The sequence below is a fragment of the Panthera tigris genome, chromosome C2, assembly GCF_018350195.1.
Source record: "Panthera tigris isolate Pti1 chromosome C2, P.tigris_Pti1_mat1.1, whole genome shotgun sequence".
NCBI lineage: Eukaryota > Metazoa > Chordata > Mammalia > Carnivora > Felidae > Panthera > Panthera tigris.
In genome coordinates, this window is record NC_056668.1 from 45,971,833 (window position 1) to 46,043,921 (window position 72,089).

A 72,089-nucleotide genomic window follows, 5' to 3' on the forward strand; every position below is an offset into this window, starting at 1 on the left:
TTTTGTTATGTTTATTTTGTCATCATATTAAACATTACATAATGACTGCACAATATCCCATCACATGGATGATTCACATTTACTTAATCGTACTGAGCAAATGTTTACCCTTCAGGTGTTTTGAATTTTTTACAGTGGACATTATATGTAAGTCTTTTCCTGAGGTTGTAAATATTTCTTTCTGCAATTAATTACCGAATTATTTTCCAGTGATGGCACCAATTCATACTTCCACTAGGGATGCAGTTGGGTTCCCATCTCAGTGTATTTTAGAACTAGAAAGGATCGTTTGTTTTTTAAAAAATTCTTACTATTTTGAAAAGCAAAACAAATTTGCCCTCTCATTTAAAATGATATCTTTCTGATTAGTAATGAAATAAGACATTTTTATTTTTTCGAAATTGTATTTCTTTCGAGATTTTTCTGTTCCTGTCCTTTATCTGTTTTCTAGCCATCATTTATACTGATTTCTATAAGCTATTTCTAGAATAAAGCTATAGAAGCATTATCATATTTATTGCAATAATTTCTCAGTTTCCATTTGACATTTGATTTTACTCATGATGTTCTCGATGTATATAAATGAATTTATCAACTCTTAGCCCTTAAGATTTCTCCAATTTCTTTTGATAGCATTTAAATTTATTCATGCACATGCATATATGAACAATTTTACGTTGCATGTGTGAATGGTATTATAAATGACCTGAAACTTTTTTTTTTAATGTTTATTTATTTTTGAGAGAGAGAGAGAGAGACAGAGCACAAGTTGGGGAGGGGCAGAGAGAGAGGGAGACACAGAATCGGAAGCAGGCTCTAGGCTCTGAGCTGTCAGCACAGAGCCTGATGCGGGGCTGGAGCTCACGAACTGGGTGGGAGATCATGACCTGAACGAAAGTTGGACGCTTAACTGACTGAGCCACCCAGGCACCCCATTGACCTGAAACATTTTAAATACAGTCATTTTTTTTTCTTTTCCCTCCTTCTCTCTCTTTTCTGCTTCTATCCATATCAGTTTCCCTTCCCAGCCAAAGGGGTATAAATATTTCACAAATAGCCCTACTTTTCCCCCCAAAGCATTTTATTTTTAAATAGGAGCACCTGGGTGGCTCAGTTGCTTAAGTATCTGACTCTTGATCTCAGCTCAGGTCATGATCTCAGGGTAGTGAGGTCAAGCTCTGCATTGGTCTCTGCCTCAGGTTCAGAGCTGGGTTCTACATGGGGTTCTGTGCTGGCCGTAAAGCCTATTGAAAAAGTAAAATAAAATAAAAAATAAAAAAAATAAACTTGTATACCACTAGCATTGACAATAGTGAATTGCTAAGAATGTGCAAATGAAAATCGTTTTAAAAATTTTTTTTGTGGTGATAAAATATGCATAACAAAATTTAAACCATATTTAAGTATAAGGTTTAGTGGCATTAAGTACATTTATATTATTATGCAACCATCATCACTCTCTATTTTCAGAACTTTCTTACCTTCCCAGAATTAAACCCCATACATATTAAACAATAAGTATCCATTTCCTCCCTCTCCCTGACAACTATCATTCTACTTTCTGTCTCTATAAATTTGACTACTTTAGTTCGTGTAAGTGGAATCATAAAGTATTTGTCCTTTTGTGTCTAGTTTACTTCACTTAACATCTTTGAGGATCATCCATGTTTTAACATGTGTCAGAATTTCATTCCTTTTAAAGGTTGAATGATATTTCATTGTATGTATATACCACATTTTGTTCATCCGTTCATTCATCGATGGACATTTGGGGTGTTTCCAGCTTTGGCTATTGTGAATAATGCTGCTGTGAACATAAGTGTATGAAAGTCGTCTTTTCAACATCACTGTTAATACATATACAGTCCCTGAAATTGTTTGGGAACACTGATACCAATTGCTGACATTGAAATTATGAATCAGCTTTCCCTAATCCATAGAGAGAAGCTTTTTGCACTGAATATTTCTCTTAAGACCTCAAAAGCCATTTCTGTGCATATAATCTGATATATTTCCTGAAAATACACTGGAAAAATGTTAAAGAGTAGCTACATAGGTAATAGCTTCAAGAGATTGATACTAACTCAGAATTAGGCATGTGTCAAATCCACATAACATGCGAAAGCATTATAGAATATGTTCCTCATCCTTATGAACCAGTTAGATTGGCAGGCAAGTTGGACATATTATAAATTAGTACCTAATTTCTCCACAATTTTTTTCTCAACAGAGAATTCAGGAATGGCTGAAGAAAATCATACCATGAAAAGTGAGTTTATCCTGACAGGATTTACAGATCACCCAGAATTGAAGACGCTTCTTTTCTTGGTGTTCCTTGTCATCTATCTGATCACCATGGTAGGGAACCTTGGCCTGGTGATATTGATTTCAAAAGAGCCTCATCTTCACATGCCAATGTACATCTTTCTGGGCAACCTCGCTCTTGTGGATTCTTGCTGTGCCTGTGCCATTACTCCTAAGATGTTAGGGAACTTCTTTTCTGAGAACAGAATGATTTCTCTCTATGAATGCATGGCACAATTTTATTTTCTTTGCACCGTTGAAACTGCAGACTGCTTTCTTCTGGCAGCAATGGCCTATGACCGCTATGTGGCCATATGTAGCCCACTACAGTACCACACCATGATGTCAAAGAAACTCTGCATTCAGATGACCACAGGAGCCTTCATAGCTGGAAAACTACATTCCATGATTCATGTAGGGCTTCTATTTAGGTTAGCTTTCTGTGGATCTAATCACATCAACCACTTTTACTGTGATATTCTTCCTTTATACAGACTCTCCTGCATTGACCCTTATGTCAATGAACTGGTACTATTTATCTTTTCAGGGTCAATTCAAGTCTTCACCATAAGCAGTGTCTTAATATCTTACCTGTACATTCTCTTTACTATTTTCAAAATGAAATCCAAAGAAGGAAGGACCAAAGCCTTTTCTACTTGTGCATCCCACTTTTTGTCTGTTTCGTTATTCTATGGATCTCTTTTTTTCATGTACATTAGACCAAATTTGCTCGAAGAGGGGGATAAAGATACACCAGCTGCTATTCTGTTTACAATTGTAGTTCCCTTACTAAATCCTTTTATTTATAGCCTGAGGAATAAGGAAGTAATAACTGTCCTGAGAAAAATTATGAAGAAAAAAAAATCTCATGAAAATTGGAAACAAATGACATCTACTGTAGCTTAGTGAATTAGATGTAAGAAACCCTTCCAAGTGAAATTACACAGAGAAAATGCACAAATTATATGTAAAATACTAAAATACATCATAATACAATCAATTTAGGAAGCAATACATATGGTAGAAAATATATAGGAAAGAATAAACTGTGCTAAGTCTTAATTCAAAATAACAAAAATCAAAACCAAATTTTGAATTCATTCAAAAAGCAATTTAGCACGTTGACAAGCTCATGGACTATGTCAGCATCAGGGATTGGGATTATCAGCGCCCAAAAAGAAAACAACAAAACTGACAGTTACACATATAAAGGAAAATTCTATTAAACATTTACAGCCAGTCCACTTTAACTGGAGCATGAGCACTCCAGTTAGGCTAAAAGACTTTAAGGGCATGAGAAACTTTGACCAATGAAATCACTAAACCATGAGAGGCAAAGTTGAAGCAAATAAATTTTAGGAAGCAGTTTTAATAGCATTTTGGCAACACTATAGTTCGGATAGAGGTGTGAGGAAATGAAGGTGTCAAGTAAAAGTGATTATTATATTTTCAAGTTAAAGTTCCCTTGGGGTTAAATGGTTAAACACAGAATGCCGATTTCAAGAGTGGTTATCTTCAAGGGCACCTGGGTGGCTCAGTTGGTTAAGCTTCTAACTCTTGATTTCGTCTCTGGTCATGATCTCATGGTTTGTGAGTTTGAGCCCCGCATTGGGCTTTGTGCTGACAGTAAAGAGCCTGCTTGGGATTTTTTCTCTCTCTTTCTCTGCCTCTCCCACACACTATCTCTCTCAAAATAAATAAATAAACTTAAAAAAAAGAGTAGTTATGAGAGAGGGCTATTTACTCCCATGTACTCTCATAAAGATGCCCATAACATAAAGTTCCAGGCAAGTAGTCAAACTTCATCTAAGATTTGAAGAACCTCCATGGTCAGGGAGCTACACTAAACTCCTCTATCTTGAGAGGTGAGGAAGGGGTTCAACAACGAGGACACCACTACATTATACATAGACATGAAGAAAAGCACAATTGTTGAACCATGGATAGGACTTACCTACAATAATAATTCCTTATTTTTTTTCTTTCTCTCCACTGCAAAACCTGAAGTTGTGGAATGCAAGTAAAATTAAATGATCCCATTTATTTTTTTAAGAATTAAAGATTTTGATGTGACAAAATGAAAGAATAACTTTTATTTATTCAACATAGATTTATTGACAGCTTCTTATGTGGAAGCACTGCTGTAGGTGCTGGGATATATCTGTTACCAAAATATCAGTTTTTTCATCTTCTTAAACAATAGAACATTGCCACGATTTTAATGACTAACTTCTGGAAAAAGGAGGACCCGTATCAAAAAGAAAAAAGCCCTCTTCTACCTCTTCTCTTGATGCTCTGAGGTCCCATCTAAATTCCCAAAAGGCAGGGTGCCTGGGTGGCTCAGTCAGTTAAGCAATCGACTTCGAGTCAGGTCGTGGTCTCAAACTACTTCATGGGTTTGAGCCCTGCTGTCAGCACAGAGCCTGCTTTGGATCCTTTGTCTCCCTCTCTCTCTCTCTCTCTCTGCCCCTCCCCTGCTCACACACTGTCTCTCTCTCAAAAATAAATAAACATTAAAAAAAATAAATTCCCAAAGGCAATTGTCAGGTTGCAGTTATGGTCCAGGCTAGCCAGTCCCTAAAGCTAACTTTGCATGGAAAATCAACATGTTGAGTCTATTCAGAAAAAGTTGTGGGAATATAGATATAGTATTTCCAATCCTCTAATTCACACATACAAAATTATAACCTCTTTGTTTCTATTTGTAACCTCCAAAAAATCTAATCGAGCCAATTCCACAGAATTAGACATTACAAGATTTGAAATGGAGATATTTCAAGATTTTCCTGGTTGTTTCTAATTTAAATCCCATCAGTTTAAGATTTTCCCAACCCTACCTCCAACCTTCCTTGATTGCATCTAAATGTACAAGTACTTGTTTGATATCATGGCACTGAAGACAGGTGTCATGTTACAGATTGAGCTCTCTCAATCTGTATCCCTCTGAGATGTTTGATCCTCTAACTTTCTGGTGATCTCCTGGTGCCACTATCAGTTTTGATTTCTGCATTCACATCTAGTTCCCAGGCTAGACATGGAAGTGTGATTTCAGCTAAAGCATCTACTTTTTAACTCCACGAGGCTCCCGTCATGTCTGTCAGCTCAGTCTTGCTCTCTCACTCTGCTAATTTCTGAGTAAATTCTCTTGACCACCCTTCTAGGATATCTAAGAAGGTGGAAAAACTGGGTTAGAGGTTATTGATATACCCTAGCACCTAACTGAAGGAAAGGCCCACAGGAAGACTGGAGGGCACCATTTTTGTACTTCTGATGACACATGGTGTAGGCTCAGTGCAGGATTTTGAAAGCTTTCATAGGTCCCACTGGAAGGTTCCTTTTGCCATATATCTCCAAACTTCAATGGGCATTTGATTGTCTCCCCATCTCATTCCTAGAACACCCGCCGGGAATATAAGTCACAGAATCCCATCTCATCAAACACTAATTATTTCTCTCTGACTTTCTTTTTATCCCCCAACTCACTACATCCTTATTTCTAGGGTGATACATTGTACTTACCTTATAAATACTTCCCAACGGTACTTTTATTAAGTAAATTTAGACTTTGGAGCTGTCCTTAAAAGTAAGGCTTTCTCAGTCTATTCTTCCTGTCTGGATTTTCAAAGTTATGTTTAGGGTAAAAGCATGTGAGATTCACATTGTTGTGCTCTAATCTTTCCTTAAGTAGTAAATCTGAACTGCAAAAGCTACTCTCTAAAACTTCAGAAATGATCACTGGGCAAAACAGAATCACAGACTGTTTTCACCTAAGTACTACTGGTTATAGAGAGAAAAGTCTCATAAAATTAGGCCTTTTAATATCTTGGCCAATATAACCATATTAACCAAAGTAACCAAAGTTAACCATAGTAACCAAAGAAAAGAGATTTGGTTAAGACTTTACTTTAAAAAATAAAACTAAAGCTTATGGAAGTAAATATTTTATCTTATACTTAACCAAACTTCAGTTATAATCACAAACGCATACTAATTTTGCAAAGAATGAATCAAGCATTGTTTTCCCTGGCATTATTTTCCAGAAGAATAAAGTATGATAACCAGATACAACCTTTACTTCACTTTTGAATTCAAGGGCTAATAGTAACAAATGCTAATAATGGAGCAATTTTGTAAAATATCCAAAAGTCTCCCAAGGATCTTTCCTAATTCTTACTGCACAAACTCTTATCCATTCAATCTGTTTTTATTGTCCTGATCCTACCAGGCCCTATTTGTCAATGGGACTTTGTGTTTCCTTCATGCAGGTCTCCAAGAACACATTCATCAACTTCATGAAGTCTACTGCACCTTTCTCAAGGTCATTTCACATTGGATTCGAATAATGTTTACTATATCAGAATATCAGCAAGTAATATATTGGCATCATGGATAAAGACAGTGGTGCTAAGCAGGGACGAATATGTACAGGGAGATTAACTCCAAGAGTGATTAGTTCATTCAGGGATATTGTGTGTGATGACAATTCTTCCTTCCCTGAGAAACCATTGTCACCTCAGAGACTTACAAACTGTTAACTGTGATAGCAAGAACCTCTGTGTGGGTTCATCAGTTAATATTGAGGTGTGACCTCATTATGTATACAGAGATTAACATTTGAGCTGATTTGTAGACATCTTTAACACTTGCAACACTTTCTTTTTTACCTTTTAATTATTGGGGTTTTACCCCTAATATGCCATTTTCTGTTACCAGCTGACTCCAACTATCCGAGTATCCAGAGTTTGGTGAAATGAAGAATATTTATTCTATACATACACCTCTCGGCATGTCATTTACTTGCCCTTTATAGACCATTCCTTTTTTCGGATGATTAGTCCTCATTTTCTACTCATTTCCAGCCCAGAAAAATTACTCTGAAGTTGACAGTGCTTGCTGCTTTGGTGCAGGTCTGCCTTATCAGTGAGCCAATTTCACCACATGATTTTTTTTTAATTTTTTTAATTTTTATTTATTTTTGAGAGAGAGAGCATGAGCAGGGGAGGGGCTGAGAGAGGGGGAGACACAGAATCTGAAACAGGGTCCAGGCTCTGAGCTGTCAGCACAGAGCCCGGCGCCGGGCTCGAACCTACGAACTGCAAGATGAGATCATGGCCTGAGCCGAGGTTGGATGCTTAACTGACAGAACCACCCAGGTGCCCCTCACCACATGATTTTAAATATTGGCTCATAAGTGATGCTGATAAAGTAACAGAGAAGCAGAATGTAAAATCTATAGCCCATTCAACTCCAGAAAAGTTTTTAGTTCAGTTTAATACCATAACTCTCAGGTTATATTTATAATCTGTCGAAATGGGACTATATTTGGACTGTGTACAGGGGAGAAAAAAAAACAACCCATGTTTTAGTAGATAACTTTTCCTACATCAGAGCAAATAAAATACCTCCTTGCATACTTGGATGTGCCTGTGTCTTGTATGTCTTTTAGAAATGTAAAGCTAATATAATGTATTATTCATATTAATTTGAAGTTTTCATTAATTTGTTTCTCAAAACAGAATTTTAGCTAAATGAAGACATGATTTTTCTATTTAGTTTTCAAAAAAGGTGAACTTGCTAGTGGATTGTGTTCTTTCATTCCTTGAAAAAATATTTATTAAGATGTCTGTGGCACCAGCACTGGGCACATGAGGTAGGAAAGGAAGTATACTTTGGTGCAAAACAATACAAATATACAATATAGCACAGTAACTATGTTTATTCAAAACTATTTTATGTATACACTTAATAGATATAGACATAACTTAGTGCCATCTTCCATAGCTCATAAGTCATAAGTAAAAGAGGTTATATTTTACTACAAACATTTACATTGTACTGATATCATTAAAAATTTACTAATACTCTATGGATCTTGTAGTTAATGGATATACAACATTCAAAACTTCAGAAAACTTAATTTTAAAGATAACTTTTAAAATATATGTAACAATTTTCTTTATGATTCTATAATGACCAAGACAAGATTTTTTAAAATATTTCTTAGGGAAATACTTCCTGGTTAACATTTCAAACTCTTAAAAATCAAACATGTCTCATGGACATTAAAAGGACAATAAAGAAATATTATGAACAACTCTATGCCCACAAATTTCATGAAATGGACCAATTCCATGAAATACACAGTCTGCCAAAACTCACACACACACACACACACACACACACAAAAATAATCTGTATCTTGCAAGCAGAAATTTTATTTTTCGCGAAGTCCAGCTTATCAATTCTTTCTTTTATGGATCATGCCATTGGCGTTATATCTAAAAAGTCATTGCCAATCCCAATGGCATTCATTTTCTCCTATGTTTGTTTAGAAATATAAAGTAAATTCAGAAAAGTTAAAAAGAGTTGAAGTGGTTAAGAGTTGGGGACAGCAGAAGTTGCAGTGAGGGTATTTTTCATTTTAAGTAATGTAAAATGATATGATTTCCAAGATCTGCATATAAATTGTTTTGATAAAAATAAAAGACAAATTTTAAAACATGGGTAACAGTTAAGCTTGAACATTTTGCTCCTTTCCGCTTGCACTGTTTATGGTTGAAAGCTCAGTTAGCATTTTTGAGGAAGGATACATTAGTTTCAAACCTTTGACATTCCAAGCTACTTTTGGCTTTTGTGCCCATCAAAAATAACAGAAACTCCTTGAGAAAAGTATTCTAAGACGAGGCAAGAAAATATGCATCATATTTGCCAAGGCAGGACCTAAAGAAAAGGTGCATATAGGGAATGAAAGAATTTTTGGTAAAAGGTGAGAGATGAGACTTCCAATATCTGAAAAGGGCAGGACTTTATTATGTTCATCCTGAAAAATGCTAGAGCTGTCCTAAGCAGAACACAGACAGGGCCTGATCCAGCCCCAGGTCCTACAAAATGTTGCAACTGTAAGATATATCGGGCCACTGTGGGAAGAAAACTTTACCACCCTGCTGTGACTTCTGCTCCAGGTAGTTATTGCTAAACAGCCCCAATACTCAGTGACCTACCACAGTAATAATCACTATATTTTTATCTCTCATGGTTGGGGGGTCAACTGTGCTTACCTAGGCAAGTTCTCACTCAATATTATCACACAGTTACAGTCAGATGATGGCTGGGGCTTTTCCTAAAAAATCCTAAAGGCTTTTCCACTTGTATGACTGGCCATGGTGTTAGTTGCTACATGGGATCTCAGTCAACATGTGATACCTCTTTGGGACCTGGTGTTATGGGTTGAATCGTGCTCCCTAAAAACATGTTGATATCCTAACTCCCAGTACCTCAGAATGTGACCTTATTGAGAAATGAGATCTTTAAAGAGGTAATCAAGCTAAAATGAGGCCACTTGGGTGGGCCCTAATCCCCTATGACTGGTGTCTTATATAAAAGGGGGAATTTGGACACAGAGACAGATATGCAGAAGAAAGACGATGTAGGGAGACACAGGGAGAATGTCATGTGAGGATACAGGATTGGAGTGATACAGATGTGAGACAAAACATATCCAAAAATGCCAGCAAACCACCCAAAGCTAAGAAAAGGCAGGAAATGATTCTTCTGTACAGGTTTCACAGGGAGCATGGCCCCGCGTACACCTTGATTTCAAACTCCTAGCCTCCAGATGTGTGAGATGATAAATTGTTGTTGTTTCTAAGCCAGCCTTTTGTGATACTGTAGTCCCAGGAAACATATACATCTGAGTTTCCTTACAGCCAGAACTGGGTTCCAAGAATGAGTGGACCAAGAGAACCAGGCAGAAGTGCATCATGGCACTCTGAAGGCCTGGTTTTGGACATCCCATAACAGCACTTCTGCTATCCTTCATCACTGAGACAGTCACAACAGTCATCACTGTTTTACTCACATTCAGGGGGAGGGGCCAGAGACTCCTTGACGGGAAAAGCATCAGCATCACACTGTAAGAAGAGCATGAGGAATGAGATAAGGTATGTTGGCCATCACAACCTATGCAAAGTTTAAGAGTCGAGAAAGATAATTGGGCAGGGGTGTGGATATATCAAGGGCTGAGTTTAGACACAGAATGCTAAGGACTACTTGACTCACTCGTTCTTTGTAAAATTTGTTTTCCCCTGAATGAAGGGAAGATGGCTGTTTTGAAACAAAAAGAGGTGAACTCTGAGGTTGTCGCCTTGGTTTCTGGGCTCCTCAGATGTTCCCTCACTTCTATCTCCCCAATAAGCGAGAACACTATGCGGAAGGTATGATTATTATCCCCATGTGACAGTCAAGAAAATAAAGCCCAGTATGGTTTAGTCACTGGATCAATATCCCACAGTAATATTTGTGATCTGAACTCCAGGCTAACTGCAAAACCAAATCTTCTGTTGTCACATAGGAAGTCACAGAAGATCCAGGGGTGGCACACACTTGTTTAGTTTAGCCCACGCGGTACAGAGAACGGTAGAGTACTTTTTAAAAATTCATTTCCAAGATTTAACAATTGGGAGAACATTCATTAAAGCAAATTTTAACTTTTCTTGAAAAGTTGAGAGATCTGGCAACAATTCGTTCTTTTTATGCCACCTACCTGCCCCTTTGAACATTCGAATGTGTAATTTTGCATTACAAAGTACTGCTTCTCCTCACACTTAATTATTCCAATACTTACTACAGTAAAAACATTTGCTAACTTGCTATTATAAACTATAAAATATGCTGTTTGAATAATTTCTCGCTGTCTCAGCTCACTTTTTATAGTGAAAACACTAAAAAGAAGAGAAATAACCAAAAAGGCTCAGAAGGGATAATCTTTTAATTCACTAATTAATTAATATATAATCAGATATACAGTGGGCTATTTAAAAAGCAAATAAATAACTAATGGTAAATAAATAAGCTAAATAAGTTTATTTACACTTATTAAAAAAGCTTTTTTGTAACGTTTATTTTTGAGAGACAGAGACAGAGCACGAGCAGAGTGGGACAGAGATAGGGAGACACAGAATCTGAAGCAGGCTCCAGGCTCTGAGCCTGATGCGGGTCTCGAACTCACAAACCGTGAGATCATGACCTGAGCCAAAGTTGGACATTCAACCAACTGAGCCACCCGGTCTCACCTAAGTTGAGCCACCCAGTCTCACCTAAGTTTATTTTTTTATTTTTTTTTTTTATTTTTTTTTCAACGTTTTTTATTTATTTTTGGGACAGAGAGAGACAGAGCATGAACGGGGGAGGGGCAGAGAGAGAGGGAGACACAGAATCGGAAACAGGCTCCAGGCTCCGAGCCATCAGCCCAGAGCCCGACGCGGGGCTCGAACTCACGGACCGCGAGATCGTGACCTGGCTGAAGTCGGACGCTTAACCGCCTGCGCCACCCAGGCACCCCTAAGTTTATTTTTTAAAAGGAAAATCTTATACAGTAAACAGTTGACTGTTGAGCTATACATTTGCTTTTTAAAAAATTATTTGTTTTATTGGGCAGGAGGTACAGGTATGAACTTGATAGAAATATGGTAGAACAAAAGTCAATGTAATTTATTTTAGGCAAATACACGTTTTCTTTTTATTAACTATGAACTTATTATTTTACTTGGTTTAAATTATCTTCAACTCTTCACCTTATGCTTGTATATTTGTTTTGTTGGTGAATCAATACCAATCCCAGAAGACAGGCACAACAAAACTAGTTAGTCCTGTTTAATGTGTTCACAAGGCAATTCTCTTTCATAAGGGAATGAAAGCCAAACGTTGATGCGGGAAAGAGTGCATTATCAAATTGGTATGCTAATTTCGGGGAACTGAATCATTATATACTGATATTACTTACAGATCTACTTTCTTTAATAATTAATAATTTAATAATTAATTTAATAATAATTTAATAAGAAGATAAGGATGAAAGAGCACATATGAAATAAAGGAAAACTGACTGAGATGAAAATCCAAAACTTTCTGTTAAGAGAAAAAACTGCTGGGAATTTTTTCAAATGCAGAAATATGCATCTGCGTGGAACTAATTCTTCATAAAAGCAAAGAGGGAACATGAGAAAAGAACCACCTTTGGGTTGTGACATGGATGAGCAGGTTAGGCAGGTACTAGGCTCACTAGTATGTCCTCTCAAAGGAGGTTGTGGGACATACATTCAGCACATTTGCCTTCAGTGTGAACATAGACTGAAAGAATTACTTGAGGTTACCACAACTGGGGACCACAAGGCAGGGAAAATTGATTTATTCACCCCGGGAAGACAACTACATATAGACTAGCTCTGTGAGCATCAAAATGAGGTAATTTCAGGAGCTCCAAGCTATTCTCCTAGTCAAAATATCTCTCCATCTCTAGGTCAGTGACATATCCCACCATTAGAATATTGAGACGAACGTGGTGAACAGATTATATCTTTCCTGCCAAATGAGCAAGCAATAGCACGATTAATTAATGAAGGATATGGTCCACGGACTCAAAAATGAAGTATGTTATGCTTCCACATTAAAGGAAATGATTTGCGTTGTGTTTTTAGTGGCAGCCCATGCTAAGGGCAGCGTGCAGTCTGCATTCCCAGGGCATCTTACCTTACTGGCACCGACTGAGACACTCAAAAAGTATATTAAGAAAGAAAGGCAAGCAGGAAGCGGGAAATACAGGAAACAAAAAATTAAGAATAAGGTCTTGGAAGTCCAGAGGTTAAAATGGAAATCACTTACCTGGAAGGTGTGACTCATTATCCTAATAGTACAGATCAATTTAATAGGTGGTTTGACAGGCGATTTGGAGGGAAACAGCCCAGAGGAACGAGGAACAAATCTGGGAATGAGGCGCCATTATTCTTACACACCAAAAGCCAGATAACACCCCAAATACGTGATTCCTGGAAGGCCAGGGACAGCCTGAGGACACCAGGCTGGACAGAAAGAAACAGAACTAAAAGTAGGAGGGATAGGAGGGGCCCTGAAACAGATTATCTTCTCAGTTTTATGTTGGCTGCACTAGAAGTGAGGCTCTTTTTATTAACGTTTATTAAATGTTTTACATTAAAACATTAAAAATAATATTTATTATTTTTTAAAGTTTATTTTTGATAGAGAGAGAGAGAGAGAGAGAGAGACAGTGTGAGCAGGGGAAGGGCAGAGAGAAAGACACAGAATCTGAAGCAGGCTCCAGGCTCTGAGCTGTCCGCACAGAGCCTGATGTGGGGCTCGAATTCACAAACCGAACCGTGAGATCATGACCCAAGCTGAAGTCGGACACTTAACAAACTGAGCCACCCAGGCGCCCCTGGAAGTGTGACTCTTTAAAGAACACATCACCTGAGCCCTCTTGTATTCTTATACTATCACAGGAAACCAATGTAATACTGAAATTTATTATGTCAAGGATTCTTGCAGAAGCAAGGTATAACGACCATAGTGATGAAATCTCTGGCATAAATTCCCCTGAGGGTTGTCCTCCTTTTTACTGATCTTCAGTGTCCTCCTCAACCCCTCTTATACAGTGTGTCCTCTTTCTACCTGCCATCCCCAGGGAAGCATGTACTGAGCTCCTGTTAGTGTAGGAAATAACACAGTGCCACACACAGTGAAAAGAACTACATGGGCACAATCCCTGTTCCTCAGAAATGTATCCAATGCAGGGTATTTAAGAAGGAAAGAAAGGGCACCTCGGTGGCTCAACTCGTTGAGTGTCTGACTTCAACTCAGGTCACGATCTCACAGTTCGTGGGTCTGAGCCCGTATCGGGCTCTCTGCTGTCAGCGCAGAGCCTACCTTGGATCCTCTGTCCCCTCTCTGCCCCTCCCCCACTTAAGCTAGCTCTCTCTCTCTCTTCTCTCAAAAATAAACACTAAAAAAATTAAAAAAAAAAAGAAGGAAAGAAAATGGCATAGGATATTTCTAGTATATTCAGTGTAATTGACCAGCATAGAACTTCATTCCCCACAGTGCTTCCACTCTCTCAGTTTTTTTCTTCTATTTAACCAACTTTTTAATTAAATATTTAGCCCCTACTTAGAGGGAAATACTAATTTTTGAGATAGAAGATATATTAGTCTCCTCCTGAAGCAATATGCACCAATAACCGATAAGAGGAAATAGTGAAGCACACAACGTAAAAATTATGTGTCTATCTACGTCATGGCATCAGGAAAGTGAGTATTGTGGATAACCAGACTTAAAAGATTAGTTCATGCAGGTGGAAAGTCAGCTGCATAATGTTTATTTATTCAGTAAGTACCCATTGAGCATTTTACCATATACTATGCACTGTGCTAAGCACTTGCTTACTGTGAGCAAAGTCAGACAGGATTTCTGCTCTTGTGGGCTTTAACTAACCCAGGGGAGGAAGGAGACATTAAAAATGATTACAATTCAATAATGTTTAACAGGATTTAAATAAAACTTATCCTCTCTTTTCAGTTTGGTTTTATCAGAAGCTCCACATGCTAAAATGAGAGGTTAGACCCCTGTGCAGGATTTGCAGAAGGTGGTCTTAAAACCCATCTTGGGGCTTTCAGCAAATCACTCCCCACAAGGATCTGTAAGTGCTTTGGAGGTTAAGCAGAATTTGGAGAACTGGGAGAGAATCTCTGGGGAGAGATACTGCAATCTCACAGGGTTTCCCAAAGTCCCACCCACTGTGGTGAGGAGGGAGCTGGCCCCCTCCTCACCCTACTAAGCCAGTTGAGAGGGGCTTTATTCACTCAGAGAGCTTGCCATGTGCTCCCTGACGTTTGAGAAATCTGTGGAAGAAGATTTGACTCATTCTTGAAAAATCTGACAATAAAAGGGCTTGGCCAGATAATTCTGAAGCAGCGAGATCCCAAGTTGAGTTGAGAGGGACTTAGCTGTTTTTGTTTTTTGGGAGCTAAATGTCTTTCTCACAACAGGAGCTGACCTGGAGTCCTGTTTAAGAGAGAGGGAGAGAGAGAGAGAGAGAGAGGAGAGAGAGAACTCCTGAGCAACCTGGGGGCAGTGTGACCCTAACAGAGAGAAATCAGCCTGCCAGGATCCCAGGGACTGTGGGAAGAGTGGTAAGCACACAGCTAAAGGAAAGACATTGATTTTACTTGTTAAAAGAAATATAGCCTGAAGGTCTGCAGAGGGAGGGTCTCTGAGAAACTCCCAAAAGTAGTCTTTAAAAGAGAAAGAGCCAGCAATTGTGCATGGGCTACATGCCCCACGGCCAGATGACAACTGTACCAGCCATATTAAACTGTCCTTCTTCCTAATCTACTCTTTCCATGGTTTGACCATGGAGGTTCAGAAAGTCTCTGTCCATGTAGGAGAAAGTAACTGAGAACTGACAGAAGCTAAGTCCCCTCCCCTATTGTAGGGTTTCCAGACAGAGACAAGCCTAAGCTAAGAGAAGATGCAGTTTCAACTTTGAATGGTGTTTTAATTTTAATATTTCACTAACTGGCCTGAAACGTGATTATCAGACTGGACTGAACTTTTTTCACGTCCCTCTTAAAAAGGATTTCATTATTACTTAGCAACCCTAGAACTTCCCTCAGATTATTTTAAGGTATGGGGAGATTGGATCCAAGGAGTTTAAAAGGAATGATGACAGGGGTGCCTGGGTGGCTCAGTCTGTTAAGCATCTGACTTGATTTTGGCTCAGGTCATGATCTCACTGTTAGGGAAATCATGCCCCACCTTGGGCTCTACACTGATAGCTCGGAACCTGCTTGGGATTCTCTCTCTCCTCTCTCTCTGCTCCTTCCCCACTGGCTCTCTGTCTCTCTAAAAATAAATAAATAAATAAACATTTTCAAAAAATAAAAAAATAAAGAAATGATGACAAGTAGAATCACTTCTCAACTTGGATTTTACTGCCTGCCACATTTGAGAACTTTAGAGTGTAAAATAGTTAGAGGGAGAATGAGCCCCAAGGTAGATGGTCAGGGAAATTGTGCTGAATAAGAAAATATTAAGCTTTGATTGGAAAAATGAATAGAAGTTAGCCAGGTAAAAAAGTGGGAAGGGGTAGGGGGAGGGGTATCAGAAAAAGTCATTCAGGAAGAGAAAAGACCTTTTAAAAGCCTATGATGGGAAAGAGCATTGTTCTAGATACTATGACTGCATAACAAATGACCCCAAAATGTAGCAGCATAAAACAACAAATCATTATTATCTCTTACAGTTTTGTAGGTTGATTGGGCTTAGCTGAGTGGTTCTTGACTAGAATCTCAAAGGTTATTGTAAGATAATGGAGGGCCAGAGTCATCTGAGAGTTCAGCAAGACTAGACAGACATCCAAGTCAGCTGAGCACATGGCTAGAAGATGATCTTGACTGTCAGCTCAGAGCTTAGCTTGGAAATGTGACTGCATCACTTACCTCCACGGGGTAGTGGAATTGATAGATCATATAGTATTTTATTTTTAACTTTTTGAGTAACCATACTGTTTTCCATAGGGGCTACACCAATTTGCATTCCCACCAATAGGGCATGAGGGTTCCCTTTTCTCCACATCCTCACAAACACTTGTTGTTTCTTGTGTTTTTGATTTTAGCCATTCTGATGGGTATGAGAGGATATTTCATTGTGGTTTTAGTTTTAGTTTTAGTTTGCTGGAAGGGGTTATAACCCCAAATGTTTGAAGTCTTTCTAGAATTTTTCTGGTTAATTTCTTATCTTACATGTCCTTGAATGCTCCCTTAAGTCCTGGGCAATAAGTGCTGCTCTGCAACTTATTATAAGTGCTCACGAATAATACCCAGAGGTTGAAGTTAAGGTGTGTGTTCCTGACATCTGTTGACAAGCTTAGCACTTAAAATGAACCATCCAAATCCAATTGCATATCAGGGGGCAGTAGTTGATTTTAGGAGCTTGAGAATAAGCCACAGAAATCCAAGTTCTTCCCATTCCGTCAATGGATGTGGATCCAATGTAAGCAAGATAATGATGCGGCTGATCTTCAAACACCAACCGATGCTTCTCAAAATCATTGAAGAAACAAATATTCCACATTAGTGCCGTCTTGTTTGAGACAAAGGATAAAAACAGAAGCTTTAAAAATTCTTCCACTTTGAGATGCAAGGATGGCTTAAAAGCCCATGTAGTGAATGAAGCGCCATTTTGAAACGAACCTGAAACTGGAAACTAGACTGCCTCCGTCAATGTAGCACCAGCCCCAGCCCTATTCCGCACCAGACTGCAGTCACAGGACAAGCCACAGCAGCTGCAACTCCTACACATGCCAGGCAAAGGCTGCCTTCTCCCCCTGTGCTATGTCGGCCTCCAGACACTAACACCTAACGTTTATTCAGCTCTTACGTTTCAGGATCTATTTCACTGTCACAGTAACCTATCAAGGAACATACTATTTTATACTCATTTTATATGTCCATTGTCAAGTGCTTCTGGCAACTGTAGAGGTTAATGTCAATCACTCATGCCTCTGTCCTGGGTGATCCTTTTGTTTTTTTTTTGTTTTTTTTTTTTTTTAAGGTTTATTTACTTATTTTGAGAGAAAGAGCATGAGTGGGGTAGGGGCAGAGAGAGAGAGGGAGACAGAATCCCAAGCAGGCTCTGTGCTGTCAGTGCAGAGCCTGATGCGGGGCTTGATCTCACAACCTGTGAGATCATGACCTGAACTGAAATCAAGAGTCAGATGCTTAACCAACTGAGCCACCCAGGCAGCCCTGTCCTATGTGATTCTAACCAAAAGAGTAGGAGTGCAATGAATTGATAAGCAGTCAGGGGTCAAAGTATTCACTTTATTTATGGAGGCCTAATTACACCACAGTACAGGGTCCCGGAAAGTACTGGATTAAAGAAAGTAATTTGGTAGTGAAGCCAAAACAAATGAGGCTTCCTAACACCTCCTGCCAAATCTGAACCTTAGGAAGAGCCACGGGGGTGTACTGGGTGTGCAGGCACACTCTCCCTACACATCTCCAACCAGCAGTGGTGTGATGGAGTGGGGCCTGTCTCAAAGAGCCAGTGATCAGCAGAAGAGAGTGCTAGAAAGCACAGGAAAGAAATGGCCTGTAGAAAGCAGGCACTGTACCGGGTCTGTTTACTTAACTGTTTCCTTAGACTGTCTTTCTAACAATCTGTCTAGGAGAGAGGGAATCCTATTTCTTGTTTTTTTTTTTTTTTTTATTTTCTGTTTATTTATTTTGAGGGAGAGAGAGAGAGAGAGAGAGAACAAGAGAGAGAAGGAGAGAACGTGCACACAAGCAGAGGAGGGGCAGAGAGAGAGAGAGGGAGAGAGAATCCCAAGCAAGCTCCACACTGCCAGCACGGAGCCCAATGCAAGGAGCCCAACTCATGAACCGTAAGAAGGTGACCTTTGCTGAAATCAAGAGTGGGTTGCTCACTAACCCACTAACTCACCCAGGCGCCCCCTATTTCTTGCTTTTAAATGTAGTTTCAGATATAGTTTTCAACATAGTTACCCACTGGAATCACTTTGAAAGATTAAAAAAAAAAAACACACACACAAAAAAGCCATAGTGACCTGGTCACACCCCAGGCCAAATAAATCAGAAAATCTCTGGGGCACAAATATTGTTTTTAAATTCTCCATGCAAGTCCAATGTGCAGGCTAGGCTGAGAACCACTGCTTTATAGGCTTGGTAACCTCATTCCCTCCTCATGCAGCCAGTCACAGCTAGCAGGTTTTGAGTGGCTACTTTATGTTCAGCAATTTACATAATCCTCACGGCAAGTGTATGAGGCAGGTATAAAAATCCTAGCATTTCACAGATGGGGAAAGTGGAGCTTGGAAAGGCTAAGTGACAGACCTGGAATTACAAATTTAGTATTCTGTCTTCTGAACTAGATCCTTCACCAGCATACGCTGTGCTTTTTTGCGGATGCCATGATCCTAGCAATATCTCCAATCATAACACATTCCTTCTTTTTTAGGGGCGAGCAGAAACAGTTGGAGAAACTGGAAGACTTCATTCCAGTACTCCCTCATGGAAAAAACAACAACATAAAACTCCTTCCATGGAAGTTGAGGATGAAGAGTGTTTCTCACAACTGACTTTCATAGAGATTTTGAGACTGTGTGGTAGGGAGTAGTAATAAATCAACAGTTGGAGATGGTTAAAATTGTTGAGCAGCTAAAGTCAAAGAGCATCACTTTTTACACAGAGTCAGTTTAATGGTTTTGAACAGCCGTTCTTGGTATCTTGAGACTGACAAGAAAACTGAATAGCACAGTCTATGAAGATAAGCCAGCGTATGGAATGCGAAGGAAGTGGCTGTGGGAGGTTATGAGAACAAGGGAGTCTAGGTTGCTCATGAACATACCAACTACAACACAAGCTGCATAGAGAGAAACAAGAACAGAAGGCTGGAAGACAGGGAGGGCCGGAAAGGCTTCAGGAGAGCTGAGGTCAAGTTCACACCCTGAGACACTGAGTCAGAAGATAAAAGGTGATGCATTACTCAACAAGCCAAGTATTTTTAAAAGGTGAAGACAAAACAGAAAGAGAATTATCTTTCCCTCCATATTTCACATTTTTAAAACTCTGCAAAGGTATAAAGTAATATGAATTAGATCTCACTTTATGTAAATTTGCTGAGTGTGTGTAAATCTTAATATGTCAAATAGCGTGTTAACTTTGCTCATAGAATTTTTAGCACGGAAGATCATTTAAATGAGTCGTGTGGCAATTTCCTCTATAGAGCAAATAACCCACTCTTTTTGCAATTTAAAATTCTCTTATGATGAATCTGCAGGGCACTGGCATGTATCATAATTTGATTCAAGGAAAAATGTATCTCGTTACAATTGTATGTTGGAACACCTAATGAGCAACAGAAAAATAATTACACACAGATGTGTTTCCTTGTTTTATTCCTCTCTTTTCAAAGTATGAATCATGATTCCCTTATGAGTAGAGGGCTGAAAGGAGGACAGGACCCCACCCAGCTCTGCCAGCACAGAGCTCCGTCAAGCTTGTGAAATTACAACTTGCATCTTCAGGGCTGTACCCATTCAGTAGCCAGGAAATCTCGGGGAGTGTTGTAACTGGCGAAATCAGGTTAATTCAACAGATGGTTTTCATTTCTGGTGAAAGTTTACATGAGGCTTACTTCTTAAAATGCCCTCACACTATCTTACAGTCAAATGAAGATAACTGGATCTATATTATAAGTTTTAATAGTGCTAGTCTGCAATTTGCTCGTCTCTGGAATGGGAAAACTAAATTGATCTATCCTATGGCCATCTCATTCTTCTCACCGGTGTGACTAAATCAGTTCACCTTTAAGTGACTTTTCAACTCTGTCCTCTCCCCCCAAAACGCACACACACACACACACACACACACAAACACTTTGAGGAGGTAAACCGTAACACATTACTATTATATTAATGACATAGACAGTAGGCACAGTGTTAACTGAACAAATAAATTCTTCCAGGATTATTCTGCCCTTTTTATTGTGTCAACTTTTACGGCTATACCTTAAAATTTTTTGAACTGCATCTTTTGCCAAAAAAGGATATAAAAGATATTTATTCACATCATTTAATGAGATTAGTTAGGAACTATAAAATTAAGATTTTAAAACACATTTCTTAGGGGCACCTGAGTGGTTCAGCCGGTCAAGCAACCAACTTCTGCACAGGTCATGATCTCACCGTTTGTGGGTTTGAGCCCTGTGTTGGGCTCTGCGCTGACAGCTCAGAGCCTGGAGCCTGCTTCAGATTGTGTCTCCCTCTCTCTCTGCCCCTCCCCCGCTCACATTTTGTCTCTCACAAAGACATTTAAAAAAATTTTTTTAATGCGTTTCTTAAATTACCGTGAAACTCATGTTCTGAAAAACCTGAAAATTAAGTTTTTACTTTGGGGGTTGCTTTCAAAGATTAGGTGAAAAGAGATTAATAAAACTTTACTTGCCACTGATTTTATGTCATTAGTTTTAATCAAAAATGGGTCAAATATCAGCAATTTCATATGGCTCTTACCTGGTTAGAGCAAGAGACAGGTGAAAAACTAATTTTCACCTCAAATGATACAACCACGGCCCTCTATGTTCCAAAGAAAAAAGTCTTTGCAAGAGAGGATGACCTCAGATATTCTGAAATGTGCTTAAAATATCAACTACAACACATATTCAACCCCAGAGCTTCTGGTGCTGGCTTCCATACTCAAGGAGGCCACCACTGAGCCTGTAACTCACAAGTCCGATTCTGACGGAGTTTTCACAGTGCATGTGAAAGATTGGTGGTGGACTGACAATCACAGACAACTTTGGAGGGACAAGTGGCAGGGACACTGTCTAAAATAAGTAACTTCCCAATAAAAAATGTCATGTTGGTCAATAACTTTAAAATCCCATACCTAAGTGCTTTGTGTATATTTACTTAGCTTTTCTGCCTTCTACAGAAGGTGCTGAAAGGCAGTGAACTTCAAGAGTTAGGAAGAGGTAGAAAACTGATAGCCAGTAATTGCACAGGTAATAACTGGTGGCAGAGTAATATTGGCTTTAAGTCAGAAAGTGGAGTATTTTACAATAGAACACAAACATCCACAGCCATTAAATAACTTAAGAAAACCCTAGCCACATTAAATACGATACATAGAGGTCACAAAACTACTTTGAAAACATGTTTTAAAACTCTGAAGAGTGTCTTATTTTCTAATGGGCGTAAGGGGTTCCCATATTTTTTGGAAGATAAAACAGAGACCCTAGCAACAACGCATTTTCCAGAGAAACACAGAGATCCTCATTCAGAATCCTGTACTTCTTTATCCTAAAATATTGAGATTTACATCAACTCAGACACTAAACAATATTGAGTTTCTTCTCATTTTTTATTTTTTAAAAAAGACAGATTTAGGATATTGTAAGAAATTACTAAGTTACATTTTTTAAAATCTGTCAAGTGCTACAGTAATGGAATAAGTAAATAAGATTTTTTTTAAAGTTCAATGTTTATATATAGACATATTTATAAAAAAATGACTGAATTAGAAGATGTTAAATAATGTTGATACACACCAGGAAGGGATTTAGGCAAGGAAAGGCACATCATTTCACCACAAGAAATAAAGACCATAGTTGGAAGTTAATGACTAGCCAAAGCTTTAGGTCTTGTGGTAGTTTTCCTAGCTCCGGAGGGTCATTACGGTGGAACCTTCTTTATGGTACTGAGCTGGAATACATAGACAGCAGTTGGGAGAATTTTACTCTATGACCCCAAAGTACTGTTAGAAAGAAAGCACTCTTAAGCCTGATGTGTGAAGAGGCAAGGAGCAAAAATCCAAAATGGTTTGGTGGTACTGAAAATCCTATTGACATACTAAGGAGAGTTAAAAAAAAAAAAATACAAAAAAAGGTAAAGTAAAATAAGGTTAATCCTCTTGTCTGGCTGAATTGGAATTCCTGCAGTTACGAAGTTAAAGTTTCAAGTAAACACTGTATTTTTCACTTCCTTTCTTGCAGACAAACACAGTATAGATAAACAGCTGCCATACTTCACCTTGAATAAAGCTATATGCCAATATTTGGGGAAAAGGCTCTTAGCTAATCTCCTTATTTTATATAGCTTACGTCTGAAAATAGCACTAATACTTCTGGCTGACTGGCTATCTACAACAGCACAGTGACCATTAAGTTTTGACAATGAAAGGTTTCCCAGAGACACTAAAGGGTTTCTAGTTGAACAGCTAGCTATTTACTGAAAAGTCTAACCGACATCAGTAGGACTTGCTTTGGGTCAATCTCCCACTATCAATTTTCTTTCAGAAATTTGTGCCAACCGTCTACCCACTTCTTGCTCTCTGGACTCTGAACCCACATTGGTTTGTTTAAAAGATGGAATCATCCAGAATAATCCGTATACATTTTAGTGGTATTAAGAAACAATTGTCTGTGTGAATAAATAAAATAGATTTTCAGGATAAAATGGTAGATCCACTCAAAAAAATTAAATTAAAAACAACGGGAGGGGAGACAAGAGAAAATATTAATATTAAAAACATAATAAAAATGGCAATTGCAAAGCAGGCAACTTCCCACTCATGCCACACGATAGGCCTTCATTAAGGTGTACTCTTTCCGATTGGTGTGAGCAGCCCAGATGAAGAGGGCAGAAGCCATGAACTGTAGGGGAGCTGAGACACACGCCAGGCAGAAGGACCATCCAAATTCACCAGACACGTTCTCAGGTAGTTCTAGTTTCTGGTGGAGTAGTTCAATCCCAGCAACATAACAACTCACTGAGCCCAGTGTGCACAGCCCTTGGAGGAGAACAAAACATAACTGGTAAGAGCACAGTGAGAGCTTCGCGGGCAACACAACAGGACGGTACGGCGTGAATGTTTAAGAGTTACGACTCTTTGGTCTCTATGGACACAGGAAGAGGAGAAAAGCGAAGTATCCTGACAAGACCCACCTGCAAGGAGATGCAGAATGCCTGTGGCAATGGTGGGATACAAACTCCGGCAGATGCAAGCACAAAGTCCAATTACGGCTCCAAAGCACATCAAACCCAGACTGACAAAAGGTAAGAGGAACTGGCAACGCCAAAGATCTGATTTTGAAAAAGAGAAAAAAAGAAATGTTACCATGATTTCAGACGGTGTTCTCACAATGTCAATTTCTGTCATATACTAAATAGATCTTTTCTCAACAAGTGAGAAAGGAGTACTTTTAATACCGGACGTTTCTTTTCCAAAGCACTTTGTTCAACAGGATGCTACCTTTGTCCTGATAAAAGTGAAAGGACACTAACAGTTAACAATCACTGAGGGCTTACTATGCATCCAGCACTATTCTTTACACGCGTTGCATGTTAATCCTCCCAACATCCCTATGAAGAGGTACTATTATTATCTCCATTTTATGAATGAGGAAACTAAGGCAAGAGGTATAACTAACTTGTACAAGGTAAAACAGTGAGCGGGAGAGCCAGCATTTGAAGCAAAACCTTCTGGCTCTACATACAAATGAATCTAAGTCCTTATAGGATCTCAAGGTGGGAATAACAAGTAAATGAATGGTGATTATAAAAGACCTGTTGAAAGAATATACATGAAACACAAAGCAGAGGATCTCTGCACTCAGTAAATGGCAGTTTTAATTATCATAAATTCCCTCAACAGCTGTGGGAAGAAAGCTGATGATCTTCCAAAGCACCCCCTTCCACTCTTACATTACTTTAATTATTAGTAATGTATTAATATCAACTCTAAGCCAAATTCTACCCTATAGTGCTAGTTTTACTTTCTGGAACTACATAAAAGTCTTTTCTCCAACTTCCCTTCAAACTGTTAGAAATATACTTCTTCCTATATATTTGCAATACAAATGTGCAGGTTTAAATGTGCAGGCTGAGGAGCGCCTGGGTGGCTCAGTCGGTTGAGCATCCGACTTCAGCTTAGGTCATGATCTCACGGTTCGTGAGTTCGAGCCCTGTGTGGGGCTCTGCGCGGACAAGCTTAGAGTCTAGAGCCTACTTCGGATTCTGTGTCTCCCTCTCTCTCTGCCCTTCCCTGCTTGTGCTCGGTCTCTCTTGCTCTTGAAATTAAAATTAAAAAAATTTTTTTTCAATGTGCAGGTTGACTTATATGCAGATTTTTAACAGAGCATACTGCAAATGTATTTTCTCTTCCTTATTTTCTTAATAACATTTTTTCCCTCTAATTTATGTTAAGAATACACTATATAATACATATAACATACAAAATACGTGTCAGTCGACTGTTTTATGTTATTGGTAAGGCTTCTGATCAACAGTAGACTGTTAGTAATGTATTGGGGAGTCAAAAGTTATATGTGGATTTTCAACCCCGTGGAGGGGTTCGTGCTCTTAGCCCCTATGCTGTTCGAGGGTCAACTGTACTTGCCATTTCATGGTCTCTCATAACATGGTCATTCTTTGGGACAAGCTCCAGTAAGCCTCTACAGCCGGAAAACCAGGTACAAATCTGAAGACAGTATTTCTTATGCAGTCTGACCATCAAGGAATGGAACGCTCCTAATAAATACTTGCATTTGTTTTTGATATCTATACTTTTGTTATTACCACCTAAGGCTACATTAACGTTTTTGGTAGCCCTAATCCTTAGTTGACTCTTAGAGCTTATAGTCAACTTTTTTTTTACATATCCCTATCTGAACTCAGGTAGCTGAAACGTTTAACTCAAAATCAAAAATTTATTATTTATTCCTATTAAATGTACTCTTCAAAAGGGCCCACTAATAACATCTTTTGGGGAGGTCTGGATTCTGTCACCTAATGTATTAGCTGCTTCTCTGAACTTTATATTTGCAATTGGTTAGGTACGTACCTAATCTTAAAATATGTTTTCAACAGAAGAGAGTTCATCGGGATACCGTTAGAGATCTTATTTCAAGTTGACATGACATACTGATTCATCTTGTTCCCAAAACAGAAATCAACAAATGGCAAAATTATTTCTTTTTTTCCCAACTGTCCGGCTGAAATCAATGTACTCACAGGTCCGAAGCAGATCAATTCCACTATTGTGGTTTCCAGGATCAACAAATTTCTCCATGAACTGCTCATTTAGCGTGAAACTCATGCATTTTGTGGCATCAAATGACTCTGGAACACGAATTAACAATGATTGCTTGTTGCTTTAATTATAAACATTTAACAAAAATCCCTTTCAGTAATTATTCTCTAAAATAAAAAGTGATATAGAAAGATGTTCCCAGAGGACAGCTACCTCTTTGGCCTTGAATGACACACAAGATTCACTGATGCCCAATGGATGCCAGTGGTTCTCAGCAGTGGGCTTAAGACATTGGTACAAGAAAGGGGAAAAAAAAGTAGGAGCAGTAAAATGAATGCGAATAGATATGCAAGAAGACTAGGAAGGAGGAGAAGACAAATAAATAGGAACTTTCATCTTCTCCCCGAAACCTACTCCCCCAGCTGTCTTCCCCCATCTCAGGTAATGACAATTCCATTCTTCTAGTTCCTCAGACCAGAAACTATAGTCATTGTTGCCCACATGCATCCCACCAGTTAATCCTTGAGGGTCCACCTTCAAAACATATCTAGAATCCAGACACTTCTCAGTGCTACTACTGTCGTCTAAGCCACAATCATCTCTCACCTGAATCAGTGCAAAAGTCTCCTGGCTTCCACCTTTGCCTACTACTTGTTTTCAAAACATGCGTCTAGGTGACCAGATCATCTGTCCTCTGCTCAAAGCTCCGCAATGCTCCTTCACATGTGGAGTAAAAACCAAGGCCCTCATCACGCCTAGAAAATCTTGCAAGGTTTGCCCCACTCTCACCCCCAGAGTACTTTTCTGACAACTCTCCCCTCCTTACCCTCCATTCCAGCCCAGTGGCTTTCTTGCTGGTCCTTGACTAATTCAGACATGCTCCCACCATAAAGCCTTTGCAGTAGCTTTTCCTTCCAACCCACGATTCCCCCTACCTCTGCAATTTTCCATAAAGCCAACTCCTTCACCTACCTCAAGTCTTTACTCAAGTAATGTCTTCTTGTTGAAGCCTATCCTGCCTATGCTATTGAAGATTATAACTTATGCACACCAACATCCCCTTCCCTACATATTCCAAATCCCCTGTATTTTCCTGCATTTTTTCATAGCATGTGTCACCTAACATACTATATAAATAACTACTGTTCATGCTATTACACTTATTTATTCAGTTTACTGCATGCATCCCTTACAAGAATGTTAGCTCCCTCGGACTAAAGGTATTTTTTTTCTCTGATGTTCTACATGGAATATGGAGGCATGTAATAAGTATTTGCTGAATGAATGATAAACGATTGGTAAGATTCAACCATCAAGTGCTCCTATGCCCTCGTAAGTAGAACTGAACGCTTTACAATTAACTTTAACCACCACCCCCCCTTTCCAACTACTTTCTTTTTCCCATTATATAATCACAACTATTGTTCTTCTGATATATGGTAACTCCAGCCTGTTGTGCTGTGATTTAAATACAGTGCTTCCCACAAAGTGGTCAACAGAAGTAGTCATAAGCGGAAACAAATTGTAAAGTTGTTCCTTAGAAACAGTTCTAAAGTTTCCATTTCAATAATTGGAAATTAAACATTTTTAATGGTAAGAATGCTTGCAAAATAAATGAAACAACTTCTTAGGTTTTTATTTCCGTAATGCATATTTTTAACCTACAAACTCTATCAAGTTGTTGTAAAACAGACTCAATATACACAGATTTAAACGTAGAGTTGGATCAAATTATATTCTCTAAGATTCACAGGGCAAATGATAATAACTACTAAAACACAGCTAACACTTAAAAGACTATCAATTCATATTTGTTGATTTGATTCTGGATACTAATTCTTTCACCAATTACCAAATATTTAAAGTCTTCCAATGTACTTTCCCAATTATTTCCTCATGACATGTGTGAGACTAATAAAAATAATTTTACTGATAAGTACAGAGATTTAAACTGGCTTTCCCAAGATAAGGACAGTTACTTATCCAACCAATTGTAACGAGTATCACGGTAATTCATGGAAGATGGGCAGAGAAGGTGGTAGAGAGAGGAGAGACACATAGATTTATCTCTTTGGAGAGAGAAAGAACCCACAAACCTCCTTTTACATAACTGGGTCATCACCAATACTTTATTATTGAGTAGATAAAGGAGACAGAAGTTAAAATAAGAGAAATACCTGTCCTTTCTGGTGAGCTATACCCATATGCGTTTGGAGGTATAGTGATACACCGTCTCCACAATCCCACTGTGCCATTAAATCGGAAAAGCGCATCATTATAAGTCTTTTCATCTGCCTCATCACTCTCGAAGTCGGTCCAGATGCTTTTGGCCAAATCACTGGAATTTTCTTGAACTGGACTTCGATATTCATACCAGAAGTCTGTGCCAATCGAGGCTGCCATGTAGATGGTGGAAATGAGGCTAAGCACACAAGCAATTACAAATGCTGTAGCAAAACGGTTATCCATTCTGGCATTCAGACTGCTCTGTTTAAAAGTCGGAGAAAGAAGAAATGTTAGACTTCATGGACAAATAGAGGTTATTTTGAAAGGAATTATCTCAAAAACCACCCTTTATCCTAGTCCCCATCCCTTGGCCCTTAAAGTAATATATAATCATTAAAAAATAAATAAAGGCAAGCATGTTCTCAATTAAGTTCAAAATAAAACTCATTATTATGAAAAGTACTTATTGAATGCTCACATACCCAGGATGCTACGGAGACAGAGGTCTTGTTCTCTAGTCTATCACCTGCACACTAAAACAGACAACACTGAAATGGACATACACATTACAGATACAAACAATAGACATGCTCAGAGTCAGCAGTGTACCATACATAAACTCTTCATTACAGGCTGAATTTTTATGCAAGCTGCAGAGCATTAAGTTTTCTGGGGTTGAGCGCGAACAGAGCATTAGAAATGGAAGCAGAGGAAGTTGGCTCCTCCCAGTTTCCTCTGAAGAGGAAAACCTTCTAAACCAAGGTTAAGAATCAGGAGCTATTTGGAAAACAGAGTTGAGATGTTCCTTAACCCACACAGAAAAGGTAGTTCTGGGTACACAGAATAGCAAAGAGAACAGTAACTATGATAATGCTAGATAGCAATCTGCTCTTAATCTATTAAAGCTAAGGAAAACTCCCTTACGCTGCCAAATTCTCCACTCCTGTCTACTCTCCCCATTCCTCACACTTTTTGACTCTCCTCATCTGCAAACTAAATGATTCCCCCTCAGCTAGAAAGAAAACTGAATTAGGCAGAATACGAATACTCCCAATGTAGCAGGATTCTCACACAGAAAGAGTTGGGACACTGAGGCTTTTCTTTCCAGGAAACAGCTTTATTCGGCGGGCTAAGACCCAAAAGGCTGAGCCCCCAGCGCAGGGCGGGGGGGGGGGGGGGGTTGCCTTTTGTACAATTTTTGCTCTTTTGTCTCCCATATATGGTAACATACAGTCTGAATAAGCTACGTTACAGAGTCCTGGGGAATGTCACGCACCGGCACAGAGCCAGGTTGCCTTCCCTCCTCTGGAGGTTTTCACCACATTCCTTAGGGAGGGGCTCTACCACACCAAGGTGTGGACAGGACTCAACGGCAGTAGTAGTAAATGGCCGCAGTAAAATGACTCAAGGCGGATCAAGCTGAGTCAAATCCTGCCAAGTATACACCGTGACCGCACCAAACACCTTACAAAGGCGCACGAAAACAGGCTCGCAAACTGGGATTGCCGAGTTTGGAAGATAGCAAGTGTGACACAGGAGAGATGGGGCAATTACACTGATTAACAATAACTCCAGAAGTTGGTTTTGTATTCTTGTTCTTTCTAATTCTCTTTCATCCTGGTGCTCTCAAATGACCTTAAAAGGTCCCGGCACCGAGAGCGGCTGTTTACCCAGGCCGGACAACTGGCGCTATCACCTCGCAAGGCGCACCACCGAGTCGGGGGCCCCGCAGTCCAGGGCCACCCCAGGCCAGGGGCCCCAGGTACGCGACCAGGCCCCTCCCCAGACCACTCGGCCGAGGGAAAACCCCCGCCGCAGCGCTGCGGCGGGGCACCCACCCGCCCGGGCCGCTCCCCAGGAGGGGCCCCTCTTCAAACTGCTGAAAACATCCAACGGCTACGCGACCCCTGCCCGGAGACGCCGACCCCGCTCACTCACCGCCCATCCTCCTGCTCCGCCAGCTTCACCCTCAAGCTCAGACCACAGCACCCTACTCTCCCCGCGCCTCCTCTGACGCACTTCCCTGCAGATCCCGCCCCCTCCATAACTCCCGCGCCTCCGCCTCCGCCTCCACCAGAGGCTGGGCTTAGGCCCGGGGCCGAGGGGGCTTGTGGGAGTTGTAGGAGGGACAGAAGGAAAGCGGCGGGAGGTGGCGGCGGTCCGCATTTCTGGCGCCGCGCGCGGTGCATTGTGGGGGATGTAGTTCAACTCCGGGGGGACAGTAGGTGCGCAAAAGGCGGGGGGGGGGGGGGGGGGGTGGCGGCGCGTCTGGGCTGATGGAATCTTGTATTTTATGAAGGAAGGGAGGAAGGTCCGCAAAGGCGACCTGTCTCTGATCACCGACAGTTATTGATTGTGACTTATATAACAGGTTTTCCAGTTCTGTGCTCTCCCTGTGACATAGCCCTACCTCTAAATATGTCAATAGCAGTAAGATACTTCTGCGATATTAACCCATTTATGTCCTCTCCCACAATCTCACTCCCATTGAAGCAGATAGTCCTTCTGGATTTATTAAGTTTAGACTAAGAAAGATGTGACTTGACCGTATCCATCTAGAATGTAATGTTTGGGTTTCATATAATTTATGTTAATGGCTACTTTCTCTTTATGGCAAGCGATACAAATTTTCTATTTATTATAGTAGAGTTTCGTTTTAATGCTTTTTTAACGTTTATTTTATTTATTTTGAGAGAGAGAGAGAGCACAAGTGGGGGAGGACTAGAGAGAGGGAGAGAGAGAGAGAATCCCAAGCAGGCTCTGCGCTGTCAGCACGGAGCTGGATGCAGGGGCTCCAACTCACTAATGTGAACTCATGACCTGGGCGGAAATCAACAGATGTCTAGCGGAATGAACCACCCAGACGCCCCAGTACAGTTTCACTTTAAAATAAATTCCAGTTAAAGAAAAATATTAAGTTATGATAATACTGAGGGTACCAGATATGTCAAAAACGTGAATTTAAAAAATTGTTATGTAATGTGAAAAAGACTCGATTTGGGGGAACATTGTCTTAAGCAGATAAGGTCATGGACAGCCTCTGAGAGTGCAGATGGCCATGTGTCACAGCAGTAACAGAATGACTCTTAAGTCTTCAAGTATTGCACAGAAGTTCATGGATAGAAAGCAGAGAAATCTTTGCAATAATGCATGTGGACCCAGGAACATGGCCCAAGACCAGTAAATGATGGATTTCTCAACACATACTGACAGAGACAGCTTACTCAAGGACCAGAAAAGCTCTCAAACCCTACCCCATCCCCAAATGCCTTGGAATTTAGCTCAAAGTTGATACTAAATTTCTACCATCCTGATAGATTGAAGGCACAGTATCTGTTTTTCTGTCTGTGGTTCTACTTCTTTCACCGGAGTTGGCAAACTGATATTCATATCTAGCACATAAATAAAATAAGGTAATAGCCAAATATAATATTAAAATATGACTGGATTTTCATGTAGAATGTCTGACTAAAGGAGAACTTTGTCAGAGGCACCAACTAGGGAAAGTGGTGGAGATGTACAGGCAAATTGTTAATATGCAACTTGACTCCTACCAGAAAGGAGGAGTCATGTACCAGAAAATATCCTTGTCCTTTGGCCTTCATCAGAAGTCCCCTATCTTCAGAACTACCTCTCTGGTGAAGTCACATGGTAAATAAACCCAGGTAGAAGGGAAGTTTGAAAGAGGAAGACACTACCTCAATTCATAGTCAAGGAAGCTGATCCCAGGGTGAATAAGTGACTAATCAAGCTTGGATAATAGGGTGCACTAACTAGTTTTGTGACATTGGACAAGTTAGTTAACCTCTTAAGTCGCAGTTTTCTTTTCTCCAAAATATGAATGTTGATAAACTCCCTATCCCGAGTGACCATTGGCAGGATTAAATGAAAAAAAGAAATGCATGTAAAGTGCCCAGCACAGGGTCTGGGCATAGTAAACAATCATTAAATTATTAGTATTTGCAAATATTTGTTGAATATCTATAATGTATGGTTAGGGTCAATATAAACACCAAATGCTCCCAATTCCCCTAGAAGCTGGAACTAAGCCATTTATAGAGGTAGGTGTCCTGCTTACTTCAGGAGGTTTATGAAACTCGGGGCTAACTGCAGATGACTAGGAGAGACTTGCCACGACCACATTTCAGGCATCTTTGCTGAGCTCGGCTCAGAGCATTCCCAGGCTGGGCTCATGGCATATATAAATCTTCATGATTCAGGAGGTAGATGTTTCTGGGGAAGCCTGCAAAGGAGAAGGCTGCTTTCATTCATCAGGTCTGTAGAATGCCTAGAAAACACATCAGACACATTTACATTTCACTCAATTTAGGGGGCACCTGGATGTGTCTGCATGTTTGAGGTTGTGACCATCCTACCCACTCAGCACAGGAGACTCGAACTGCCTGACCACACCAGTACCAACAAGCACATAACCATATTTCTCATTTATCTCCGCATCTTGGGTATTTTCTGTTTTGGGTGCTTGCTTATGGTGTGGGTAGGCAAAACAAATCCTTAATAAATTAATGGAGTTAAATTTCTACTCCCATTCATTACTCTGCTCTTTGGGAAACAGTAGCTAGCCTGACATATTTTCACAAATAAGGGATGATTTAGTGAAACCAAGTACCAATTAGGAAATTTAGATTTAAAACTAAAGTTGAACTAGAACTCTGGCTTGATTTGCTAATGATGATTCTAGTTTCAGGACAAAGGTGTTATGGTTACACTATATTTTAAACAAACCAATAGCTGCAAATCTAGATATGCAAATATTATAACTTGTTTGTATCATGTGCTTAGGTAAAAACTCCTTGTGCAAGAATTCCCTTCAATACCAAATTTCCTAACATACTTAAATTTCATTTTTAATCACATTTTTAAAAATTTTTTTTAACGTTTATTTATTTTTGAGATAGAGAGAGACAGAGCATGAATGGGGGAGGGTCAGAGAGAGGGAGACACAGAATCCAAAACAGGCTCCAGGCTCTGAGCTGTCAGCACAGAGCCCAACGCGGGGCTCGAACTCACGGACCGCGAGATCATGACCTGAGCCGAAGTCGGCCGCCCAACCAACTGAGCCACCCAGGCGCCCCATTTAATCACATTTAAAAAAAAAAAAACAACTAAAAATTACCTGAAGAAAGATACATCTACATTATGTTTTTCTCATATAATTTTGTCCTGCTTGTTTTCCTTATGAACTGTGGAAGGCAAAAAGAAGGAAAATAGATATATACACAAGCTGTGGTTTCCAATCAATAACCTTCCTCAGAAAAAAATGCATCAATCTTTGAATTTCCTTGTACCAATCCATTATACAACGGCAAAATTAATCAAGGATGAGGCAAATAGAAAAGTGCATCTAAAATGGTTCTTTCCTTCTAGCAATTCCTGTAAAATGCTACACAGAGTAGCAAACTATAGTTATTTAGATGTCCATGCTTCTGAAGGACAGTGAATGGACCAAATGTAGGTGAGAAGTTTAAAATTAAATTGTCCTCTATTTTAATATCATCAGTGTGAGTCTTTAGTAAATGACCCTTTTTGAGTCCCAGTGTCCTCATTCACAAAATGGTTATGCTGGATGATCAGTAGTATCACTTGAAGCTCTAAAATTTTATGATTCATAAAATTCCATTCCGCTGGAAGAAGAATAATGTAACTCCAAAATATAGTTGTCGTAGATCCACAATGTTCAAGTTTCATTGGGAGATTCCCATGTGCTACACCTCCAAGCTAGGCAATGTACAAGATAGAGATACAGGAAATGCAGATGGACAAAGGAAAAGGAGGAAGGCTGTATGCATTCTGATTAGAAAAGATACAGCAACACAGACCATTGCTGTTTCAACAATAAACAGTAGTCATGGAAAACGGAAGCTAAGAAGTTTGTGAAACCTCCGTATTCATTGGAAATAATTCAAAATTCAAGCATAATTCAGTCCGGATCTACAAACATTAATTGACCACCTATTGTATGCCAGACACTGTGCTGGGTACCAGGGACACTAATATAAGTAAACACAATTTTTGTTACACACAACCTAAATCCAGATTAAACCAACTGTTATGAAGAAACCTAAAGTATATGTGCCTAAAATAATATCACTTTTGTTTATGTAAATATGGGGTACCAAGGGAAATAATCTAATAAGTGAAGGGGAAGAGGGCCCTGATAACAGCAAATACATGCCATTTAATTTGGCATGATATATTACATTACAGTACATTACACTAAACTCTCCAAGTAACGGTCCAAATAAAAAAGCCACTGAGACTTAGAATATAAACTGATCTCTTAAACTGGACTGTTTAAATGGCTATACACTTTATGATATTCAAGTAAGAAATGAACAAGAGAGTGTTTCTAACAAATGAATATGCAATCACTGTAATAAGTTTAATGAAAAACAAAAACTTTGCTTCATAATCTTTGCCACTTATTCAGGAACAAATCAGTAGGGTGTATGAATAGAGATTTCTTTCTCCTGTGCTACTGGCTATATAGTCTGATTAATCCCTACTTAATAGGGGGGCCAGAGTGATTGATAGGGAAAAAGCAGAAGCAGAATATGCCAAAATTCCAGTTAGGATGGCTGTACTCACAAAATCATCAGCCCACCTGTGAAGCAAGTCTGCAAGTCACAGCTAGGGCTGTATGATAGATAATACTGTATTCACCTGAGCAGACATCTCAGGGGACAACACCCGACTGTCTCCCCATCTTCAACATTTGATGCAATTCTGAACATATCTCAGGAATTGAGGTGCAGAATAGGGAGGGCCCAGAAGTCTAAATTAACTCCAAAAATTTTGTGATATCAGACTAGAAGGTTGCTAAGAAGTTCGAGTTTAGAGGTGATTTTTAAACTGAAAAAAAAAAAAAAGTTAGCCAAAATCATAACAAAGCATAACATGTAAAGTTGGTGAAGGTATGTAAATTAAAACAGTGCTTCTAAACTTTAGTGTGTGTGAGAATCACCTTGGAGGCTTGTTAAATATAATAAGCGACCTTGTTAGGAATCACCTGGAGTCGTCTCCAGATGATTCTGATTCAGTAGATCTGGGACAGGGTTCAGAAAGCTATGGTCTAGGAGGCACCCAGGTAACTCTAAATGGGTAATGTGGCCTGGCATCCAGAAGTTCAAAACATGACTTTGAGAGTCCAAAGAAGACTTCAGCTAGGTAACTCCTTTATGTTAGAGATGATGAAGAGGTAATGGATGGCCTCTCCCTTCAAGTTGCTCATGATCAGCTCGGGAAGTCAGACACCAAAACAACTAATCATGTGAAATGAAGTAATGGGAATTTAATAAGCGGTATTGTAAAATATCTTAGAGAACACAAAGGTGGGAGTAATTATCCCTGCTAAGGATGGAAAGCATAATATCTAAAGTTGAATATAAACTGTATTTATGTACTTATAAAATAAAGGAGAGTTGAGCATTTTTTTTCTGGGAAAACAGTTCTTAAAAGGGGGCGTGTGTGTGTGCTGTCATTCAGTTATTAATATTTACATCTTACTCTTTTTTTTTTTGTCATCACCTTGTTCTTGCTGCCTTTCCACAGGCTTATGGTATCCAGTGTTGTTTCTGAGTTTTGGTCTATGTGTAGTTGGTTATTTATTAGTATCCTCATGTTTATTTCAAAGAGCATTCAAAGTTCTAAACATGACTGTTGTGCTGTTTGTTTGGAACGATGACTTCCCCTACTTTATGTAGTCAGCTTTTATTGTGGATTCTGTCTTATAATAGCTTTGTACTCTTTGAGTTGTTAAAAGCCCAGGACTATGCTGTTTGTTTCCTTTTTGCCTCAAAATACTTAATCTGTTTTCTGACTTGGGTCCCAGGATCGTTTTGATCCATGGTGGATATTCTCACATTGCAACATACTACCATGAACTACCATATTCCAAAGTGACTGTATATGATAAAGCAAGATATTTGGTCCACAGCTGCTCCAAAGTTCAGTGAGGCAGTCAGATTTATTTGAGACAGTTTACATCAACAAGCCAACAACTTGAATGCTGAAAGAAAATTTAAGACCTGCAGAATAAATGCAGGCCAGACATTTTTCTCTGGAATATGAGCATGAACTTTTTTTTTATTTTATGATACTTTTATTGGAATTCTTGAGATACAAGAAAAATACGGATATATCTATGGATAGATATATGTATAGATATAGTGTTTAAATATTCTATGTTTACTCCACCAATCCTTGTCAAGTAAATATTGCCCTAGTTCAAACTATTTGACAAAATGAACGATTACATTAAGTATTTAAGGCTTACTCGGTGGGAAAGATTTCTATTCCAGAAATGTCAAAGCATTAGTTTCTCTCATCTGCAGCCTACACTTAGGGAAATATGCCCCCCATGAACAACACAGAAATGCTAGGGACACAAAGAAAGGCAGAGCCCAGTTGTAAATCAACTTCTGAGTGACTTGCTGGGGGTGCCCCAGATCAGGGGAGCCCTCGTCTTTCCCTGACCTAGACCCACATGCCTGAGACTCAGGTCACATTAGAACACATCAGGAAACAGTGACAAGAAAGGGGTACAAAAGGCAAGATAGTTATTTTCAATATATTAATTATGGGTAAAATAAAAATTCAGTAGAAAGGACTTCAAATGTTAAACAATGGTGTTTTAATTCACAGGCATGCGTTTTTCTATGCAATAGCAGTATCAGCCTGAAACTGTAACTTTGGCTATGAAACCAGATGGAGGGAAAGAGAGAAGGAAAGAGCCTTAAGCCACTTTGACCAGTAAAGAACTGAAATAAATGGAGTCGATTTCAGGATTTGTACTCCACAACAGTTTTCCTAATATGAAAAGGAACAGATGACAGAAAGATATGATAGGACCCGTCTGTTGTTAGCCCGTTTCTCAAATGCTTTGAATGAACCCCAAATCTTTCTGTTAAAGTGCCTGCACTGGCAACTCCATTATAATGTCACTTATTAGAGGTCTGTCTCTGCTAGGTCAATAATCCCCAAAGTGAAGTTCACTGGTTTGTGGAGGTACTTAAAAATAAGTCATAGCTCAAAAGCTAAAAAATCACTGCTCCAGTAGTGAGGTATGAAAAAGACAAGATGGGGGGGACCCAGAGTCTGATGAAGGGGAGTTACTTGGAGGTAGAGAGAAAATCTCCTAATCAAGGATGTTTATTCTAAGAAAAAGGAACTTTGCTGGTTGAATTACAAAGCAGATAAGAGTGTAGGGTGCCTGGATGGCTCAGTCGACTGAGTGGCCCACTCTTGATTTCTGCTCATGGTTCATGGGTTGGAGCCCCATGTAGGGCTCTGCACTGACAGTGTGGAGCCTACTTGGGATTCTCTCTCTCGCCCTCTCTCTCTGCCCTTCCCCCGCTCATGCACTCTGTTTCTCTCTCTCTCTCTCTCTCAAAATAAATAAATTTTAAAAAGAGTGTAAAAATGGCAGTTTGCCATTTTTAAACCTGTGTTTGTAAGCTACATAAATAACAACAATGCCTGCAGTTGAACCACAATGAATACATACTTGTTGATTATACTAGATCACAAAACCAAGAGTTTTCCTGAATAATTCAAGTAAATTAACATTTCCAAAGGACCTATCACGTGCAAGGTACTGTGCTAATGACAGTGGAAAATTTTTAAAACTAATAATAACAGCACAAAACATGGTCCCAGTCTCTTGAGAATTTTTAAAAACATATTGAATGAAACAGGATTAATTTTGTATAAAACTGAAAGAAGCAAGTAAGGGGAAAGAATCTCATACCCTAATTAGAATCATTATGTTTGCTGTAGAAGTAGAGTGGTATGATTTGGGAAATTTTCAATTCACTCTTTCTGCAGTGAAAGACTACTTTCCTCACTTTTACCGGGGATGTGAATAAAAGGACTATCTTTGTCATCACCACCTTAAAATTTTAAAAGAAAATAGTACCTTGTCTGTGAAACAAAAAACCAGATCAAAAGGATTTTCAGTGTCAGAAAAGCAAAGGATGTCTTTAAAGTAGGTAAGGAAAAAAAGTTCATTTGTTTTCTAATTTCTGGATTTAAATAAACAAACTGAATATCTTGAAGACAGAAGTCAAAAAAGCACCCCCATCTCCAGGGCAAATGCAAATAAAGAAAACCACAACCACAACCACCAAACACCAACCAGGGTGGTGTTCTTTCTGAGGATTGGTAGAAACTGCGTTTTTTAATCTCTGTTTTTATGCTTGTCCCAAGATCTTTTAAGGGGTGGGGTGGTGGAGGTTGTGGGGAAGAGGTAGCCACTATATAAAAGAAGCTGCCCTGAGATTTTAAACCTTTATACAAAAACTTCCTAGGTAAGGAAACTTAATCGGATCTGGCAGCTGACCTTAGTGATGGACCCAGAAGCAACTGCTGTCTTTTTGGATTATTTCTATGCTACAAGCCAAAATCCTGATATTGAGGAGAACCACTCCCGTGTTGCTTACACATCTGTCTTCCTTCCCATCTTCTATGCAGTTGTGTTCCTGACGGGAGTGTTGGGGAACCTAGTCCTCATGAGTGCATTGCATTTCAAACGGGGCAGCCGAAGACTGATCGACATCTTCATCATCAACCTGGCTGTGTCTGACTTCATTTTCCTTGTCACGTTGCCTCTCTGGGTGGATAAAGAAGCATCTTTAGGACTGTGGAGGACAGGCTCTTTCCTGTGCAAAGGCAGCTCCTACATGATCTCAGTCAACATGCACTGCAATGTCTTCTTGCTCACCTGCATGAGTGTTGACCGCTACCTGGCCATCATGCGCCCAGCCGTATCCAGGAAATTCAGGAGGAGAGACTGTGCATATGGAGTCTGTGCCAGTGTCTGGTTTATCTCCTGCCTTTTGGGTTTGCCTACTCTTCTCTCCAGGGAGCTCACCCTGATTGATGATAAGCCATACTGTGCAGAGAGGAGCGCTACTCCAATCAAACTGACTTGGGCCCTGGTGGCCTTAATTTTTACCTTCTTTGTCCCTTTGGTGAGCATTGTGACATGCTATTGTTGCATCACAAGGAAGCTGTATGCCCATTACCAACAGTCGGGAAAACATAACAAAAAGCTGAGGAAATCCATAAAGATCATCTTTATTGTCGTGGCAGCCTTTGTCTTCTCCTGGCTGCCCTTCAATACTTTCAAGCTCCTGGCCATTGTCTCTGGGTTGCAGCAGGAAGTCTACTTTTCCTCATCTTTTATCCAGCTAGGCATGGAGGTGAGTGGGCCTTTGGCATTTGCCAACAGCTGTGTCAACCCTTTCATTTACTATATCTTTGACAGTTACATCCGCCGGGCTATCTTGCACTGCTTGTTCCCTTGCCTGAAGAACTATGACTTTGGGAGCAGCACTGAGACATCAGATAGTCACCTCCCCAAGGCTCTCTCCAACTTCATTCATGTGGAAGATTCGGCCAGAAGGAGGAAGAGGTCTGTGTCACTCTAAAAGTCACTGTGACATTTCAAGCTCTGTTAGTAGATTGGAGACTTAATTTGTGTCAGCGATAAAGAAGGAAAAAAGTATTGCTGTTGGTATTCATATTCGCATCGCTTCACGAATACAAGGAAGAGTTTATTTTTAAAGAGATGAGTGAAAAGTCCCTGTGTTCATGGCTATAATTAAACCATATGCTGTCTTTTTTGTTTTGTTTTGTTTTCCTTTTTTTGTTTTTTGGGTTTTTTTTTTTTTTTTTTTTTTTTTTTTTTTTAGCTGAATGGCCTTCTTTAACTCTGGTCAATCTAGTTTACCCGGCAAAATACGACTCCTGTAGACCTTGAACTCTGACATAAAGGCCGGCTTGGATCAATTCCTTTCTTCATGATTGTTTATGTACATTCAGGCCTTTTCCTCTCTCAAGAACAATGGTACCTTCACCCACACCGCCCTTCATAATGGGCTTCAATTGGACTACATCTAAAGGATTCTGCCCACTTTCATCTGGTGAGAAATGTGTTAACAATACAGGTAGCAAAAAATATACGTGTGCCCTTTAGTTAATTATTACTGAGTAACAAAGCGAGAGTCTGGCCTTAATTTTTAAAACTTTGTATGGCGATTCTTTACTGCCTTCCAATGTTATCTTTCACCCTAAGCCATTCACAATAACTTTGGACTGTCAAAAAATTCATGGGGATAAAATCATTCTGTATTGTGTTTATGATTTAGGACTTCCTTTATCACCTGGTCTTCTAGAGTATTTTAACAAGGGAGCACAGGGCAAAGTTTGACCTTTATTTTCCTTATAAGATATATTGGTAAAAATGTATCTCATTATAATGGCATAGTAACTACTTTTCAAGAGGGTTTTACTATGCTCTTTTGTTTTCATTGACTTCATACATTAGGATATGACTTTGTTTTAATTACATGTTTTTAATTACTAGTTATTGAGTTATCAAATGAAATGTAACTACTAATATAATTGGAGGTCCTCAAATGCTTAGCTACATCACCATGTGTATTATCATTTTACATTTTAATTAAAATGTTAGTGCTACACATTTTCTATAGCATCGTTTGCTTGGTGTATATAATTTCAAGACTTGATTCAGTAATATAGGAAGACAGTATGCTCTGTATTTGGCTGAAGTGAAAAATACAAAATGAAGATATTACTGATATTTTATATACATTTTTCCAAACCCAGAGACTTTGCTGAATTCTTTCACCCAATAAAAATGTATTAAGTCTACTTGCACGTATATTCCTTTTAAAGACTTTGAAGTGAAGAACATGTAATTAGCAGCAACCACAAAAGGCTTTTGCTACAGAAAACATACTATTGTAAATATCTTTTGATTCAAGAGAAAGTGGGTTATGTGTTGACCCTCAGTGTTGACACAAATGAATTACTATTTTACTTCTAAATATTAGGTTTGAAAATCAGAGAAAGCTTAGAATCTTTTCAGAGACTAGGTAATTCAAGCTCATCCCATGTATCTTTCACATTAAAAGAAATCTCAAATATTTGGCATACCATAATCTATTTAGAAGTTGAAAATACAGTGTTATGCTTTATAAATTGGTTAATTTATTAATTTCTCTTAACCTTTATTAAATAAAAATATAATTTTCTTATTTAAGTATTCTTCTATGTTGTATTAATTTCTATCAGCACAGTTACTATTAATATTGATATTATAAAAGCTTTTAATACTTCATTATAGATATAGAAAAAAGGACTGTAAATGACAAGAAATAAGGTTTCTTGGAAAACTTTAAACTGAATTTAAAACAGTTAAATAGATCTCCTAAAGTTAAATAAAAACAAAATATAAAAGGTAGAAGCCATTCATGTTATAAAAACAAATCAGCAAAAGCACTATTACTAATCAGGGAAATAAATGTCTTTGAGAAATGCTACTTTTAAAATATAGCTCAATAAATCAGGTAAAGTATTTGTTAGGAAATGAGAAAAAATGGGTTATTAGATTCAGCTTCATTCTTAATGTTGGGACATTGAGTAAATCATTGTAATCTTTCATACGTAAAGTAGTTGGTAATATCTATGTCTATAGAATTGTCAAGAATATTATAAGTCTAATAAATACAAAAGTGTTTTTAAATATTGGGTAAAGTTATATAAAGCTATTGGTTCCTATTATTAATTACTGAGTGTTACTTTAAAATTTCCAAACTACGGGGGCGCCTGCGTGGCTCAGTCGGTTGAGCATCTGACTTACGCTCAGGTCATGATCTCACAGCCTGTGAGTTGGAGCCCCACATCGGGCTCTGTGCTGACAGCTCGGAGCCTGGAGCCCGCTTCAGATTCTGTGTCTCCCTCTCTCTCTGCCCCTCCCCTGCTTTGCTCTGTCTCTCTCTCTGTCTCTCAAAAATAAATAAAAATGCTAAAAAATTTTAAAAATAAGAGTACATAAATAAAGAAAGAAAATTTCCAAACTACAGTATCAAGTGACAATCACTCTCATTTAACAAATATTAAGAATATGCCTTACAAAAATCTTAGCATATTGCATATATTATACTCATAATGTTCCAATGATGGAAGGAAAAGCAGATATAAATTTATAGATAGAATAACTCTGATAGTAAAAAGTTCAAAACTTGATTAAGTTGGTATTTTACGATGTCATATATGGAGTCCTCTGGTATGAAATGTAATTTACATTATAATAGCATTAAAAGGCTTATTATAAATTGTATCAGTAGGTCTCATTTTGCAGATTTTTAAACAAGGATATTTCCACATTTTAAGACAAATTCATTTATATACTTATATACATATAGATACATGTAGAAACATAGCTTATCAAGATTTTTGTTATCTCAAACTATTCTGAGAGCTGCTTTGTGGTCATTTCATGTCATTAGTAAAACAAATCAACACACATTTCCATGAATTTCTAGAAAATTAATCTGATATCCTAACAACCACATCTGGCCAGTTACATCTAAAGTTAGAAAAACAAAATAAAACTTAGCAAGAATAAGTATATGTGGAAATCACTACAGATTAACCTCATTTGTTGTCATTTTTTAAAGTGATCTAAAGCCACTGCCAGGTCTTTAAGGACAAATATAAAAGGATAGTCATCCCCCAAACATTTCTCAAACAATTTTTCTTGAACTCACCACAGAAAAGTTCTCCAAGAAAGTCTGTATAAGATGTCGTTGAATAACTTGTAATTAATTTTAAAATCCACGTACTCAAGGTTCACGTATCACAAACACACATTTACTCCATTCAGGCCATACCAAAAGAGTAACACCAACCTGATAGTTCTGGAAGGCCCACCATTTGTCCCCTCTAACAAGCCAGAATCACCTCTGAGTGAGAGTAACGCTAGTGAGAATAATGGTCTTAAAGGAAACCAATGTGCGTGACTGAGGGTGGAATATTACTAGGGGTCACGAGTTAATTTTTAAATAGATGCAGAAATGCACAGTATGATGGTGAGCTGAGTGAAAGAACTCTTCTCCTATGATTCATCTTGGCTCCTCCAATCATTCTCTATTCCCCCTGGCAATCTCAAAAGTGAGAAATGACTCATTAGGTGTGTGTGCCACAGTGAACAGGAGGTCTCAGTTTTCCTGCAGAGCTCATTCACAAAAGACAAGCAATATTAGAAGAATTATGAATTTACTGTAGCAGAGCCACTGGTGTAGCCAGCTAGCAAGATGATGGCCTCCAGCACCATGAGAGAAAGAAGTATCATCTGGAGAAAAAGCGGGAGGATTATTCCAACCATCAGAATATTTGTAAATGATTATTGGATTTTGCCTTCCACAGAGATTGGTATGGGATGGTTTGTCTGTTACAAATGCCGGTTTTTATTTTAAGTTCTTTTCTTTGAGTCAACATTCTCTGTTTTTATCAAGTCTATGAGTAAACAATCATGACTAGACTTTATATATAAGTGGACAGGGAAAATCAACAGTAACAGTGACCTGCGACTTACTCTTGGCACTTCTGGTTGTCTTTGTCATTTCCTTTGTAGAGTTACATTTCCTAAATGGGAATTGCATCCTAAGACTGCATCCTGCAACGTTAAAAAAAAAAAAAAAAAAAAAAAAAAACACCAAACAAACCTACTTTAAATATTCAATGTGCCAAACTGTTAATGAAGCGAAGGTTCTTATGGCAACTTAAGTCACAGTAAAATGTAAACTTACATGAAATTCCCATTCACTAATCTAAAAGTGGGGGGAACTATTCTGTTAGTTGACAGACATTATTAAAGTAAAAAGTTCTCGGTTTAACTATATAAGTAACAAATTTCTAAGACCCAAAGGTACTTTAAAATTACAGTTGTCTTTTTTTGGGGGGCCTGGGTGGCTCAGTCAGTTAAGCATCTGACTGAGGCTCAGGTCATGATCTCACAGTTCTTGAGTTTGAGCCCTGCATCGGGCTCTGTGCTGACAGCTCAGAGCCTGGAGCCTGCTTCAGATGTAGTGTCTCCCTCTCTTTCTGGCTCTCTCCCGCTCTCTCTCTCTCTCCCGCTCTCTCAAAAATAAATAAGCGTTAAAAAAAATCTTTTAAATTACGGTGGGCCTTTTTAAAGTTGACCACATGTGATTAAGTTGAATTGTTGTTAACTTAGGCAAGTGGCCCGTTTAAAGAATTTATGATACAATGTTCATAATACTTTTATAATGTTCTACAGATCTAGTACAGGTTATCATCATCTATCTGACATCACTCAGTGACTTTCTTATTTGCTAATTAAGAAGATTTAATAATTAGCTAGTTTCCTATCATTGCCATACTACAAAGAGTTAGGCTTCATCTACAAGTACTTCGTGATATCAACACTGATGGCAAAAAACATTTTTATTTGCTATCTCCTATCATTTCTAATTAGAAAGATTTCATTTCCATATTATAATTAGTTCAAAATGAAATATAAATGGTTCTCCCTGCTAGAATTCTTTATGACCTGTACTTTATAAATGTACTCTTCCATTTGCTCTTAATTACATACAAGCAGGAGATATAAATATTCTTGTGATGTTTTTAGATGAAATAAAATATTATGCATCAAAAAATACGTGCGACGAAAAGACTATTTTTAATTTGTAAAAAATTTTCTCGGGCAGAGTCTTCAACAAACAAATTTGCTCTTTTTATTTATAGAGTATAGAAAGTATTTAAGAACTTTGTATTGCAAAACTGTCACAAATCTCTAAACCTGCAAATTCTAGAAGAACATACGATTACTTCATGTAAGCTTAATACAGTATAGCCTGTGCAGATCTACTGTATGAGGTGTAGAAAATGAAGCAGAATCGAAAGGTCAATCCTGGGTGTTGGGCCTTTCCCGATGGGTTATTTGTTCATCACATCAGGGGACAGTGGCTTAAATTGATGCCTTTTATGCCACAGACTTGTGGAGTTCCTTGAAAATAGTCAATAACTAAAAAATCAAACTGTTAATGCAAAGTGTCTATTGTACACAATGCACTATGATAGCCCAAAATTTGTTAGCATAAGTGACGGATTTCAAAATAGGCAAATAACCGTCACTTACAAAATTTCTCTCACTTTCTCATACATACACCCAGACACACACACACACACACACACACACACACACAAATACACAAACATGTTATGTACAAATGCAGCTGATGAGTACCTGTTGAATCTTGTTGCTAATACTCAGTCTAAAGTACTTGAAAGAGTGCAAGAAAGAAAATAAAAATAAAGCAAAGAAAACATATAATAAAATGGCATATATAAATATGTAAATATATCAACAATTACAATAAAAATATAAGTGGATCACATTCCCTATTAAAAGGTTGAACAAGTAGCCTGTTTCCACAATAATTTACTATATACATACATATATATATATATATATATACATGTATGTGTGTGTGTGTGTGTATATATACATATATAGCACTATTAGACTCTTGTAGGATGTAAAGAAGTAGAACTTGTTTCTTCATGGAATTTATAATCCCCATTGTTACTGGTTTTTTGAACAAAAGAATGAAGTACTAATGCTCAAGAAGAGCTTGTTAGATAATGATAATAATTATAAGTCAAATCGCTTTCTTTTTTTTAAAATTTTTTAACATTTATTTATTTTTTGAGAGACAGAGTGTGAGCAGTAGAGGGGCAGACAGAGAGGGAGACACAGAATCCAAAGCAGGCTCCAGGCTCTGAGCTGTCAGCACAGAGCTGGACGCGGGGCTCCAACTCACGAACTGTGAGATCATGACCTGAGTCGAAGTTGGACACTTAAACAACTGAGCCATGCAGGCGCTCCATAAGTCAAATCACTTTCTTTGATCTTTTCTAATGTTTAGGGAAAGGCCCATAAATAGTCCATATCCAAGTCATTTCAGGTAAGTGCTATTTTGACACTATTGTTTCCTAAATGTTGTCACATTTCCTTAAAGAAGTGTTCACACTGGCATCCCCAAATAAAAATTCTTTTGTTGTTTTTAAAAGAGTCTCAAGTGTAAATGATGATTTTAAACAGGAGAATGCACATTGAGCAGTATTAAGTTTAAATTTATTTTCAAATGACGAACTAAAATAAGATATGCAAAGAAGATAACTCTATACAAATCTTGCCCAAAGACAGTGATTTATTGAGATGCCCTCTCACTTACCCTCAAGTTAGACCAAAAGCAAAACTGACAACTCAGGTGGAGAAGTGGTAAATGAGAAATGAAACTTGGCCTGTGGTTTTATGTTTAAAGCAAAAAAAAAAAAAAAAAAAAAAAAAAAAAAAGAAAAGAAAAGAACAAAAACAGATTCAGACCAGTTAAAGGTAGATGGAAATGGCCACTCTATTTCTAATTAAAAAGTAAATGCAGAAGTGCATAACTTGTGCAGCGTTTTAGGATTATAAATAACAGTAATTTCAACTCTATAATTCAAATATAGAAAAGATACTACCAATAAATTTATGAAAATATTTAGCCTAATAATCAAAGATGGCCAAATTAAAATAACAAAATACAAATTTTACCTATTATATTGGCAAAGATTTAAACATTAAATACTGAGGTTGACCAGGATTGGAGGGGTGGGGTGTGGGTAAAAATTCTTGGACAGCCTACTGAGTGCAAGTTGATTAAGCTAGAGAAAATTTAGAAACATTTACAAAAAGCAATTCCACTTCTAGGATTTTAATGTAATTATGTATATAACTATGGCCATGTGCAAACATATATGTACATGCATTTTTATTGCAACATTGTTTGCAAAAGTAGAAAAGTGAAAATAATCTAAATGTCACTGATAGAGAATTGACTGAATAAATTAAGGTTCCTACACATACTTACAGTGTAGGACTACATAGCCTTTATGAGTACTGTACCATGTACTGACATGAAAAATTTCTTCATAATAAATTAAATAAAATTAAGTCAAAAGAAAAGCAGGCTACAAAATAGTACAATTTTCTACAGAATATTCTACAAATATTCTATTCTATTCTATTTATAGAATATTCTATTCTACAAATATTCTACAGAATAATTGCATGTTTATGACTATTTCATTTATATAAGAAGACAGGACTACCAGAACCCTATACAGCAAAATGTTAACTTTGTTCCTCACTATGTAGGTGATTTTTAATATTTTATTTGATTTTTATTTTTGTGATTTTTATTTTTGTTATAACTTGTATTTTCCAAAAAAAATATGCATTAATATTGCATTAAGGAAAAAAAAAAGTAAAGCTAGTTCCATTTTTTAAAAATGAAGTACACAGGTAAAAATAGTAGCTAAAAGTAAATTTGCTGTAAAATATCAATTCTGCAATCACAGGTCCTCTGGTTCTTCTGATTTCTGAGTGAGTATAACCCCTACATTGGCCTTGAAACCTTCCCGAATATCTGCTGATTCTCTTTCGGAAGGCCTTTCTGTTACCTGTACGTGTGCTTGTTTCCTTAAGAGCAACAATTTCAGAACTATCAGACATCTATAGTTTTTTTAATGTTTGTTTGTTTTTAAGAGAGAGAGAGCAGAAGCAGAGGAGGAGCAGAGAGAGAGGGAGACACAGAACCCAAAGCAGGCTCCAGGCTCTGAGCTGTCAGCACAGAGCCCAACACGGGGTTCAAACTCATGAACAGCTAGATCATGACCTGAGCTGAAGTTGGATGCTTAACCAACTAAACCACCCAGGCACCCCATACACGTTTACAATTTTTAAATGGTGATGAGAGATTGACTGTTTTAGCATTCATTCCCCATTTCCCAGTGCCTTCCCTCAGCACAGCAGCTCCTGCAACCTGCCTATGGAATCATTGGTGGTCTTTCCCCCGGCTTGGGAGCTCGGGAGAGAGCTCCCCCAGGGGGAGGGGGAGAGCCATGTCTTCATTTTTGTATGTCCATATCTTATTCCAAATCAGTCATTCATGATTGTTGAACTAAACAGAACATCCTAGAAACATGCCATCTCTGGCTTAAATTAAATTTAAGGATTTTTACAAATGTTAAATATTCCCATTTTTAATTTTTACTTTATTTCTAATATGTTGTAATTATGAGGGGCTAGAAGACTATACCAGTTACACTTCATTTAGGAACATGAATCCTTCCATTCTCCCTGAATTTTGTAGGTCATTCTAGTGGTATTATGATTAGCAAAATGAGTGGTATAGTAACTTTTACTTGATTCCTAGTCATTTCTTTCTCTCTGTGACATTTACGTCTTATTTAAATGGAAGACTTTTCTTAGTGCAAATCTGATATGATTTGTAGTAAAAATTAGTGATTCGCAGTTATAATCATGTGATAGTTGAACATTCCTCCTGTGATTGCAAGGATATTGTCAACCTTTTCACAAACTCCAAGCCTATATTCCAGATGTGACAGATGTGACTCTGTACTTTTGAGAGGACATGAAAGCAGCATTATGGGTCACATAATTGGAAGATAATCTCCATAAAAACTAAGGAAAATGCAATAGCAACTAATAGTCTATTTCTGGCACTACCTGGAAAAAGCAGAGCTAATTCAAATACCGTGACATAAAACATTTAAATCATTAGCTTGTGATATTCATTGTAATATAGCTATTACTGCAGGGAGCATGGTATAGCATTGTGGCTAAAGAACACAGATCCAAATTTGCTATTTATTGTCTGTGAAAGGTGAGCAAGTTTCTCAGTATTCCTGAGTCTATTTCTCTCTACAAAATGGGGACAGTTATACTTGCCTTAGATCACGGCGGTTCTAAGAAATTAAAGTGAGAATGTAAGGAATTTGGCACAGTATCTGGTACATATTAAGAGCTTGTTAAGTCACTGCTGAGAACTCCATTTTATAGATAAAGGAAATAGGATTCAAAGAAATCAGACTTCACATAATTCTTAGTGAAGTGTACCGAAAATGCAAGCTTGATTTCAATGAAATCTAGGCTTACCTATGTGATTCCAAAACTCATGCTTTTTCCACTTCATATTTTTTTCCTCTGAGTCCCAGATTTTTCAATAGATTCTGTTAACATCACAAGCTTGGTTTGGTTTATTTTTTTCTGTCTCCAATTCCTTTTCAAATTCAAACATGTTTCTTATTTTTTTCTAATGCAAATACCTCAAATCACCAAAATGTCTGCCTATTCGTGGCTAAATAGTGAAGATATTGCTCAAGGGAAGAGGAAGTCCATTTTATTGAAAATACAATCTCGAACGAATCATATTTTCTTGTAGCATGTTTCCCTCTTCATCGCGTTTTATTAGAAATGACATTTTCCATCCTGTTCAGTGGTCACTAAACATCTTATATAGGCAATCAAATGTATGTTGCATGTAAGAAATGGACAGCTGTCTCCTTCTACTCCCTCTCACACTCGATACCATATTAAAGGACAGTAACATCTATGACAGTTACCCTCACAGGAAAACATTTTTTTTTTTTTTTTTACAGAGCACATACATACGAGGGAAGAATTATAGTTTCATTTTCTTTATTTTTCCATTTTGTTCTAGTCACAGATTTCTTGTAATATACCTATGGCAAGAAGAAAAGATAAATCCAGTGCCAAAGTTCCCACTATAGACTGTGTGCCTATGGGCTCTGCCACCCAAACTGGTATGAGACACTGTAAGTATCACCGTCTTTCCTATTCGGTGCTGTTTGTTAGGCCAAGAAGCTGCACTCACTGATCTATGTGCAGAGAGAGCAATTTGAATACACACTATTCCTGCATTCCAGGAAACTTGTTTACACTTTTCAGAAAGCACATTTGTATAAATGACTTCCTAATTTTAATAAGGATTTCCAAAAGGAGTTTAAAAAAAAACATAGTGGTTTCTCAAATTAGTAACATTATAAACTGCCCCAAACATTTGAAACTTGATTTACATTTACTTTAATTAAGAAATAATATTTCCGTGCAGCATTTTTCGGAGGGGCAGTTAAGAATGTTCTGAAGTAAAATGATAATAAGGTCAATAACTGAATGACCACAATCAAGAAGAAAAGGAAACATAGTTTTTAAGAATAAGAAAGCATAGTGTTCCAACATTAAACCTGCTATTTATTTTCTAAATATATATTTTTTGAGCGTAATTACCTCAGCTTGCTTTATTTAGGAAGGATATTAAAATGTTAACAATAGTTGTTGTAGGTAGTAGAACCAAGGACAGGTTCATTTTTAATTTTAAATATTTTTATGAATGTTATCCATTTTTTATAATGAATATGTATTTCTTAAAGTTTAAAATAAGGGATGCTGAAAGAAATGTCATATGTGGCATAAAGCATATATTAATATTTCAGCACAATTTTACCTCTTCCTCTAAAGTCAAAATAGGATTTTTTTAAATGTCATGCTCAGTTTTAAGTTTAATATCCATAACTTTGAGATGATTTAACTTTAGACAAAGCCTCAATAAATTAAAATTCAACCAAATCATATTTGTTCTCATATCAAATGCAGCAAGTCATTATTTGGTTCAAAGCTTCTAATTTACTTTTACTAAATTGGCTTGTCCGTTAAGTCAAAGGTCAGGCCAGGTTGTGTGTATAGATGCAGTTCTTTATCTTATTTTAAAATATTTCAACTTTTCAATCAAGTGCAAATTAGAATTGGTTGGATAATAGTTGACTGTGAGTTATACCATTTATTCCAAATGCTCTATTGAAAAGTATTTGCAAATAACATATTTCTTGAAAATACCTCCAAATGAAAGATTTCTAAAATAAAAGGAAGGATTTTTTAATTTGAGCAATCATATGAGGAAGAATGTTGATTTTTAACGTCTTTCTCTGTCATGTGGATTTATCTACAAACTTTTCTAGCATTGAGGCTGTGTAAACATTGTTTGCTAAGTTCTCAAGGAAGCCGAACCACCAGCCTGACATCAATTTTCCATTGTAACAGTACAGTTCTGTTACCAAGAAAAATGCACAGGGCGGATGAATTGTAACAGGTATCTATGGTTCTCATTGCAATGATTTTTAAAAATGGAGCTTAAGAATGAGACCCATGTTTACGGAGTATTCATTTAGTACCAAGGAACTGTTAAATGGTTCACATATGTTATCACACTTAATTTAATCCATAAACCAACCTGTGAAAAAAAACTTACCCAGTCCTCCTTCCTTTTCTCTCTTTTTCCACCATGGTCAGATCTTCCTTTCAGTCTGAAACTTTCTCCCCAGCTTCTCTAGCTTCTTCTCTCAATAAATCTTTCCCACTCCTGTCTTGAGGTCTGTTTCTCTGCAAACTTGAACACATAAAGAGAAAAAAATTTTTTTTCTGACAATATAAATTTTCTAGAGTTAAAGAACCCTTTGGAAAATGCTTTCTCTCAGACATGTCAAAGATGGAGCATGCTATGCTTTGGAGTAACAAGTGTTTTGTCCATTTTCATACTGCTGAAGTCATATATTTAGCCGAGAATTCTAAAAATGTGCCTCTGAGAAGTATCTTGATTAGCTGTCTTAAGAAAAGCCCTTGATGGGGGTGCCTGGATGGCTCAGTCGGTTAAGCGTCTGATTTCAGCTCAAGTCATGATCTCACAGTCTATGATTTCACAGTCCATGAGTTCAAGCCCTGCCTTGGGTTCTGTCTTGACAGCTCAGAACCTGGAGCCCTCTTTGGATTCTGTGTCCCCCACTCTCTGCCCCCCCCCACTTGTTCTCTCTCTCTCTCTCTCTCCCCCCCCCAAAAAAACAAATAAATATTTACTAAAAAAACATTTAAGGTGTCGATGACACCTTAGGTAATAATTCTCACCACTATAGTGATGGTTACTATTGTAGCCATTATTAGATTTTATCTATTTGCACCTTTCTACTATTTCCAACCTTTCACCCACATCCCTAGAAAACTAAAATGAGGAATGCCTTCAAATAATGGAGTAAAAAAACATGGTGCGAGGTGATGGAAAACATAAAGGCTTTAGAATTAGCAAACTTTGTTTTGGAAACCACAACAACAAACCACTGGTGAAGTCTGTGTGAACTGCACAAGTTATTGACATTCTCTGCCTCAATTTTCTCACCTGTGAAATGAAGGTAACACTATGTTCCTTGGGGTTATTGAGCATTAAATAAATGAGCAAACTTATGAAGGTCATGAGAGTAATGTTTGTTTTGTCTTTAAATTCTTTATTAATCCTGTATGCACAGATACAAATACATATATATTGTAAAAACAAATTTTAATTTAAAATAATTTAATTGTGGAGACTTAAGATTTATGAAGATGTTTTTGCAGTATACATATATATATCTATATATATACACATATATGTGTGTGTGTGTGTGTATATATATATATATATAGATACCATTAAATATTAGGCAGACTGTATACATATCCAAACATGCAGAACCCCAAAAACACGGTCCTCACTCATGGTTAATAAATTTACTGTGGCCTCTGGGCAGCAAATTTTATAAATTATGTTTGAAAGCTATTTTATTCAAAGCATTATAATACATTTATTATTTAGTTCTAGCGATTGCCATAACAGAAAATACCTTTAAAGGGATAAGATGATCAGTCGTAATCCCTGTGACTATGTATTTTCTTAGCAGTCTCTGTATGATTTTCGTCTGGTTTAATTAACACAGATGTGTGTATACCTATAAATCTATCAGAAATTATGTATAAAGAAGGAGGGAGCAACCTAAGGCTCCACCAAACCAGGATAGCTTTTTGCTCTGAAGATGAAAGAAAATATTGGCTGTTGTCAAAAAGTTCTCTCTTTGAAAGTCAAAACCTTTCTCAGCTTTGACATTTTTGATGTCTTAAAGTACAGGGGGAAAAAAAATCTACAAAGATAGGTCTGCAAATATTTTAAATGATCCTCAGTCTAAAAATTCAAAATATCACAAATATTTTAGGCATGTCTCTATGCAGAAAAAAACAGGAAATATATACAATACTCTTCTCTCTTGCCTGCAGTTCTGGTGACTATAAACAACACTGCCCTCTGGAATAATTAACTCTGTTTGGGGACAAGGGATTGGGGGAGGGGGGACGTAGAAGGGATGAGGAAGAGGATATGAAATGGGAAAAAGGATCATCATTGTTGCTGATTTTCCATTTATTTTAGGAAAATATTCCTTCCTTGTGGTTTTTTGTATCTGAGATGACTGGCCAGTTGAGGACCTAGGAGGTTGGGAAGGCTTCTCAGGACGGTTAGAGCAGGCAGGCGAAGCCCTGGAGAAAAACTCACGTTCTCAAACTGCACATCAGCTCTGCCCTTGACGGCACTGACCCATGGGAGAGGGAATGGCCCGGGCTGCTCCTCCCTCTCGATCCCTCCCCTTGGGTGCCCCTAATGAACCATCTTTAGGTGAATGCACAGCTTCCATCTCAACTCTGATTTTTCTTTAGCCATTTCTGTTTTTGTACCTCTCTGCCTTCTGTTGAGGCCAAAGCAACATTAATGGTTTTTAACATGTTAAATGGTAGTTTTCCCCCTTGTTTTACCAAAAAACACAGAAAATGAGAAACAAAAACCCTCTCAGGGTCTTTAGAAATAGCACATCTGAAAATTTCAACATAAAGATCTAGTTAAATTCAGACTTAAATTCAGTTAAATTCAATGTGCCAAGTTTTAGATGACAATTTGGTTCTCTGCATTTTAAAATGCATAACTGTTTACAATATTCTATTTAATGCAGACATGTCACAATGTGCATGATAGATAAAATTAAAGGCTTATTTATATATATTTTTACAGAATATAACACAAACATTGCTGTCAAAGGAGTTGTAAAATCATCTAATGTGACTCACTCATTTTTCAAATAAGGAAATTAAGTGAAGAATCTTATTCAGAAACAAAACTTTTTTTTTGGTATTTTTTTAAAGTCATTGAGCTAGTACACATGGACATAATTATAAACATCATTAAATTAAGATAACGATATATTTTTATTTCAGCTAATAAAGTGCTACTGCCCTGAGTCCTCTGAGTGCCTACCTATCAAAACCTTCTGACATCTTCCTCAAAAGCTCCTGGACCCTTCAACATTAAGCAACTAAAAGGTTAACCCTTTCAAGCAAGAGGCCTTTGGGAGCCAGGCACCCCCCCTGGCGAGAGTGTCTTTTCAGACTGGCTGGTGCCCAAGAGGGTGCAGGCTGTTAACAGTTTTGAGTATTGTCCCTGCATGCAGCCAATGACAGCAACTTAAATTCCCAGCTGTACTGGACATTTGTTGGTTGACCTAGCATGCATTCTCACACTCCCCTTCCACCCCCAGGCAATCATCTATCTCTTCTTCCTCACACAGCTCATGTGTTTTGGTAAAGGTTGAACCCACTCTGAACTCCATGGAAAAGACTCGATAAACTTCAGGTCCTTGGTACCTTCCATCCTCTGGCCACAGGTATCACAGGGCGAGCATGTGACTGGCCAACCAGGCTATTTGGAATGCTAGGACAACACTGCTCTCTCCCCTCCCAAGCCCTGTTGAAATTTGCAACAACCTTATTAGGAGCAAGAGACCCAGTCTTGGAATGAAGTTAACATTGTTGACACTAAAGAGATACAACAGAAAAACTAAGCAGCACAAAGCAAATCAAAATAAACTGAGTCCTTCCTGGCATGGCTGAACTACTAGATCAACCAATGCTGAAGTCCTCCTGAATTTGGACTTCCCAGTCACCTGAGCCTAAGTACTTCTTTTGTTGTTTAAGTTCATCTGAGTTGGGTTTTCTTTTACCTGAAAGTTTATGGGACCTCATATATTAATACACTGGTCCACCAGCAAAGTTTAGCCAAAGGTCTCCAGTATAGCCCTTTAGTTAATTATACCACAAAGTTATGAAACAAAGCAGAATTTCTCAAAATGTGTTCTGAAGAATGGCTAAAATAAAAAATACAAGAAACAAGTGTTGGCAAGGATGTGGAGAAAAAGGAACCCTCTCACACCGTTGATGGAAATGCAAATCGGGGCAACCACTGTGGGAAACTGTATGGAGGTTTCTCAAAAAAAAAAAAAAAAATAGAACTACTCTATGATCCAGCAAGTACACTACTCGTATTTCCCCAAAGAATACAAAAACATTAATTCAAAAGGATACATGCACCCCTATGTTTATAGCAGCATTATTTGCAATAGAAAACTATGGAAGCAGCCCAAGTGTTCATCAACAAATGAAGGGATAAAGAAGGTGTGATATATTATATATGTATATACACACACACACACACACACACACACACACACACATATATATATATATATATATATTACTCAATCATAGAAACAATGAAATCTTGCCATTTGCGATGACATGTATGGAGCTAGAGAGTATCATGCTGAGTAAAATAAGTCAGTTGGAGAAAGACAAATACCATATGATCTTACTTATATGTGGAATTTAAGAAACAAAACAAACAAGCAAAGAAAAAAAAGAGAGGGAGAGAACAAGACAAACCAAGAAACAGAGTCTTAACTGTAGAGAATGAATTGATGATTACTAGAGGGGAGGTAGGTGAGCAGATTGATTCCCTGCCCACGCAGGAGGACCTTGACAGGTTTGTTGACTTTTCTACTTTTCTTTGGGAAGACCTTTAAATCTCTTTAAAAAGCATTAATTCAGAAAACAGAACAACTTCTGTTCTTTCCTTCCCTTCACCATTCACCTACTCACCAGCTGCCAGGGTAAAGGTGGGGTGGGGGTAAGTTTTCCAGATTTTGTAGATAAAAATACAGGATCCCTACTTAATTTAAATCTCAGATGAATAACGAATAATTTTTAATATAAGTATGTCCCAAATATTGCAGAGGATATACTTATAATAAAAAATTGTCGGGGCGCCTGGGTGGCTCAGTCGGTTAAGCATCCGACTTCGGCTCAGGTCACGATCTCATGGTCCGTGAGTTCAAGCCCCGCGTCGGGCTCTGTGCTGATAGCTCAGAGCCTGGAGCCTGCTTCGGATTCTGTGTCTTCCTCTCTCTCTGACCCTCCCCTGTTCATGCTCTGTCTCTCTCTGTCTCAAAAATAAATAAACATTAAAAAAAATTTAAAAAAAATTGTTCATTGTTCATCTGAAATTCAAAATTAACTGAGAATCTTGTATTTTATCTGGCAGCCCTAGGTAAGCACAGGGAAAAGAGGTTCCTCTTTTATAGTCCCTACTTTCCTGAGTGCCTTCACATTCCTTGGACAGGGCAAATGGTGAAGATGATTCTTCTGTGCCAACTTGGGAAGTTCTTTGGTCCTAGGGGACCTCTCTAGCATCAACTCTCAAGATCTGAAGGATATTCCTCATTCCCTCAGGATGCCCACCCCATGTAGCCCTTAATCTGCCAGCTGTGGGGCCCCACAGCAGTTACAATCCTCTGCATTGTCTCATGGGAAGCAATGAGACATCTTTGCCCCCATGCAGCAGCAAGCTCCTAGATTGGCCACCAAAGCGCTAATGAGCCAACTTTTGCATCTACGTTTCGAGGAGGGCATCGACCTCAGTCTGCAGTGTCCCTGAAATACGGGAGCACATATCTCCTCAAGTAGTCACACTGAAGCCACTGGGCTTGGTGTTGGAGGCAGCAACTTTCCCCAGGGGAAAAGGTGGGGGCCCCATCGCACAGCTGCTAGTCTTTCCTCAGAAAATCTCACAAAAACCTCCTCCTCTGAAAGGATCCAAAAATTGTGGAATAGGTTCCCAGATATTTTGCTTGTAGAGTCTGTGCAGGGTGACTTAGCAACTCGCTTGAGAATTCAGCATTTACTTTATCTTGATGCCTAGTTGAAATTTCAATTTTACATTCTGTTATATAGGTTTCTTTTCTGGGAGAATTCTCACAACTTTTAATATAGCATACATTATGAGTCTACAAGAAGGGGTGGGAATTTGCAGTGGTTCCCAAATGTTTTTAATTACATAAACTTTTTTTCTTTTTCTTTCTTTCTTTTTTTTTTTTCAGGAGATTTGAATAAAATTGCTGTTTTGTGGCACAGACTGGGGAATGGATTGCCCTAGAACATATATTTTGGTGATCAAGAGCAAGATTAAGAGGTCTGAGTCCATATTTGAATTCCAGCTCTTGCACTTACTTACCTTTAGGCCCTATGCCCCAGTTTCTTTATTTAATTATAGAGAATGATACCTACTTTACTGAGTTGCTGTGGAAGGGAAATTAGTCAAAACATGGCAAAGCCCCTGGAACAGTGCCTGGCACAGAACATGTGCTCAATAAACCTCAGCTGCTATTTGTAGCAACCACATCGGTAGCAGTAAAAGCAGCAGTCCTGGGGCTGCTTAGGTGATCGTTATAAAATGGCAGAGTTTTAAATGCATTGGGACACTGTGTCATTGTGCAAATCCCCAGGTTTCTAATTTTACAGCTATGTAAAGCAAATGTTTCCATACATTTGAATATGGCTAAGTGAATCAAAGTGCCCCGGAGAATCCTTCAAATAATACTACAAAGTTTGTATCCTCTTGTGTTTAGAAATACAAAACTTTTTTGGAATGTCGAGCATCATTTTCACAGAGTTAGAAGATTATATAAGTAGGAATTACGTTTATTGTTATCACTGGGTAATTTTTAGAGAAGAGAAAGGGCTTAATCTGAAAGAAAAAGAACATCCTTAGCAACTTCAGGTGAGAATAATGATTGCAATACACAAAGTTGTGTACTGTATAACCAAATTTCTAAACATGTACCATCATTCGGGTCCTGTGATTTTTCACCAGTCGCAGTTCTGCCTGAGTCCACCGTCCCCTGACTGAGCGGTGCCTCCCTTGCATATGAAACTCGGAAAGGGCAGAGAGAAAACACCAAAACCACCAAGCCCAGCCAGCCCACACCTCAAGACCACTCATTTTAGACACATGGCTGTATCTTAGCTTACAGTAAACAGCACAACAAGCAAAGGTGAGCTCTGGATATGCCAGTGAAAAGTCCCAGTCAGAACATTTGGTTCTGAGTAGCGGAGAACCTTTGAGCAATTTCATTCACAGTTTTGACAGACTGTATTGTTATTATTATGAACTGTGCCTACCTGACCCTCAATAAAAATGATGTGTTCAAGTCCTAACCATTAGCACCTTGGGATGTGACACTATTTGAAGACAGGGTCTTCCCAGGGGTAATCAAGTTAAAATGAGGTCTTTAGGGTGGGCTGTGTTCCAATAGGACTGATGTTCTTACACAAGGGGGAAATCTGAACACAGACATACACAGGGGGAACATGATGGGAAGAAACACAGGGAAAAGATGTTATCTACAAGCCAAGGAATGATGGAAGCTACCAGAAACTGGGACAGAGAATAGAGCAGATCCTTCCCTAGAGACTTTAGGGGGAGCATGGCCCAGCTGACACTCAGCTTTCAGAATTCTGGCCCCCAGCACTGTGAAAGGACACATCTCTATGGTCCTAAGCCACCCAGTTTGTAGTACAGTTACAGCAACCCCAAGAAACTAATACACTGCATGAAAGTATGTCTCTCCCAACATGCTAATGACTAAACATGGCTGTCCTATACTTTTTCCTGCCTGCTGTCAACAGCTCATCAAAGCTCAGGACCTCCCCTCTGAAGTTGGTAGAAATTCCACATAGAAGAAGCCCACACCACATCATGAAGATACAAGGGAGATAAAATTAAACTGGCAAGAATGCCATTTTAGTACTCTCAACTTTTTTTAAGTTTATTTATTTTTGAGAGAGAGAGAGAATGATCTGGGGGGCGGGGTGGGTTGGTGGGGCAGAGAGAGAGGGAGCCACAGAATCTGAAGCAGGCTCCAGGCTCCGAGCTGTCAGCACATAGCCTGAGTCGGGGCATGAACCCAACAACCACGAGATCTTGACCTGAGCCGAAGTCGGATGCTTAACCAACTGAGCCACGCTGGCATCCCTCAACTTTTATTTCAAATGGTTAAGAGAGTATCTCTTTTACTGCAGGGGTCACAGGTATATTCTTCTGAGGTTGCCACATTTAAAAAGAAAACATTAGTGTTAGAAACCAGCCATGTTACATACGAATACAGGCATGCCTCAGACATACTACAGGTTTGGTTCCAGACCACTGAAATAAAGCATGTATTGCAATACAGCCAAGTATATTTTTGGTTTCCCAGTGCATATAAAAGTTACATTTACACTATACTATAGTTTATTAAGTACACAAAGCACTATGTCTAAAAAATAATATAATACTATAAATTAGAAAATACTTCATTGCTAAAAAAAAAAGCGAACCATCATCTAAGCTTTCAACAAGTCATAATCGCTAATCACAAACCATAACAAATACAATAATAATGAAAAAATTTGAAATATTGCCAGTACAACCAAGATGTAACACAGAGACATGAAGTGAACAAATGCTGTTTGCAAAAAATGGCACTGAGGGGCGCCTGGGAGGCTCAGTCGGTTAAGCATCTGACTTCAGCTCAGGTCATGATCTCAAGATTCTTGAGTTTAAGCCCTGCATTGGGCTCTGTGCTGACAGCTCAGAGCCTGGAGCCTGCTTCGGATTCTGTGTCTCCCTCTCTCTCTGCCCCTCCCTTGCTTGTGCTCTGTCTCTCCAAAAATAAACATTAAAAATTTTAAAATAAAAAAAAAAAATGGCGCTGATAGACTTGTCCATCACAGAGTTGTCACAAACTGAAGGTTTGTAAAAAAGAAAAAAAAAAAAAAGCAGTATCTGTGACGTGCAATAAAGTGGCACACAATAAGATGAGGGGTGCCTCTAAATTTTAATTATAATGTATAAATCCTGGGATCCAAGGAATGATAGCAAAGCTGCAGCCTTTACCAGCATGACTCCATTCCCAGTAACTAACAGGTAGAAGGTTGAGCTGGCTCGGCCCTGAACTGGCCAGCCTCTGAGCCACCCTGGTGCCCTCACTCACTGGGCAAGGCTAAAGCAAAGCAGAGGGAAGAAGTGAGCTACTTTTACGGGCTACCTGCCTCAGCATGACCTGACTGACCCCTGGCTATCTGCTGAAAATGTCTTCCCTATAAAAAAAAAAAAAAATGGCAGAAATTTTTGGTGGCTGCATTGTTGTAAGATTCCTGGTAAAGCACATTCCTCAAAGCACACCTCAGAAAATTCTCACAGGAGTTAAAAACATTTTCCCTTTTCCTCTATTGTTCTCTTCTCTTCATTCTTCTTGCAAAACATCCTACAGAGGACTTTACTCCTCAGGCCTGTAATCAGAGTAGGGGCACATGTCAAGTCCAAGGTCTCTGGACAGAAAGATTAGACCAAAGAAAATAAGGCTGTAAATGTCATGGGATTTGACACTCGCAACAAACAGTAGCTATGGAGCTTTTGCATGAGGACTTCACCATCTGGTTTCAGAGACCTCAGTTTCCTATGCATGAAGGGAGGAAATTGTACTGCATGGCTTCCTATGACCCTTGCACCTTGAAAATCCTATGATTTTGATTCCTTATTCACAAAAGAGTAGGGTATGGGGTGCCCAGGTGACTCAGTCCGTTCAGCGTTCAACTCTTGATTTCAGCTTGGGTCATGATCTCACGGTTCATGAGCTAGAGCCCCAAATCAGGCTTCTCCACATTGACAGTGCAGAGCCTGCTTGGGATTCTCTCTCCCCACTCTCTCTGCCCCTCCCCACTCATGCTATCTCTCTCTCTGTCTCTCTCAAAATAAATAAACTTAAAAAAAAAAAAAAAAGAGGAAGGTATGGATGCTGCAATTACCACGTCTTGGTAATCCTGGCAATATTTCAAATGTTTTCATTATTATCGTGTTTGTTATCATTATTCGTGATTAGCGATCTCACGCTTTAGATTAAATTTTAAAAGAAAAAAAGAAGCAGCGTCACTAAAAAGATGGAGACATTACCAAAGGAGAGTAGAAGGATTTTGTGGTAGATTCCTAAGGGAAGTGTTACAACATGAAATGATCCTGCAGGGAAATAGCTAAGACTTGCCAAGTGCAAGAGTCCAAGCCATTCCCAGGCAGTGGGTCCCACCGGGCAAGCAGAGACCTTGGTATCTCTCCCTGTTTCTGGCTCACTTTCCGCACTTCACATTCCCCCAGATTTGAGTGCAAAGCCCTGCTACAATGAGTGGAATATAGACTCTTTCCATCTCTGTCTTTCTCTCTCACTCTCCAGATGAAACAAAACTCTTACTTCACACTGAAGATACCTCTTATAGTCTTGCATGAGATCAGGTGATGTATCAGGCTCCCAGGAAGCGAGAGATGGCTTGCCAAAATTACAATAATTCAAAGGGGTTTAATAAGGACGATAACAAGGATAGCGCAGGTAGCCCAGATTGGTGACAACAGAGCTTGTATCTGTGTTCCAAAGGAAGCGGTCGGGGAGGAATTGCGAACCCGGAAGGAAGAGTGGTTCAGCCCGGAGGCTGCCAGCCTGAAGCAACAGTGAAGAGAGGGAGCCAAGGGAATAAATACGTTGGAAGCCAATATAGGCATGTTGAAAACATTTCAATCCTTGCCAGTTGAAGTACTTCCTGAAATAATTCTCTTAATGTCCCCAATCTGGTAAAAATGTATCCTTACTGAGGAAAAAGCCAGAGGTAGAAAATTTTTGTGCCAAAGCAATGCAGAATTTTTGGTATGGGATAGATATAAGTAGGCGAATCTGAAATGATTCCTTACTCCCAGAATAAGCTCTTCTACCTGAGATTAAAAACTCGTCAAAAAAAAAAAAAAAAAAAAAAAAAAAAACAAGTTCTAAAAGTTTGCTACTTGTTATTCTTCATAATTAAGTAAAAGAGTGACTGTTTTTTTTCCTTTGGATACACTCAATCTGAATACAATTAACCAATGATTAATAACAGGGGGAAGTGACCCTTGAGCCTTCTCTTAAATATCCAGCATTTGTTTCAGAAGGCCATTGGGATCCCACTTGTACAGTCTTAGCATAGAGCTAGTTCTGTCCGAGAATCTTCCTGTGTGTTGGATCTATTTTAATTGCATTTCAACCCCCCTCCCAGAGCATAAGCCAAATTCTCTGCAGTGTCTAACCTGGGGTAGCAAATATATGGCAAAGGGTTTCCACTTTTCACTCCCATACTCACAAGAGATGTGACTAATCAACCGTTTCTAGTTCCTGGAAACTGAAATATGATAGTGACTCTGTCAACAAATTCTCTGTTAACCAAAGGAATTAGCTTCTGCATCCTTCCTCTTTTAGTCCCTTCAGGCTTTTCAAAATGGTATTAGTACCTACTACAAAAACCTTGTTACAGCCTATTGCAATGAGTCATTACTACATAATAATTGCTTACTCCCCTACAATTAACCTTCTGTTGACATGGCTCATAAATTATGCTTCTCTTTCTTATCTTCTCCTGTTAATCTTGTAACATCTCTGGGGGTAAGGAGTAATCCTAACTAATTAACATTTATTCTTCAGGTGAGCCATGCTATAAAGACTCCAGTAAACAATTTGTTTTCTTACCGGTTTGTCATTTACAACCCAAGCCAGAATTCTTCCACTTCAGAATAAAACCAGAGTTTAATTAAAGCAAGGAGAACATCAGCTTAGGGGGATATAGCATTCCTTCTCTGTCTTATGCTTTAAGATCCATCAGATGAAATCCTGAAATACCAACGTTGGAGTGGGGGGATGAGGAAGCTTTCCTGATGCTGAAGACAGGTAATTTTTAAGGTAATGCAAGACACTTAAAAAGCTTGTTATATACAATAAATAGGTAATAAATATAAACCAAGATTAGCTTAAAGGAAATGTAGATAATTACATGAGGATTTACTTTATGGTCCATTCATTTGTTCAACAAATGTTAATCATTACCAAACCAAACATTTGGCACTGCATATTCCTTCCTAAACTTTCGAAGTTGCCAGAAGGACAACTACCAGGTAACTTCACATACTACCCCTGGATCAGTCTGAAACAGGTGGGATTAGCGTGGCTAGATCATAGATCTGGCCCAATTTGGCCTTTCCTATAATCTTGCAGCATTTCTATTATAGATATTGATTTACTCAAACATATAAGAATAATCCTACTTAATCCAAACCCTTTGATCTGAGGGATTATAAAGAATATGTATAAATAGACAAAAATAAACATTCCAACTGAAGTCCTATCTGTTCATCTGATTAAAATTCTATTTTTTTGAAAGATGGATGCTTTGGTCAAATAGTTGACTTTTCTATCCTGTATAAAGGGCTAAATCAGTTTCTCTCATATCAAAAGTTTCCTTTTCCACCAACTTTATTCACTGTCCTGCTGCCCAAAGTCCTGGGTCTAAAGATACCAGTCTGATACCACGCAATCCGATGATAATACACTGAATGCTTGCCAACAAGAAAGAATGCTCAAGGAATACAATGATTAGTGACTAAATCATTTTAAAATGCTATTGGTTTCCTTTGTCTCTAGAGGATATACACCCAGGAACAATAATAAAAGTTCAAAAAAGCCAAAATCCTTCTTCCCCCTTTCACCACATAAATTAACCTCCTCCTTTATAAACAAGTGATTATTTACAAAGTTGGTTAAAAGGAGTTTAGATTTAGGTTTCATTTAGAATTTCTCAGCCACACATTTCATTTTTCTCCTATTATTTAAAAATTATTTTATTGCACATGATATTCCAAGTACTTAAACTTTGGTGTGAGTTTTTAAAAACGTAGTTAGAAAAACAACAGAGGGGAAAACGTGGCACCGGTTATGAAAACGTTCTTGAAACCAAATTTATCTCAGGAAGAAAGGAAAACCAACAATGAAGCTTAAGCAAAAAGATTTTTCTAATATTGTACTTGTTGACTCTGGGGTGACTGACAGAAGAATAAACACATCCACCCTTTTCTACTATTCAAAACACCTTCCCTTTTAAACACATAATGCAGAATCTTACCTTACAGGGGATGATCACAGGCTACTATATTACAGCTCTTTTATTCAAACTAAAAACCATATCTTGGTGCATATAAAAAGTTAAATCAAATCCAGACAGCCAGATAAGAGACAAATAGAGAAAAAAGAAGGAAACCAGATGTTTCTGAGGGCTTTTTTTTTTTTTTTAAAAAAAAACCTCTTTGGCTCCAGCTAAGGTTGAGGTTAGCCTGAGCATTGCGTGCCATTCTTGAAGGACCCTAGGGCTGACTCATTTATTTTATCATTTCTTGTGAAAATGAGAGGTGGCAGCCATCACTGAAGAGTGAAGGGTGACTTGGTGACTGATCTCTTTACTAAAATGAGGAAAGCAATCACACGCGATGTTCAAAATCTCCCCACTCCCAGAGAAACCCAGCAGCTTTATAGAAAGGAAGTTATTTCTATCTAAGAAGACAGGTGGCAACTGAAAATACAAATGAAGAAAAGAAGAATAAACATCTTTTTCAGATATGTATCAGCAGTTACAAATAATGAATATTATTCCAGTTTTCTTACCTGCATATTGCAAGTCAAAATAGACTTGATCACTGTGTTTTTAAAGTTCTATCTTTTTAAAGTTCCCTTTCTAAATGCATCACTTCACTCTTAACTGTCCAAAGGACCCGTTAGAGTCTACTTCCTCTAAAACAGGTGCAATTTTAATAGAATAGTGGGGGCAAAGGCCACCCGCCCACCCAGAGTGTTGAGGAACAAGCATGGGCACAGTGAGCAGAGGAAGGTAGGTAAGTGATAAGTGTCCTAAGAGAAGTCATGGCAAGGTCAAAGTTCCTTCTCTCCTGGGGCAGTGGGGCTGGACTTTTGATTGAGCTGAGCTGCAGGGACAGACACTAATGTGTTTCCCTGTGGATCTGGAAAGGAAACAGCAAGAACAACCTGGTTGAGCACTTAACTGGAGTGGGAGAGACAGACACTTTTTTTTTAAGTTTATTTATTTGAGAGAGAGAGAGAGAGAGAGAGAGCACAAGCTGGAGAGGTCAGAGAGAAGGAGCAACAGAATCCCAAGCAGGCTCTGCACCATCAGCACAGAGCCCAAGGTGGGGCTTGAACTCACCAACCGTGAGATCGTTAGGGAGCTGAGATGAAGAGTTGGATGTTTAACAGGACTTCACCACCCAGGCACCCCTGGGACAGACACTTTTCTGAATACTTTACAAGAATATCAATTTTAATCCTTAACACAACCTGGAGAAGTAAATATTGTTATCCCAGTTTTAGAGATGAGGAAGTTGAGACACTGAGTTGAAGGAGAAGGAGAGTAAAACTCCGACATCCAGGCAGACTCATCCCATCGCCATTCTGCAGTCTCGATGTTTCAAAACCACACCTGCGTTCTATGTGACTAATCAACATTTTTGTATTACTTCAACTAATGAAGCACATTCTCTTATATTATCTCAATTTATCTTCATTAAATCACTGAAAAGATGCTCTTGTTAGTAAGCTTGTTACTCAGGTGAGAAAAATGAGTCTCAAGTTCATCCAGGAAATGGTAGAGCCCCAACCAGAAAACAAATTTTGTGCCCTGAATTCTTCTGCTCTTTCAGTCTAGCCTCTTGCCTTTCATCTCTGCTCCCCTCCTCTCCTTCTGATTCATGGGAAGGCTGTGATGTCTGTAAATTCCCACATCCACCTGCAGCCAAAATTGAAGCTTTAGTCCATCAGCTTTCCAGCTTCAATTCCTGTTAAAACATAAAGGCCCTTATGAGAAGGGGCACTTTAATCTTTCATCAGCCATTTGCACTTCAGTGAGACCAAGGGTCTGACCAGGGTGAGACCAAGGGTAAACATTTTAATGTTTATTAATTTTTGAGAGAGAGACAGAGCACGAGCAGAAGAGGGTCAGAGAAAGAGGGAGACACAGAATCAGAAGCAGGCTCCAGGCTCTGAGCCATCAGCACAGAGCTCATTGCAGGGCTCAAACTCATGAGCTGTGAGACCATGACCTGAGCTGAAGCCAGCTGCTTAACCGACTGAGCCACCCAAGTGCCCTTGACATCAGGTTTTCTTTAATAAACGTTACTTCTTAGAGCAGTCTTGAATTCACAGCAAAATTGAAGGGAAGGTACAGAGATTTCCCATATGCCCCTTGCCCCTATACATGTACAGCCTCCCCCATCATTAATATCCCCTGCTAAAGCAGAACATTCATTAGAATTGATGGATGTACAGTAACACTTCATTATCACTCCAAACCCATAGTTCACATCAGGAATCACTCTTGGTGTTGCATATTTTATGGGTTTGGATGAATGCATGATGGCGTGTGTCCCCAACTACATTATCACACGGAATAGTCTCACTGCCCTAAAAATAGTTTGTGTTCTGCCTATTCATCCCTCCCTCCACCGTAATTCCTGGAAACCATTGATCTTATTTCTTTCTAAAATCAGTTTTTCATAGGAATAGATGAGCATAAAAACAACACAAAGGAACAAAAAACATAAAAATGAGGGCATTTAGTACCTAAGGTATACAGGGTGACGTGGGTCGGGAAATTGAAGATCTAAAGATTAACAAACTCTAGCAACCTTATAAGTGAGGTAGATACACACCTCTCTCTGCCTCACCCCTGCCCACATCTTACTGAGACTCGCCTCTTTCAAACTTTTTAGCCATGAAAACCTACGTTGAAACAATATCTTACATTTATATACATAGAATATTAACTAAAAATGTGATTGTTAAGAGTTTGTTAGAATGAAAGTTTAACTATTTTAATAAAAGTTATATTGTTACATGTACCTCAGTATCAACTTCTGCTGGCAGCATTGGATCTATTCTTTTTAAATTTTTATTTATTGTATGGCATTGAAAAAATCCAATTCATAATAATAAATATCTGCAAATGGTTCTTTTTTAAAAATTTTTTACTGTTTATTTATTTTTGAAAGAGTGAGAGGGAGAGACAGAGCATGAGCAAGGGAGGGGCCAAGAGAGCAGGCGACACAGAATCCAAAACAGACTCCAGGCTCAGGTCTGACAGCAGAGAGCCCAATGCAAGGCTTGAACTCACGAACCGTGAGATCATGACCTAGGCTGAAGTCTATGCTTAACCAACTGAGCCACCCAGGCACCCCTGCAAGTGATTCTTTCAAAGAACTCAACTTGCAGTCTCGGACTATTTCCATTAAGCTGAATCAGAACTTTTAAAGAGCACTAATTTCTTGCATTCTTTAGTGTAAATACAAAAGTCTGACACATATCTAAAATGCACAGTTAGCATTAACACTATCTGTATAAAAATATCAAAATATGACCAAGTTATGTGCTCAATTGCTTCTATCTGAGTACTGATGTATGAGGAAAACAGTCACCAAAAGGCATTCCTGGGTCTTGCCAGGACCACAATCATGTAAGCATTATCATGGTATACTTAGCGGTGTGCATTTATAGGCTTAAATCTTGCAAATGTGAAGCTATAAACTTTTTAAAACAAATCTCTTATCTGCAAGAGCAATGTATGAGCAGAGCCAGGGTAAACTCTGAAAGAAAAGACCATTAAAGAGGACTAGCCTTGCCAGATATTAGAAGATATTATAAAGCTCTAGTGATTAAACTGTGTGTTGAAATAGACAACCAATGAAAGAGAACAGGGTACAGAAATATATATATGAGATATGAATATGATAAAGTTGAGCACTTCAGTATAAAAAAGATGACTTTACCATTTCTTGGGGGAAAAAGCCATATGGAAAACAACAAAAAAAGAACCTGGATCTCTCTCCTCCCTTATGTCAAAATACATTTCTGGTGCAGTGATGTGCTAGACCTGGCATATACCAGCTGGCAGGAGCCCATTGCGCACATCTTTTCCTAACTAACTCTGTGTTCAGTTCACATTGATAGCTGATAATTGAGCAGGATGGGAATGTTTACACTTCAGTAATTGGCAAATACTACAGATCAGGGCTGCTGTTGTTTTTGTGTTTTGAGACCCAATTTTCCAGTCACCACTGCTGGTAGAAAAAAATCATACAAGATACGAACCAGAAGATAACATGAAGATTTTTCTTTTTACAACCTTAGAGGTGGTAGAGAAAGTTTTTTATACAATCCAAAATATTTTTTAAAAGATACACTGACAAAAAGCAAAAACCTACTCTGAAAAAATTCTATAAGTCATGTTAAAATTTAAATGTCAAAAGAGGGAAAAATAAACACATATAAAAAAGGGCTCATTTTCTTATGCAGAGAGCTCTAACAAATTAATGGGGAAAAGCTGAGCAATTTAATATGAAGATGACAGACAGCAATTGACAGTTAACAGAAACATAAATATAAATGGCTAATAAGTACATGAAAAACATGCTCAACCTCATGCATAATGCGAAATCCAAAATGAAAAACATATATATATATTTTTTAATCTATAAAATGGCAAAAATCTAGTGTAGGCTGTGATGTTGAGGGTAGAAGTGATGTAGCCCATTCATTCACTGTGGGACATTGTTAAATTAAATTTAACATTATTAAGTAAAATTTACAATTCACACTCTTTCCAACTCAGTAATTTTACATCTAGGAATTTGTTTTATAGGCTTTCACAGTCTCATAAAAATGAGCAGATGTGGATGACTGTTACAGTTCTGTGTGTGTAGTAGTTACCTATTACTACATAAGAAATGCCCCCAAGACTGAAAAGCTTGAAGTCATGTTAAACATTATTATCTTATACAATTTCTGTGTCTCAGGAGTTGGAAAGCTGCTTAGCTGGGGGAGTATTTTTCAGGAGATTGTAGTCAAGGTGTGGGCGGAGGTGTCTGAAGGTCATTGACTGGGGCTGGAAGAGCCAGTTCCAGTGTGACTCACTCATATGGCTGACAAGTTGAAGGAAGCCTCAGTTCCTCACCCCCCAGACCTAAGTCGGATTACTGGAGTGTCCCCATGACACGGTAACTGGCTTCTACCAGACTGAGTGACCCATGAGAGAACAAGGCAGAAGTCCCAATGCATTTTATAACCTACTCCCGGAAGTAATACATCACCATATCCATAATATCTTCTTGTTACACAGGTTAACCCAATCCAGTGAGGGATGAGAATATACCAAGGGCATGAATATCAGTGGATGAAAGACACTGGAGGCCATCTTTTGAGGCTGATCTCAACAGCCACTAATAAGGTGCAGGTTAAATAAATTTCCTAACTTAATGAAATGTCGTAGAACCTTTGAAAAGAAGGAAGCGGGAGCAGCCTACATGCACTGCTATGGGGAAAATGCCCAAATTTGAAGCACACATTTGTGTGTTTATAATACGAATCTCTGAGTATTCTTATAAATATAGGCATATATGCACAGTTGCATAATTATATGCATAAGGGTACACAATTTCTGCAACAATTTATAAGGAGTTTTATTAGTGGTTAGTGGTTAAAGATAGGTAACTTTTTTTTATGCACTGGTAATGTTTGAAAAAACGTTACTATGCACATATAATACATTCATAATTTTTAAAGCTAGTTTAAAAATATGCTTCACAGATATTTACAGGACAGATAAACAAAGGGAGATATCATTTTAGCCAAGGTCAGATGACAGACTTCCTCCTTACTCTAGCCCTTGCTCAGAGGAGCTGAGGGATAAGCAGGAAAAAACACAACAGGGTTTTCTGAATTGAGGGTTGAGCGCTATGAAGTCTCCCTGATCTCCAGGTCTCCAGACTCTGCAAAACTGGATTACATGAGACAGGAATTATCCCAAAGGAAAAATCTGCTGTGGTCGATTTCTCCCAATTCTGAGGCCACAGAGTCCAATGGAGGGTCTGGCAGCTGAGAACGTGCAGGAATGTCAAGGCTTGCAGTGGGTAGCAGTTACACAGGGTCATTCGACCATGGAAAGCCTCTCAACACCTTAGTGTTAGTGAAACTCAGTGCCCGTGGATTCCTTCATCATCTGCTCCTAGGAAAGCAGGGCATGTGAACCTGGGTCCTAGAAGATCCTCAGGGACTACCACTGCAAGAGTGATCACTCTTGGTGGATTATGATGATGGGGATGTGGACACAGAAAGCCCATGCTCAGTTTATTACGAGGTCCAGCTTGTGTTACAAGGTCAAGAAGAGCTCCGCTGGGTTGAGGGAGAGGACAGCTGAGAACTGTGTGCAGCAAGCATGAGCAAGATAGAGTTATAGATTTTTAAGGAAGCTTCCTAATAGCTTGTATAAAAATGCCAAAAACACAATGATAATAATTATATTATCAGATGCAGCTGATATTTATTGAATGCTGATTATTCATTTACTAATTGTGCCCATTTTAAAGTTTAAAATGCTGAGAATAGGAGAAGCCAAGCGATCTTCCCAAGGATATTACATAACTTATTTTGGAATTTCAGTTTTAACAAATAATTCAAAAATGTAATTTAAAAACATTTTGAATCGAACATTTTAAAGTTTTATTTATTTATTTTGAGAGAGAGAGAGTGCATGCACAAGGGGGCGGGGGGCAGGCGGGGAGACAATTCCAAGCAGGCTCCACACTGCCAGTGCATAGCCCAATGGGCTCAAGCTCACAAACCATGAGATGATGACCTGAGCAGGGATCAAGAGTCAGATGCTTAACCAGCTGAGCCACCCAGGCACCCTTGAATCAAATATTTTAAAAGTAAGTACTCCCGCTCAAGAAATCTGAAAACTACTGCTTTGCTGATCCAACACTGAACCAGTGAGCAGAATTTACAGAAGGGTAAATTTCTGTTCAGTATAAACTTATTCATAATGGAAGTGTCAATCATGGAAGGACATTTCCTGAGATAGAAAGCTCCCCATGACTGGAAATGTTCAAGCAATCGCTACCACCACCTGTTAGGTATCTTCTAGACAAGGGTGAGCAGCACCCCATTGGTTCCTTTCATAGCTAAGCTCTGATGTTACCACTGAGAATAGAGCTTTACATGTTACCCTTCAGGTTGAACTGAGCTGAAGCTGCTGATTGCAGAAGACGTGATTAAATATATTTCCTAAGATTGGGGGGTTTTAGTGATAATAGCAAATACATACAAAGCACTTAATTATATGCCTGGCACTGTTTTAGGTGCTTTACATATATTAACGTACGTGATCCTTTCTATCACCCTAATGAAGCATGTGTTATTTACACAGAATTATCTAAGATCCTAACCTCAAAATCTGGCTACCAAATCCATGCTCTTCAACACTGTGATATTGCAGTGAGATAGTTGCAATTTATCCCTACAAAGGGAGAAGAGTTTAGCTAAAACACTGCAGATAAAAGAATAAACAGACACAGGAAGTGGTTTGTTATGTAATAGGGAGTTTCTGTCCATGTTTCTAGTTCTGTCTCCAAATCACAGGTTGATACTTCGAAAAAAATCAGTGCCTCGATATCAGTAACATTCCTTGTTTCTGAATTCAGTACAAGTCAGTTTAACCTAAAATTTTTAACTTAATGGAGAAAAAAAAAGATAAGGAGAAAATCATAAGAATAGCTTAGTAGAATAAGAGACTCTTAAATTAAAACTGAGAACAAACTGAGGGTTGATGGGGGGTGGGAGGGAGAGGAGAGTGGGTGATGGGTATTGAGGAGAGTACTTTTTGGGATGAGCACTGGGTGTTGTATGGAAACCAATTTGACAATAAATTTCATATATTGAAAAATAAAAAAAAATAAAAAAAATAAAAAGAATAGCTTAGTAGAGTGTAAGTTCCCTAGCCTTTTTTTCTTTATTTTTTTGCATAACAATGGGATTTGTTTTCACAGATCAACAATCAGGCACATTTACAGGTCCCTTATTGAATGCAAACCATGGTTAAGTGCTGAAAGTGGCCAACTGTGAGGCAAAGTCTCTCCACTCCACTCGGAGGCGCTTTCCCACCTCAGTGATTCAGAGTCAGACATGGCTCTACACAGGACTCCGTCCTGTGGGGCAAATACTCCCCCCCCCCCCCACCGCCCCACCTCCCCACACCTCAGTTTTTCTCATACATGTAATGGGGATAATAGTACCTGTCTCATAGGAAAATTTCTTTTCTTTTTTTAACGTTTATTCATTTTTGAGAGACAGAGCATAAGCTGGGGAGGGGCAGAGAGAGGGAGACACAGAATCCAAAGCAGGCTCCAGGCTCTGAGCTGTCAGCACAGAGTCCGACGCAGGGCTCAAACTCACAAACTGTGAGATCATGACCTGAGCTGAAATCAGATGCCTAACTCACTGAGCCACCCAGGGACCCCCTCATAGGAATATTTTAATACTGAGTAACCTCATGTAATTTTAGAACAGTGCCTGGTACACGGTAAATCGCCAATTAGGTTAGCTATTAATGTTAGCTAGTGTGAGGAGAAATAGGGCATTTATTATTATTAATGTTTATTTACTTATTTATTTATTTATGAGAGAGAGAGAGACAGAGCATGA

At 38.5% G+C, this 72,089-nt stretch overlaps 3 protein-coding genes across 9 annotated transcripts; 2 read left to right on the top strand and 1 right to left on the bottom strand.

The window, feature by feature from the left end:
* Positions 1–2,241: 2,241 nt before the first annotated feature.
* Positions 2,242–3,210, top strand: LOC102950545 (olfactory receptor 5K1). The gene has a single exon (XM_007095941.2). The coding sequence runs from the start codon at positions 2,242–2,244 to the stop codon at positions 3,208–3,210; it is 969 nt and encodes a 322-aa protein (XP_007096003.2).
* A 19,977-nt stretch (positions 3,211–23,187) lies between these two features.
* CLDND1 (claudin domain containing 1) lies at positions 23,188–32,175 on the bottom strand. 3 transcript variants are annotated; one of them, XM_042956206.1, is made up of 5 exons: positions 32,011–32,175; positions 27,884–28,193; positions 25,688–25,795; positions 23,621–23,758; positions 23,188–23,465 (listed from the first exon to the last, which is right to left on the bottom strand). In XM_042956206.1, exons 2-5 carry the CDS (start codon positions 28,173–28,175, stop codon positions 23,245–23,247), a joined length of 759 nt encoding a protein of 252 aa, XP_042812140.1. In that variant the 5' UTR covers positions 28,176–28,193; positions 32,011–32,175; the 3' UTR covers positions 23,188–23,244. The 3 variants fall into 3 exon arrangements, with proteins under 3 accessions (XP_042812140.1, XP_042812138.1, XP_042812139.1); XM_042956204.1 differs by lacking the exon at positions 32,011–32,175 and adding an exon at positions 29,871–30,051 and having other exon boundaries at positions 27,884–28,188; XM_042956205.1 differs by lacking the exon at positions 32,011–32,175 and adding an exon at positions 29,871–29,952.
* A 5,817-nt stretch (positions 32,176–37,992) lies between these two features.
* On the top strand, positions 37,993–58,439 carry GPR15 (G protein-coupled receptor 15). Of its 5 annotated transcripts, none has more exons than XM_042956199.1 (6): positions 37,994–39,154; positions 49,358–49,472; positions 53,776–54,221; positions 56,769–56,860; positions 57,542–57,722; positions 58,357–58,439. In XM_042956199.1, exons 1-3 carry the CDS (start codon positions 38,300–38,302, stop codon positions 53,796–53,798), a joined length of 993 nt encoding a protein of 330 aa, XP_042812133.1. In that variant the 5' UTR covers positions 37,994–38,299; the 3' UTR covers positions 53,799–54,221; positions 56,769–56,860; positions 57,542–57,722; positions 58,357–58,439. The 5 variants fall into 5 exon arrangements, with proteins under 5 accessions (XP_042812135.1, XP_042812133.1, XP_042812134.1 ...); XM_042956200.1 differs by lacking the exon at positions 58,357–58,439 and having other exon boundaries at positions 53,776–53,880; positions 54,126–54,221; positions 57,542–57,885; XM_042956201.1 differs by lacking the exon at positions 58,357–58,439 and having other exon boundaries at positions 37,993–39,154; positions 49,364–49,472; positions 57,542–57,885.
* The last annotated feature ends 13,650 nt before the right edge of the window (positions 58,440–72,089 follow it).

Bases quoted from the DNA above. Each gene is read 5' to 3' on its own strand.
- CLDND1 (XM_042956204.1), bottom strand. From the start codon at position 29,977: ATGGAGGGGGCGGGATCTGCAGGGAAGTGCGTCAGAGGAGGCGCGGGG. The intron at 23,759-25,687 runs GTGAGTACATTG...TTTCAAAATCAG, and splicing joins AATTGATCTGCTTCGGACCT to ATCTTTGGCGTTGCCAGTTC. The intron at 23,466-23,620 runs GTGGGTCTTGTC...TTCTCCTCCAAG, and splicing joins CATTCTGCATCTCCTTGCAG to GGCTGTGCACACTGGGCTCA.
- LOC102950545 (XM_007095941.2), top strand. From the start codon at position 2,242: ATGGCTGAAGAAAATCATACCATGAAAAGTGAGTTTATCCTGACAGGA.
- GPR15 (XM_042956199.1), top strand. From the start codon at position 38,300: ATGGACCCAGAAGCAACTGCTGTCTTTTTGGATTATTTCTATGCTACA. The intron at 39,155-49,357 runs GTGAGTGGGCCT...ATTTTGTTCTAG, and splicing joins TTATCCAGCTAGGCATGGAG to TCACAGATTTCTTGTAATAT. The intron at 49,473-53,775 runs GTAAGTATCACC...TTTTTATTTCAG, and splicing joins CCAAACTGGTATGAGACACT to CTAATAAAGTGCTACTGCCC.